This window comes from Xenopus tropicalis, chromosome 8, assembly GCF_000004195.4.
Source record: "Xenopus tropicalis strain Nigerian chromosome 8, UCB_Xtro_10.0, whole genome shotgun sequence".
In the NCBI taxonomy this organism is placed as follows: Eukaryota; Metazoa; Chordata; class Amphibia; order Anura; family Pipidae; genus Xenopus; species Xenopus tropicalis.
Window position 1 is genome coordinate 17131554 of NC_030684.2, and position 72089 is coordinate 17203642.

Genomic DNA, 72089 nt, shown 5'->3' on the forward strand with positions numbered 1-72089 from the left:
AAGGCTGAAGGAACAGGAAGGTCCCTGCTGCCCAACGGCCCACTCTTTCCCCCAAAGGGAACTGTGATTTGGTGGGTTCCCTCAGTGCAGCAGCCACAGAGCGGTAGCCATGCCCTCCCCACTCACTGCACAATCATGCTCACTCACACTCAGTCACACACTCACACACAGAAAAAAGCAGAATTAGCATCTCACCCTCCTGGAAGCAGCAACATTTTGTAGGATAATGTCTCACACACACACAGCATCATGTGACCAGGGTGGGGCTCAGAAAAGATACAAAGTAAAAAGTATGGGGGGGGGGGCTGGTGCCTGGCAGAGAGAGAGCTGCAATGTTATCAGGAGACAGAGGCACAGAATCAGCACTTACTGCTGTCATTATCTGCTCTCAGTTGGGCATTTGCCCCGTCCCCCCCCTATTTTTCTCCCTCAAACAGGGCAAAAGCCTCAGGTCCCCATAATGGTGTTTAGGGTTCCTGCCACACAAGGCGCTTTCCGGCTTGTGTATAAGCGCAGGCTGAGAAACCGCCCCCCACTTCTATCTGCTTCATGGCGCGTCTGTGCAGATTTTGGCGCAGTCGGTATCTACTTTCCTGCCCAAAATCCGCTCCATGTGCCAGATATGGGTTCAGACACACCATAAAGCAGATCGTAGAAATTTTAGGACAAGATTTAGAGCTCAAAATACAAACTGATTTGAAAAGCCTCATGTCTCCCAAACGTGCCAATACCCAGGAACCATATATTTTTGAACAGTACACATTCTGCCGAATCCAAATGGGTAACCTGTGTTTCTACTCCTAAGTACCAAACAGCAATGCTTTTCTAAGTTTAGCAGTTTCCAAAAAAAAAAAATGAAAATTAAAACATTGTTCTCAAAGCTTCCACTTTCAAGCATCATATCTCCCACATAACATTAGGTACCAAGAAAACACACCCTAAATATGAAAGCCAAGGCCCACTGAACAGTTTGATGCCATTGTGCATAGGATCACCGATGTATCTGGCATTTAGGAGACCCCAAAAGTAGTTAGTCATAGATATTGCCCCTGAGATCACTTTAGCAGAGTGGGGGGGCAGGGCAGGACCGGGGATCCTACCCCAGGGGCCCTGCAGGTGCGTGTCCCGTAATCCCCCACAGGGTCCCCCACCAGACGTCCTCCCCTGAGCTCGCGTAAGTTTAATGCGTCGGGGAGAACGGTCGGACAGGGGGAGCACCAGAAGGGTCGGGTCTAGGCCAATAAACCCAATCCGATCCTTAAAAGAAATGTTACCCAGTCAAATTATAACAAAGCCAATGGTAAGTAATCAGAGCAGCTGAACCCCCTCCGAAAGCAAACTAGAACGTTTATGTACCCCAGTGTCCCCTTTCCGACAACAGACTAGAAATGTTTATGTACCCCAGTGTCCCCTCTCCGACAGCAAACTAGAATGTTTATGTTACCCAGTGTCCCCTCTCCGACAGCAAACTAGAATGTTTATGTACCCCAGTGTCCCCTCTCCGACAGCAAACTAGAATGTTTATGTACCCCGTTTGTCCCTCTCCGACAGCAAACTAGAATGTTTATGTACCCAGGTGTCCCCTCTCGACAGCAAACTAGATGTTTATGTACCCAGTGTCCCTCTCCGACAGCAACTAGAATGTTTATGTACCCCAGTGTCCCCTCTCCGACAGCAAACTAGAATGTTTATGTTACTCAGTGTCCCCTCTCCGACAGCAAACTAGAATGTTTATGTACCCAGTTGTCCCCTCTCCGACAGCAAACTAGAATGTTTATGTACCCCTGGTGCTCCCCTCTCTGACAGCAAAATTAGAATGTTTTTGTACCCCAGTGTCCCCTCTCTGACAGAAATTAGAATGTTTATGTACCCCAGTGTCCCCTCTTGACAGCAAATTAGAATGTTTATGTACCCAGTGTCCTCTCTCCGACAGCAAATCTGAAGTGCTTATGTTACCCCAGTATCCCCTCTCCGAAACATGCAATCTAGAAGTTTTATGTATCCCCAGTTGCCAACCTCTCGACGCAGCATAACCTAAGAATGTTATGTATTTCCCCACGTCCCCTCTCCGACAGCAAAACTAGACGATTTCAAGGGGGTGGGCCAGTGATCATCAGGGTGTGGCGGGTGCAATTTTGGGGCAGGTCCGTGCTATCATGGTGGGGCATTTGGAAAATCCAAACAGGCAATGTTTACCTGGATAGCGCTTCTTGAAAACAGGGCTGTCCAAGTAAAAATGAAAAACTGATGTCAACACTTTTAGCGCTTGTTGTGGTGAATGTGAGGATAATGAAGCCTGTAAAACAACCCAATTTCCCCCATATACACAGAGCCCCTATGTAACCACCCACACCACACAATGGAAACAGGAAAAAAATGCCAGCTCCCAATTCATAGCCCACAGACACAATTGCGAATATATTTCTGCTCCGAACATCATGAATTATGCCCCACCAAAGCTCAGGAAATGGAAATATGTGTCACGTCATTATTTAACCTCACATCACCATCATGAATTATGATTATTGAACAGTATAAATGCAATGCCAGCCTTAAATGTAAGCCCACAGGGTGCACAGCAGTATATATGCAAGCCAATATCATGTATAATGCCCACAGGGCGCATAGAAATTATATTAAAGCGCCAGCATCATGTATAATGCCCACAGGGCACACAGACCAGATATATGCTGCCCAAACATCATGTATAATGCCCAACACCCCCAGGGGGGCATAATCCCCCCAAACAAAGGCCCCAACCCAGTTATATATGCAGCACCAACATCATGTATAATGCCCACAGGGCACACAGCCAGTATATAGCAGTGCCAACATCATGTATAATGCCCACAGGCACACAGCCGTATAATGCAGCGCCAACCATATGTATAATGCCCACAGGGAACCAGCCGTGTAATAATGCAGTGCACACCATGTATAATGCCCACAGGGCACACAGCCAGTATATATGCAGTGCCAACATCATGTATAATGCCCACAGGGCACACAGCCAGTATATATGCAGCAACCAACATCATGTTATAATGCCCACAGGGAACACAGCCATATATATGCAGCGCCAACATTATGTATAATGCCCACAGGGCACACAGCCGTATATATGCAGCACCAACATCATGTATAATGCCCACAGGGAACACAGCCAGTATATATGCAGCGCCAACATCATGTATAATGCCCACAGGGCACAAGCCAGTGAATATGCACGCAACATCATGTATAATGCCCACAGGAACACAGACAGTATTATATGGCAGCGCAACATCATGTATAATGCCCCACAGGGAACACAGCCAGTAATATGCAGTGCCAACACCATCTATAATGCACACAGGCACACAACCTGTATATATGCAGTGCCAACATCATGATAATGCCCACAGGGCACCAAACTGATATATATGCAGCGCCAAAAATTAGTGGTATAATGCCACAAAGGGAACACAGCCAGTGTAAATATGCAGTGCTACACCATGTTAAATGCCCACAGGGCACACAGCCAGTATATATGCAGTGCCAACATCATGTATAATGCCCACAGGGCACACAGCAGTATATATGCAGCACAAATCATGTATAATGCCCACAGGGCAAACAGCCAGTTATATTGCAGCACCAACTCATGTATAATGCCACAGGGCACACAGCCAGTATATAATGCATGCACAACATCATGTATAATGCCCACAGGGCACACAGCCAGTATATATGCGTGCCCAACATCATGTATAATGCCCACAGGGCACACAGCCAGTATATATGGCATTGGTAACATCATGTATAATGCCCACAGGGCACACAGCCATATATATGCAGTGCCAAACCATGTATATATGCCCACAGGGCACACAGCCAGTTATATTATGCATGCTAACACATGTATAATGCCCACAGGGCACACAGCCAGTATATATGCAGGTGCCAACATCATATATTATGCCCAAGGGAACACAGCCAGTATATATGCAGTGCCAACATCATGTATAATGCCACAGGGCACACAGCCAGTATATATGATGCACTAACACATGTATATGCCACAGGGGCAACAGCATCTCTCTCTCAGTGACTCCCAGCGACAAAGAAAAAGATAAAGAAGACGACGCAGAAAAGTCTTTTTAAAGACTAAAACTTCCATCAAGAGCAGAAGAACAAGAAGAAGAAGAAGAAGAGGAAGAAGAACCTGCCGGCCCCTCGTGGGTCATCTGGTAAGGAACCTGTATTTTCCCCTCTGGAATATGTATTATATAGTAGATGAGGTTAAAAAAAGATACACATTCATGAAGTTTAACCTTTTTGCCTAAATAAAACCTGTATAACTGTTGGCTGATCCAGAGGAGGGTGGGGGCCCTGACAGGAATAATGGTCTGATTTCTGCACAAATCAAATGGGAAGAGATTGCTTGGAAATGGCAGGATCTGGGGGGGCCAAGGGCTTGTGTTAGTGTAATGGAACAGGCCTGGGTAGGGCGGGGTACAAGCAAACTATATACATAAGCCTTTGTTTTAATTGGAACCCCAGTTTCTGGTTGAAAAGGCTTATTATTAAAAAGGAGTAAATGTGCTGCTGTTATTACAGTACCCCTATATCTGTTCTTTATTGTGTTTATTTGGGGTCTGTATTTTAATATTACATCTTTACATTAACTCTAACCTTCCCAAATCTCTATTTTATATTACAGGGGCAGCAGAGATGGGCATGAGTGCCAGTAGCAGGCAGTACTATGAGTACGCTATGGAAAGGTAAGCGCCCCCTAGTGGTAATAAATACACATTGCTGTGCTATTTGGGCTAATTGTCACTCTCATTATTATCACTGGGATTAAACTTAATGTCTTCTTGTTTCCTGCATTTCTCTAGATCTCATGGTGGATCCCCCCTCATCTGGACATCTTCGAGATCAGGGATTTTGAGGATCCACGCGCAGGCCCCTATTTGGAGGGCATTAGGGGCCAGATAACGGGTGACATCAAGATGGCCCTGTACGATCTCTGGATGGCAAGGGATTGCATCAAAATAACAAAATGGTGGCGATTCCTTCTCAAGGCCGGAGTTCGAGGGGACTATAAATATATTAAAGCCCACCTAAAAGGCCTCTATAAAGAACTAGAGGCTGTCAACAAGGCCATCCTGATGCGGGACAACGAGAGATATTAAGGTGCCGTATAAAATCTATGTTTCTCTCTTCTTTCTATGGCCCTTCAAAAATATTGGAAAAGGCACCTACTGACAGCACCACTACCAATTTCCTGGGTACCAAGTACAGTTGCACCTCTGTCTAGGTACCCTCATTAGCAGTAGGTAAGAACAACCGAATTCCACCAGCTGTGCCTCCACTACTGCCCAACACATTCCACCAGTGGTGCTACCCCTTCCAGCCGCCATTATTCCACCTGCGGTGCCCCCTACTCAATCCATTATATGGTTTTATACATAACAGCACCCTTAAGCCACAAAGTAATTTGCATTCCTTTTCACTCCACCTCTCAGGCTGCAGAAGCCGGGGTCTGCAGGCTGCCTGGGGTCCAATGGAATGCTGTATTCACCTTGTGGCTTATAGGTTCTCTGTGTATGCTGCCATATTGCTTCCCCCCCTTCTACCACCAGCGGTGGCCCCCTGCTTACACTGCAGTTCCAACAGCAGTGCCTCCCCCTTTATTCCTTTTCACTCCATCCCTCAGACTGCAGAAGCCGGGGTCTGCAGGCTGCCTGGGGTCCAATGGAATGGAAAGGAATGCACTATTCATCTAGCAGCTTAATGGCGGCCATGTGTATTCTGCCATATTCCCTGTTGTTTCCATCTCACCCATTTCCTTGGTTAAATATGGCGCATTGATCCTGGGAGCAAATCCGATTGCCGTTGAGGAGTCAGGAAGGAATTTTTCCCTCTAATTAAGCAGATTGGCCAAAGCTTCTCAGAGGTTTTTTTTTGCCTTCCTCAGGACCAATAAAAAAGCGCAATGTATTATCTTTATCAACAATAAAGCTGTGACTTACACAGATTTACCACCAAGCGGCTCTGTGTGTATTTATTTTGGTAACTGGGCTCATTTGACAGGGGTAACACATTGAAGAGGAGGGAGTGGGAGAACTCCTTGTGCGGGTATGGCTGCTCCCCAGAGCATTCTCATACTGGGCTCACAGACTGAGGTTCTAATGGGCATTCTTGGGATCCTCCCACCATTCCCCATCATGGCATGAAGGCTGTATGCTCAGTGCCCCCCACTGGCACATACGGGCATGGAAAAGCTGAGGGTAAAGATAAGATCATTTATAAAAGAAACCAGAATTGAATGTGATACTGACATGTGAATGTATCACAGAGCAAATCCTTATAAAAGGATTCTCATTGCCTAGAGATATTGCCCATATTGTAATATACTTAGTATGAGGAATGGATCCCATTCACCCACAGTCTGGCTCATCCGGTGCCCCCCCATAGGGAATGTAATGCACATGAGCAAACTGGCTCTGCCCTCCCCTCACTCTCCAGCCCTGAGCCCCAATCACTGAAGGGTAAAATGCATTATACAATATTCATTGGGCAGATGAGAAGGTGCCTGTGGGTACAAAGCCTAAACCAGTCCCTGTAGGGTTACTATGGCACCATTTCTCCTGGGTACACAGAATATTAGCAGGTGAGCAATAATGACATTATGGAACCCCCATATTGAGGGGAAGGGAAATCCTTTTGATTTCTGACACACAGGTAACTCTTTTATATGTGTCAAATCCATTCGCATTTCATAATATATGGATCCCTAGTCCTGCCGGTGCCATCTGAACCAGGTGCTTGTGAATGAGGATAAAGGTACCAGGAAGCAGCAGCGGGCAGAACCCCTGTGGCACCGTGCCTTATACAAGAGCAGAATAAAGAGCTTCCAAGCTTTGCTGGATACAAACACCAGCATGGGGAGACATTACAACGGTTCTGGGGCCTCAGGGAAGTTACATATAGAACTTGCCCCTGAGCGTCTGCAAAATCTGGGTGCCCAGCCTAGTCTCCTAGTAGCACCCACACAATAATCTGATACATTGCTGCACTGTAGGGACATTCAGCATCCAATCATGTTTATCTTCTGCTGTATAATATTAAAGGGGTTGCTCATCTTTGAGTTAATAGCTAGTATAATGTAGAGAGAAATATTCTCAAATAATTTGCAATTGGTCTTTGTTATTATACAATTATTTGTACTTTTTAAATTATTTCAATTTTTGTTCAACAACTCTGCAGTTTGCAGTTACAACAGCTATCTGGTTGCTAGGATCCAAATTACCTTAGCAACCAGGAAGTTTTTGAATTTTTGTAGCAGCAGACAGGAGGCAGGTACAGACTGCACCATAGGTCGGATATAGAATCACTGACAAGTTCCCAGTAACATGAAATAAAGTCTCCCAGTCTCTTATTGGCACCTAAAGAACCCATCTACAAACCTGCAGTCTGGGCTCACAGGGAGCAAGCAGCGGGGAAAGCAGCAATGAATACACATGCACCCACTCTCATGAAACCACTCAATACAGATGTGTGTGTGGCTCTTTATTGGATGAGACTGTCATTTCTCACAACCTCTATTGTTTTAGCTTAAAGGCCACCTATCATCGCAACATCGATCCCTTACCGGAGGAGTGGGTTATAAGAGCCCACACAAAGGTTGGAGCCAAATAATATTTTAGCCAGAAAACACTAGTGACATAAGAACAGGCAAGTAATTGGCTGATCCTGTGTCACATGTACAAGTGCATAATGTGCTGACTGGGACTCTCCCCATTATGCACATGAGTAATTCTCAACATGGCGGCAGGACGCTTCCTAGGGGCAATATCTGCCCAAAATAGTATGGTTCCCCAAACTGGAATGCAGGCTCTAATAGGCCACATGTTGGGCGGGGTAATATATATTTCAACGATAGATGCCCTATAAGTGAGCTATAAGTGGTATACAAATACCAGCCGGGGATAACTACTTACCAGCACGGCCTGTCTCCCCTTGGATGCACTTGTGCTCAAGCTCTTCTACTCACTCCTTCAGCTCCACTCTCCCCTCCATCAGGGCAGCAGACTGGAGATAAAATCAGATGAAAGCTCCATGTTACAACATCATATCTCCCACAAACCCTCCTGTACAAGATCAAACAACCAAAAATGAATTCCAGGGTTTACTGAGCTGTTTAATGCCCAATATACATGGATCAATAGCATATAAAGGCCCCACAATGAAAAGAAACTTATGTACAAATAAGCACCTTCAACGCATTGTGTCATAAGAGCCTGCAAAAGTATGATATATATTCACAAAGGACACATTTTCCAAAGGTTAAAATGGGTAGGTATATTGTTCTACTTTCTCGGTTGGCAATTCTGCTGAATTCTCAAATAACCAAGGCGTTGGGCTGTAAAATGGGCTGTGCATTAAAAATAAGGCCTCAGTCCTTAACTCAGGAGTGAAAAGGAAATACGGCTGTAACTCACCCTTAAAAACAAATATTTAGTCATTTTCAGTATGGCAAAGTCCCCAAATGCTACTTCTCTAACCAAAAAAAACCCTTAAGTAAACATTGCTTGGCTAAATGTTATTTAATTAGATGCTTGTGTTTCAAATACAAATGTATTTATACACACACTTTGCACATGATACACAATCAGAATGTTATATGTGAGTGTGTGTGAGTGTAGATGTCTTCACACAGAAGAGGAAATCGCTGTTGCTGCTACTTTCCCGGGATCCCCATTACTAACAAGGCAGGGCATTATCAGTTTTTAGCAAGGAGTCAAAATGTATTTGCCCCATGTGCTGTAGGCCTAAGGGTAGGGACCTACACAAACAAAAGGTGGGGGCTTTAGCAGTCAAACTGGGGGTATAGGACCTGCATTCCAGGGGATTTGTATGGCCAAAGATGGAGTTTAAGTCATCCTGTTAAGGACAAAAACTAGAATTTGTTTAATTTTTAGATAATGCTAGAATGTGACAAGGCAGGGCAGCCAATGTGTACATTCCTGCTGTAAGGATATATATATATATACACACTCTATCTGCCTTGTTGGTTATGGTTCCACTAGACAGATGCACAGCTTAACTATTACTCTGTTTAAATACTAATAACACACAGAATCTGGCCCTTTAACACATCAACCCATACCAACCACTACAAGATTTGCAATATTTGGACTTTACTAGACAGTCTCATAATAACCTATAAGCAGAATAGTCACTGTAACTCCCATGATGCTACTATATAGGATAAAGATAATCACAATATCCCCCAGATACACACACATATGGCAGTACAACCAGACACACGTGAAAGTGCCCTGGGCCCAAAGCATATAAGAAGCACACACTTGTTGTAGGTTTTGGGACATGTTTTTCGGAAACCTGCAGCTTTTTTTTAAGCATCTTGGCAACGCTAAAGTATAATAAAGCAGAACGTACCTATGCATTGCCTGCTCTTTCCCATTAATACTATGTACCATGGATATAATACATTGCCCTAAGCTGGATGCAGGGTACTGGGAGTTGTAGCACCAAAGCCAGCTGGACCTGCAGGACCATTCGTGTGTGTTCCCTCAAGCACAAAAGCTTCCTGCTCAGCAGCAGCAGGGCTGGAACTGGGGATAGGCAGAAGAGACATGTGTCTAGGGCGCAAAGGTGTGGGGTACCAGGACACCTACCTCTTCTGTCTGGCTACCCCTAGAGGCTTCACGCATCGCTCACTGGCCCCCATGATGCTCATCCCCTCTTCCCGCTGCGTGTCACTGTGGGAGCAAACACACACAGAGACGCACACATGCCTTGGGGCAGGGAGATGAAAGAGCTTTGCCTTGGGTGCGCCTGTGACTTGGCCCGGCCATGTTTATTTTTAAGCATGAAGCACACAATTGTAACTTTCAAATTCACCTGTTTCAGGCAGGGGCGTAACTAGGGGTAGGAAGAAGAGGCAGCTGCCTAGGGTGCAGCAATTGGGGGGTGCCAGACAGGAGCCTCTCCTGCCTACCCCTAGTCCGCTCCCTTTAGTCATTGCCCCCGCCACTTGCCATTACACAGGGCTCACGGGAGGGGGTTGGAAAGATTGCCTACCGGGTTGCCTAGGGTGCCGGGTCGGCTTGGCCCGCCCCTGGTTTCAGGTAGGGTTGCCACCTGTCTGGTCTTGACCAAGACAGTCCAGTTTTCAGAAGGGCTGTCTGGGTCAAAACTGCCTGCCCGATTTTCCCATTTTGGAAAACCGGGCAGGACTCACTGAGATTGATGTTGCAACTGACCTATTGCTGATAACCATGTCATAGCCCCACCCCAGTCACCCCTTCCCCCCCGAGAAGTCACCACCCCTCCCGGTGACATCACACCCCACCCCCTGCATGGAGATAGGAAAACGGCAGAAGGTGGCAACCCTAGTTTGAGACAAATCCTGAGACAAATACCTTAAATCAGCTTTGGGGTTCTGAAAATCTTTTATGTCTGCTCTTAAATATTTTGTGCAGATTTGCCATAGCTTTTCTCCATCTGCTGAGATCACTAGTGCTGTTGCCGCTGGAGTCTAGCAGGATCCAGAGATACGTGCAATACAACCCTCTTTGGTATCTTCCTTTTAAGGTCTTAAGATATAGATGAACTTCCAGTCCAATGAGTTTTCCAAACTTGCTGGCATATCCCAAGCAACACTTTCATATCACCATCTTGCAGGACGTTAAACAGTTTAGCTGGAATTCCATCATATCCTGCAGTTTGGGTTTTAGCAATGCTTTCTATGGCTCTTTCAACTTCACTTTGCTAAACGTCAAACTCCAAATCAGTAAAACTACTGTAAACTCAACAAAGATATTGGGGTGTTTCATACACATTCGAATTCTCTGTGTAATCCAAGTTGTAACCATACTTACTTTTTACAAGACCAAGTTTAGCCTGGAATCGTTGCGTGCAAGTATATAGGTAGATAATGCGAAGAAAGGATCCATCAAACTGTTGATGCCAAAACAAATGGGTGCTCCTACACTGACCGGACAATACGTGTGGGGATTTGACACTGATCACTGCTTCATATGCTTCCTGCTGACATTCCATTTCCAAAGAGGGCATCGTTAGCAATACTACCAAGTACAGGTATAGGACCCGTTATCCAGAATGCTCGGGACCAAAGGTATTCCGGATAAGGAGTCTTTCCGTAATTTGGATCTCCATACCTTAGGTCTACTATAAAATCAATAAAACATTAATCAAACCCATCAGGATTGTTTTGCATCCAATAAAGATTATTTATATCTTAGTTGGGACCAATTACAAGATGCTGTTTTTTTATTACTACAGAGAAAACGGAAATCAGTTTTAAAATTCTGAATTATTTGATTAAAATGGAGTCTATGGGAGACGGGCTTTCTGTAATTCAGAGCTTTCTGGTTAATGGGTTTCTGGATTAGGGATCCCATACTGTATCAGGAATTCGAACCCTATATTTTTAATATGATGTGGAAATGTTATTTATAAAAAATAGTTGATTGTGTATTCTTACCTGAATGGAATGTATCAGGCCCGCCCTACTGAGACATATTGATGCAATTCAGCAGTTTAATTAAAATTAAGTGCCATCATTTGTCAGACATTCCCTTGGGTTATTTTTCTATAGGGAAAATATTAGTAAAAGTCTTACTGTTCAAATGGAGACAGCCATTCCCTTTCAGTCCCCTGCCGCCAATGAAAAGCAAGGAATATCCCTTTATTCATAACTCTACAGACAAAAGGAAGGTTTATTAGTAAAGTCAGATTCATTTCTCTCCTCCTCATACCCAAATATACATTCAAATGAGTGAGCTTTGGAATATTTGGGTTTAGTAACAATACATTGGGTTTAGTTTGTGAGTTTCTGCCCTACACACTACAGGCTTTTGCGTGTTTGTGATACACACGTGTCGCTTTATGCTCCTCGTTGGCAGCTCATTTTGTAGCATCATTGTCTGTAAATGCATTGGATCCCTAAACAACAGAGCCGTTTTCTCTGAAGGGGGCGCAGTGCCAGGCACACAATCGCGCACATCATGTAAAGCCCCAGTGTGCCCATTTTGTCTATTACTGTAATTAAGGTTCAAACTGAAGAATGCAGAGGAACATAGGCGCCTTGCACTCTATTCCTGGTCTATGGAAAATGGAAAGTCAGGGGCTCCTTCCTCCCTGCTGTTTATTTTCTGCAAAGAAATCATGTATAATAGAGGGGCCTAATTATTATTACTATTGATATAGTGCTATTGTTCTCTGTAGCACATTACAGAGTAAGGGGACACTAATACAAGCCCATAGGGTTTGCATATACAGAACAATGGGAAGGGAGCAAGATAGCAGCTCCCAGTAGGTATCAGAATAGCCCTCAATAGTAAGAAATCCAAGTCCGACTTGGGACTCCTCCAGTTACATGGGAGTAGGAGAAACAATAGGTTAGCTGAAAGCAGTTCTAATGTGTAGCGCTGGCTGAAAGCTCAGACTCGGGCACAATGCACTGAGATGGCGCCTACACACCAATATTACAGCTACAAATACATTTGTTGGTTCAAGAATAAAATGTTAAATGGCAGAGTGTATTTTTTCCAGAGCATTAGCCATTGTAATAACTCTGTCAAAATATTCGGGCATCATAAATAAGCCCTAATTTTTGCCTAATTTCTAGTAAAAGATATAACAGAAGAGTTTAGAATTCAGATGTTTACATCCCTATTATAAATAACCTGTGATTGGCTGTATTTCTCGTCAATCTGCTGACAATCGTGCCCGGTTTTCAGACGTCTAAAAACCGGGCAGCCATGTAAAAACTGCGCCGTCTGGTTCAAAACTAGACAGGTGGCAACCCTATCCCCAGATTTAAAGAGCCAGTAACATTAAAAAAGTGTTTTTTCCAATACAAGTTTTCATCCGTTAATCCAGCACCTGCAAAATAAACCTTAACATAAACATCATTAAAAAACCCAGACCCACTGCAGAAATACCAATTAGCACTTCATTAACCCAAGACTTGCCAGTAAAATCACTGCCGAAATGGCAAACGAGCCGTTAACCCCAGTAAGAATAATGGATTCATGAAAACAAAAAAATAAAAGATAGTTATACTGGATTTGGCCCCTATTTCAAAATCACCATGTTCACCCAAGACTCCAACAAAGAATATTATAAGGCAAGCCAAGGGCCAAGATAAAGGCATAAGGCATAAAACAAGGCATCCACAATTTAATAAAATAAAAACTAATTTGCAGCACAATAAAACAGGTGGGAGGGAAGTACAAGACCAGAAATCACGATTCCCAGGCAATTACAACATCATAACAATCAATTATAAAAACAAACAGACCAATTACTGACTTTCTACTCAACTGTGGCTCATGATTGCACAGTAATCAGTTGGTGTATTTTTACAATTCATGGATAATAAAGCAGGAGCAGGTAAGGAGTAAAACCGGGGGGTGAGGAGCCACTGACTGTGTGACCCTCTCCCTGACTTACTACTTGAAGCAGGCAGTTCTACGGCAGCTGGTGGTGTTGCAGGGCAGTGAGGCAGGCAGTTCTACGGCAGCTGGTGGTGTTGCAGAGCAGTGAGGCAGGCAGTTCTACGGCAGCTGGTGGTGTTGCAGGGCAGTGAGAGACAGTTCTACGGCAGCTGGTGGTGTTGCAGGGCAGTGAGAGACAGTTCTACGGCAGCTGGTGGTGTTGCAGGGCAGTGAGGCAGGCAGTTCTACGGCAGCTGGTGGTGTTGCAGGGCAGTGAGGCAGGCAGTTCTACGGCAGCTGGTGGTGTTGCAGGGCAGTGAGGCAGACAGTTCTACGGCAGCTGGTGGTGTTGCAGGGCAGTGAGGCAGGCAGTTCTACGGCAGCTGGTGGTGTTCCTTCACTGCACTAATAGGGCGGTGTGTTGAGCTGTAGGAGGAATTTGTTTTTTGACAAAAAATTATAGTTGCGGTAAACAGTAAGAAATGTACTTTATTAGTAGGTGTTAATATAGGTGGGGTTAGTTCCCAGAATGTGATTTGTCGGTCAGCCTTTAAGGCTGATGCCAGACGAGGATTAGGGCGGATATTTTCGGCAAGCGAAAAAGCGATTGCTGAAAATACCGCCCTACGCCTCCTACATGTGCCTGCACCCGAATGAATGGAATACGCTCTGGTGCAGGCACATGTAGCCGAAATACGCATAAAAACGCGAGACTTTCAAACTCTGATGTAGAGAATGCTATTTTGAGACAATTTACAACTGTCTGGCTGGTGTGCCAGGCACGGACTCCAGTTTATACAGAGAGAAATGGTGCCCAAAAAATGCCACTGTGACATTATCACATTATCAGATACTGAAAAATAAACCAAATAAAGTGCATTAAATAACCAAGAGCAGTATTTAACCAGAACTGTAGCATAGTATCTGAATCCTGAAACAGTGAAGCGTGTAAATAAAAACTGATCAGCGAGCATTAAATACTGTGGGGATACTGACCCAAGGCAGAGCTTGTGCTGAGGTCCCTGTTATCGTAGCAACAAACCTCTATGTCTGTGTCATGTTAAACATATGCAGTCAGATCCAGTGAATCACATAGAAGCCACTTTACCCAGTGAGGAGCACGGACGTCACATTACATGGCATCATTTATGGCCCATTTGAGTGGCTGAGAGTCAGAGTATGGGAGGAGTTGCCCCCAGGGTTTGACTGGGGAGTGCAGGGCCCACCGGGCTTCTGCCTCAGGGGCCCCTGCACCCCCCAATGGTCCCCGCCGCCTTCACCCCCCCCCTCCCGCAGAGGCCCCCAGCACCTGTCCAACCTCCTCCTCGAGCACCCTGTATCAAACTTACCTGAAGCGCGTTGGGGGAGGGAGACCAGTGGATCAGCGGAGGACCTGCAGAGATTGGGTATAGGCCGACGGGGCCCACCGGGTTTTTTCCCAGTACCCCAGTGGCCCAGTCGGACACTGGTTGCCTCTGCTGGCAAAATGTACAGCAACCAGTCTGTAAGGGCACAGCCTCCCCATTCAGCCACAAACTACAGAGTGAGCAGAACAGTGTCCCCATCAGTAACAGGGGTACTGCCCAGCCACAGGGCTCACACTCGGGGCTAAGTCCCCAACAGTGGATCTATGCTGGTTAACAGGGTCGGTCTTATCAACTGAAGGGCCCAATTGGGGAACTTTGTCACGGCCCCCCAGATAGGGTTGCCACCTTTCTCTTTAGATAGGCCCAGACAGGACTGGGGGAGTGACATCAGGGGACGGCGCTGTGACGCAAAGGGGCAGATGTGGTGAAACAGGGGGCAGGCACGGTGATGTAAGGGGGTGTGTCAATAACATGTAGGGGCGGGATAAACCCTAGCATACTGTGATTGGCTGTATTTCTTGTCAATCTGCAGGTAAAGGTTTTTAGACATCTGAAAACCAGGCAGCAATCTAAAAACCGGGCTGCCTGGTTCAAAACTAGACAGGTGGCAACCCTATCCCCATTAACCATTAACATTTTAAAAAAAAGTGTTTTTTCCCCAAACAAAAGTTTTCATCCATTAATCCAGCATCTACAAAATAAACCTGACCATAAACATCATTAAAAAAAACCAGACCCACTGCAGAAATACCAATTAGCGCTCCATTAACCGTAATGGTAACAGTAATGGATTTATGAAAACAAAAAAACAAAAAAATAGTTATACTGGATTTGGCCCCAGTTCCAAATCACAATGTTCACCCAAGACTCCAACAAAGAATATTATAAGGCAAGCCAAGGGCCAAGATAAAGGCATAAGGCATAAAACAAGGCATCCACAATTTAATGAAATAAAAACTGACTAATTTGCAGCACAATAAAACAGGTGGGAGGGAAGTAAAAGACCAGAAATAATGATTCCCAGGCAATTACGATATCAAATCAATTAAAAAAACATAAACATAGACCAATTACTGACTCACTACTCAACTGTGGCTCATGATTGCACAGTAATCAGTCAGTGTATTTTTACAATTCTGTGCTTGCAACAAATGTCCCCTTGTATCTCTTTAGCTCAGCATATAAATTCATTTAGATTCCCATGGCAACACTTTAAAACAAATTCAAACTGTAAAATACATTGCGGCATAGATAGATAGATGATCCAAAGATAGATAGATAAATAGATAGAGATAAAAGACGATAGATAGAGATAGATAATATATAGATGATAGAAAGATAGATGTATGGATAGATAGATATGACACAGACTGTTCTATAACTAGATACATATTACATTATACATAATATTTGGAGCTTCCAGTTTACTTGTCTTTGCCGATACATTTTCTATGAGCAACAAGAGCAGCAACATCTCAAGATCTCTAGGGTTCAGTTTGCACCCTTTGTAACTGTTTCATTAGATGATTGGATCTCAATATATTTATCAATCTGGTACATTATAATTAAATACAGTACGTCACAAGTTCACAACACATAATGGGTCTAATGTTTTCGAGCAAACAAATCTCAATGCTGACATTTTGCGACCATTCTTAACCCAAATGTTCTATATGTGATTAACATCTGGCATCTTGCCTGTCTGTGGTGCAGACACAGATGAATATATTGAGATCCAATCATCTAATGAAATATTTAAAATCTAGTACATTATAATTAAATACAGCAGGAGCAGGTAAGGAGTATAACCGGGGGGTGAGGAGCCACTGACTGTGTGACCCTCTCCCTGACTTACTACTTGAAGAATCTGGAGGGAGCGGGAGGTGCCGACTAGATAGAGGAGCCGATGCCGAATCTCCAAAAGTGCTGGTGGTGTTGCAGGGCAGTGAGGCAGGCAGTTCTACGGCAGCTGGTGGTGTTGCAGGGCAGTGAGGCAGACAGTTCTACGGCAGCTGGTGGTGTTGCAGGGCAGTGAGAGACAGTTCTACGGCAGCTGGTGGTGTTGCAGGGCAGTGAGAGACAGTTCTACGGCAGCTGGTGGTGTTGCAGGGCAGTGAGAGACAGTTCTACGGCAGCTGGTGGTGTTGCAGGGCAGTGAGAGGCAGTTCTACGGCAGCTGGTGGTGTTGCAGGGCAGTGAGGCAGGCAGTTCTACGGCAGCTGGTGGTGTTGCAGGGCAGTGAGAGACAGTTCTACGGCAGCTGGTGGTGTTGCAGGGCAGTGAGAGACAGTTCTACGGCAGCTGGTGGTGTTGCAGGGCAGTGAGAGACAGTTCTACGGCAGCTGGTGGTGTTGCAGGGCAGTGAGAGACAGTTCTACGGCAGCTGGTGGTGTTGCAGGGCAGTGAGAGACAGTTCTACGGCAGCTGGTGGTGTTGCAGGGCAGTGAGGCAGACAGTTCTACGGCAGCTGGTGGTGTTGCAGGGCAGGGAGAGACAGTTCTATGGCAGCTGGTGGTGTTGCAGGGCAGGGAGAGACAGTTCTACGGCAGCTGGTGGTGTTTGCAGGGGCAGGGAGGCAGACAGTTCTATGGCAGCTGGTGGTGTTGCAGGGCAGTGAGAGAGTTCTACGGCAGCTGGTGGTGTTGCAGGGCAGTGAGGCAGACAGTTCTACGGGCAGCTGGTGGTCGTTGCCAGGGCAGTGAGAGACAGTTCTACTGGCAGCTGGTGGTGTTGCAGGCAGTGAGGCAGACAGTTCTACGGGCAGCTGGTGGTGTTGCAGGGCAGTGAGAGACAGTTCTACGGCAGCTGGTGGTGTTGCAGGGCAGTGAGAGACAGTTCTACGGCAGCTGGTGGTGTTGCAGGGCAGGGAGAGACAGTTCTACGGCAGCTGGTGGTGTTGCAGGGCAGGGAGAGACAGTTCTACGGCAGCTGGTGGTGTTGCAGGGCAGTGAGGCAGTTCCATGGCAGCTGGTGGTGTTGCAGGGCAGTGAGAGACAGTTCTACGGCAGCTGGTGGTGCGGTGCCGACTGAGCCCAACGGGGCGGCTGGTACTGATGCTGCTGGTAATGTGTCCAATAACGATGCCTAACCCTATAGTAGGGAGGAAATGAAAGAAAACAACTTAGAAGTGTTTAGTTTAGTCCCCTCAGAGCCACAGTCTGTAAATGATTAATCCACTGATTCACATTGTAGCAGCATCTTATGTCTGTCGCCCCCCCTCCTGGGAGGTAGAGTATGGTCTGTGCCCAGTCAGATTCCCAAATTGTGCAAAGTGTTGTGCCACCAGTTATCCCAAGCTTTACTTATGTTTTTGTTATCCTAAGGGACATTAACCTTAGTCACAGTCTTTATAAGCAACCGCCTTTTTAATGGCCGCCCTATGCCCATTCATTCATATAGTGCGGTAATAGCCTTTCCTACATACATCAAAGCTTGAAGATTAAGTTGATCTTGATCCTCTTGCCCAAATGGGGGAAGTCAAAACTGTCACCAACAAGTAATAAGCTGCACAAAACACAGCGATGGCATTTATAGCAGCCCTTCTATGGGTTAGGTACCCATGTACTAACCATGCACTAATCATGCACCAACCATGCGCTAACCATGCACCAACCATGCACCAACCATGCACCAACCATGCACCAACCATGCACCAACCATGCGCAGTGGGCACCAGCACAAACTAGTAAATCCCACAAACTGAGACCTCGGCAGATGCCCAGAATAGGTATTTTATATTCACCAAAGGGCAGTTTTCATCCAAGGAAAATGATTGGCCAATATTTGTTCACAAACTGCCTTAGGGAACTGCTAGAAAATGTTACAATGGGAGATAAAATGAAGGTCCTAATCCTGTGAACTAACTACCATAGGAGGATGTTAGCGGCAGCCTGACCCAACCCCGCCAGAACTCCAACCCGACACCCCCCCCACGGCAGCCTGACAAGACCCCCCACTCCCCACGGCAACCCAACCCGAACCCCCCCATGGCAGCCCGACCCGACCCACTGCAGCCTGCCCGAGCCCCCTCCGGCGGCAGCCAGGCCCAACCAGACACCCCACCCCCTGTGGCAGCCCGGCCTGACCGACACCCCCCACCCCCACAGCAGCCCGACCAGACCCCCCACCTCGCCAGCCGAACCCCCCACGGCAGCCCGCCCCGACCCCCTGGCGGCAGCCAGGCCCGACCAGAAACCCACCCCCGAGGCAGCCTAGCCCGACCAGACACCACCCCCCCACCGCAGCAGCCTGACTTCCCACGGCAGCCGCACACACCCGACCCCCCCCCCCGGTGGCAGCCCAACTTCCCACGGCAGCCCCAACTAGATCCCCAGGCCGGGCTGCCGTGGGAAGGGTCTGGTTGGGCTGCCGTGGGGGGGGGGGGGTCGGGTCGGGCCAGGCTGCCGTGGGGGGGTCTGGTTGGGCCGGGCTGCTGGGGGGGGCCCCAGCAGCCCGGCCCAACCAGACCCATCCCCCCGGCAGTCCAGTCCGACCCCCCCCACGGCAGCCCAGCCCGACCCCCCCCCACGGCAGCCTGGCCCGACCGGCCTGACCAGACCCTTCCCACGGCAGCCCAGCCGGCCCGACCAGACCCCCCCACGGCAGCCTGACCCCCATCACCAGGACCTGACCAGACCCAACTCCCCCCGCCACCATGGCAGCCTAACCCCCCCCCCCACAGAAGACCAAACAGACCCCCCCTGGCGGCCCAACCAGACCCCCCCCCATGGCAGCACGGCCCGACCAGACCCTTCCCACGGCAGCCTGACCCGACCAGACCCTTCCCACGGCAGCCTGACCCGACTCCCCACGACCTGACCAGACCCCCCCCCACGGCATCCCGGCCCGACTCCCCTGCCCCCATGGCAGCCCAACCCTACCCCCCCACAGAAGACCCACCCAACCAGACCCCCGCACAGCAGCCTGACCAGACTCCCCACGACCTGACCAGCCCCCCCCCCCCACGGCAACGCAGCCTGCCCAGCCCGACCTGACTCCCCATGGCAGCCTGGCCCCACAAGAAACCCCCACAGCCCCACCCGATCCCCCCCATGGCAGCCTGGGCTGACTCTCCACAGTAGCCCGACCCCCCACAGCAGCGCCAACGCACCCCACCCAACCTGACCCAATCCCTGCCACGGCAGGCCCACCCAATGGCTGCCCGACCAGATCGTCCCCCACTATAGACCTGTCTCTACAATTGCGAGCTGTGGCAGCGCGACCCCCCCAACTCAATATAAAAACTTGCCCCCCATGGAAGCCCAACCAACCTGACCAGACCCCCCCCACAGCAGCCTGACCCGCTCCCACGACCTCACCAGACCCCTCCACGGCACCTCGGCCCGACTCAACCCCCACCATGGCACCCCAACCCGACCCCCCCCCCCCCCCCAAAGCAGCCTGACTCGACTCCCCATGACCTGACCAGCCCCCCCATGGCACCACAGCCAGACCAGACCCTACCACTGCCCAGCCCGACTCCCCATGGCAGCCTGGCCCGACCCCCCACAGCAGTGCCAACGGACCCCACCCAACCTGACCCAATCCCTGCCAGGCAGCCCAACCAGACCTTCTCTTAAATTGCAATCCGGCAGCGCGACGCGACACCAGCCCGCCCCAGCCACACCCAACGCAACATATCTCACACAAAGACAACAACTATTTTTAGCAAATACCCACATCGATAACTCACCTACATCCCTCTGGCCGGACAACACACTCGCACTTCTGAACTTGGCACTGCGTCAATAATTAACAAACGCGTCATGACTATAGAGTGGATTTACTAACAAGTTGTTACAGTTGAGGAGACTGTCTCTTCCTTGTATGCAAATAGACAAAGTGTATTCTGGGATCTCATTAAAATTAATACCCAGAATTCACTTTGCTTACGTGCTTACATATTTGCCAGTCTCCTCAATTGTAATGATATGATAGCCAATCTACTCTCCTGGGTAGGAGTCATTTATAGTTATTATTGAGTTGTGTAATGACTGGGCCTTTTGGCTAAGGATTACACCATGGCCCTTATCTAGCCTTGCCTTCTGCTGGCATTTAGGCCCTAGAGATAAGGGATGGGAGGGCTTTGGTATAAATTCTTGAAGTAGTTAGGGCTAGGGGGACCTGAAGATTTCATGAGCTGTGTGTTCATAAAGACAAAGTGTTGGATTATGTGTGGTTTTCTAAAGTGAATGTGATTTGTGCACTGGGTGATGAAGTAAGGCAGACATAAACAAATAATAAAAAAAAGAAGAAAAAATAAATAAAAATATCCGGGTCCTATACAAGGGTGAATTGGGTATAAAGCTCACCAGGCTAAACCATCCCAGTGCCCATATCTAACCCCATCCCAGAGGGGCCCCTAACCATATAATCTCCTGAAACTTACAGATATTGGTTTAGGGCAAAACCAGTCAGCTCTAGCCCCCGGCACCACTATAGCCAGGCCCAGTCTAACCCTGGGATTTTGGTTATACCACATTTTATATTATTATTACTACTTTTACCCATTCTCTGCTTTGGTCGGTAGGGGGAAGGATATAGGGATCTCTTATATCAAAACACCAGTTCAAATCCCGAATGGGAAAAATTGAAGATCGCAAATATCACGAAAACGCTTACGAAAAAATCGCATTAGTCACGATAATATCGTATTGACGATCCGAAAGTCACAAAATTTTCGTACCAAACTATCGTAAACAGCGGCAAAACCAATCCGATTTTTTTGCGCATTCGTGGATAAGTAAATGTGCCCCTTAGCCTTACGGCACAGGGGATTCTACTTCCTGCGGGCATTTTGCTCGGGGATAAAGGGCTTTTCTGGGCCAGGAGGCTTCAGGACATTTGGCCAGCTAGTCCTGCATATATTGGCTTTTCAATTTTTCAGGCCGAGTCATTGCCCCCTTATACACTGTGTGGCACTTAGTAGGGAGCACATTGTATTTTCTTGCACTTGGTTGATTGAAGCACACAGGCTTCTAGAAATACAAGGAAAAAACAAAAAAAATCTGGAGAAAAGATCCGATCGTATGGTTTGAACCAGAGTCAGACTGGGAAAAAATCCCGGTGGGCCCCAGCTCTAGTGGGCCCAGGTGGCCCAGACCCGACCCTTGCCGGTGCTCCCTCTGCCCGACCGCTGCTCCCCTGACGCGTAAAATTTACGCGCTCGCGGGAAAGAGGTGGGGGCCCTGTGAGGGGGGTTAGGGGGGCCCCTGTGGGGGGGGGGTTAGGGGCGGGGCACCTGCAGGAGCCCTGGGGCGGGAGGCCCGGTGGGCCCTTCACCCCCCAGTCCGACCCTGGTTTGAACAACTGTTGAAGGGTTGGGAACGTTGTTGGAACTGTATGACTGTACATATTAATGTATGGGATATTTAATATGGAGCAAACGATCGATTAGTTCATTAATCAGCTTAATAGAGTGATTAGATTTGAAATTACGACTTTACCGCGTAGAATACAATCACTTACACGGGATAATGTCATATCGCTCAGAGGTTGGTTCCCACAATCCGTTTGGCCATTTGCTAAGCGTGAGAGTCCAACCTGATTGGTTGGTAGCCTCGCACTCCCGGCTCTGAATAAATTCATGTGAGAATGGGCTTTGGGTTTGTGTTGTTCATGAAGCCCAATAAACACTTATAATAGTGAATTGTGTAGATGAGGGGATTGGGCTGAAAGCCAATAACATGTAATGGGGCTGCTGGAGCCGGTTCTGTACAGTGATGCTCAGAGGGTACAGTTCCGGCTAGAGAATCCGTGCGGATATTGCTGGGGCTCAGGGGTAATTGTGTTGGGCTGAACCCCCCGACTGTTCCTCCCCTTCAGCTTCTTATTCTTAGCGCCCCCCATTTTCTAAACGCTACTCCTCCTACAGGTTTAGGGGTACAACACCCAAACTCCCCACACTTCTTCGCCCTATAGCGGAGCTGGCTGCTTGTGCTTTTCTAAGGGATCCCACCCCCCGTGCCGCTCCGAACCCCCCAATATTTCCATTGACTTTGACAGGGAAGATTTTAGAACTGCTGCCAATCTTACAGCTTTGAGGCTACACCCCCCAAACTTGAATCACACAGTCATGGGCTCAGCCTGAATGAAAATATGATGATTGTTGGATGCCCAAAAGTGGGCGGAGCTGTGCACAGCCAATCAGATTTTACCTATTGGCTCGGCAGAAATCCAACCTGCTGCCAGTCTCACAGTAATAACGCCGGGGCCCCCAAACTTTGCAGGGTTAGGCACCAGGTAACTGCGGTTTAAGGTTAGGAAAAGTGGGCAGAGCCACCAACAGCCAATTAGATTTTATGTAATGACTTTTAATGGGGAAATCCAACTTCTGTAAGATGCCATAGACTGTCACTATTTATTGGGCCTGTGGGGCTGTTTCTATTTTGAATCCCAATCCAGACCTGTCTCTGTGTGTTTCCTCAGGGCACTCTGCTTTCCTCCCACACCCCCAAAATATACTGGATGGCTAAATGGCCCTTGATAAAACTGACCCTAATATAATAAGGACTTTATGGCACACAAGAACGGATGAAGGAATTCTCCGGCCGCTGTTGAGAGGTATCAGGGCAAAATCTACCCATGACAGGCTCAGCTGATGAGTTTGGGCACAAAAATGCCATCATGGTGTGGCAGTCGCCTGACTGGTGTGTCCCACTGATACACAATTACCAATTCCTCCCCACTAGTGGCCCTACACAGATCTGCCTGAGGGGCAAAGTAAAGTTAAGACACATCACTGCTTGTGTTTGGTTACTATGGGCAACTGCACTGAGCTTCCTGTCAGTCTGGGGCCCATTGGGAGAACTATCCAGTGACTAGAGCCCATAGAGGCACTGGCTCCTGATAAGCTCAGCTGTCAATCACTAGGTTCCAGAACACTGCAGCCCTTCTTGATAACAAACAACTTTCCACATACCTCCTATAGATTTTACTATACTACAACTCCCAGGATTCCCTGCAAGTCACTTGGAACAGAAAAGTGGGGGCATCCCTCATCTAGGCGAGTTCGCACACAGGCGAAACCCAGACATATATAGGAGGGGAGTTTGGTTAGTCCTACGGGGGAGGCATAAGTAGATGTCCTAGTGGGGGAGGTACAGTGTGGGGTGAGATTAGATGAGCTGTGCTAGGTTTGTCTGTGGGGGTATTTGGCTCTAGGGCAGTGTGTGGGGAAACTAGACCTCTCTATCAAATGTGAGTGGGCTGTGGCAGCAGGGGAGGTCTCTGGTTATGGATGGGGGGCTGTAGGTGTGTAAGTAAGGCATTAGACAGACATGGGTGCCCATTTTGAAGTCACCCAAATGTGTACTTTTTTTGGGGGGTCAATGTACTTTTTTGTGTTGTTGCTCCACAAAAATGCAGTAAATGTGTTGAATTTTCAGAATCTTAAGTGATTTGTATGCACTAACTTCCTTATGGGGCCTCTAAATGCCAGATACATCCGTGATCCTATGCACAATGGGCATCAAACTGTTCAGTGGGCCCTTGGCTTTCATATTTAGGGAGTGTTTTCTTGGTACCTAATGTTATGTGGGAGATATGATGCTTGAAAGCGGAAGCTTTGAGACAATGTTTTATTATTTTCATATTTTTCTTTTGGAAACTGCTAAACTTAGAAAAGCATTGCTGTTTGGTACTTAGGAGTAGAAACACATGGTTACCCATTTGGATTCGGCAGAATGTGTACTGTTCAACAATATATGGTTTCCTGGAGTAGGGCTAATGTTCCGGGATTTTGGGCTTTGGAATGTAAAGTATGCCGTATTCTGCTGTAATGCTTTGAAAAGTTGGTAAATTACTGCTGGGAGTTTTTGATCTATAGAAGTCAGAAATCTCCATAAAACTATACATATCAGGTATTGGCACGTTCGGGAGACATGAGGCTTTCCAAATCAGTTTAATTTTTGTCCATAAAATAAAATATGTTTCTGGTATAAATTCCCATATCATGAAAAATCTTGTTCCAGAAGTGGAAATACACAAAAACTGAGCCAGATTTGGAAAGCTCAGGTTCTCCTGAAAAAACGATACATAGCTTTCCTACCTAAACTTGCATGCATGCATATAGCCAATATACACTTTAATGGCCGCCCACATGTCCAGGTGAATGTGTACAATCCATATACATTTGCGCAGGCATCCAGACGCACCCATACCGTACACACTATATGCATTGTAATGCCCGTATGTCTAAATGCATATGTAGCTCATACTCCGTATCCATTTGTTTAGATGCATACACAGCAGTCATATACACCTGCATATTCTAAAAAAAATGACTTCAATATACACAGCCTTAAGGTGGCCATACATGTAGTGATTTTCGATATTTTGTCTTGGTCGCATGAAAGATCGTTCCCACCGTCAATAGATGTTCAGGGCTGAATCGTCAGATATGGAGGTAGAAACAATAGAAATTCTACCTCCTTCTGCCAATTCAGCCATGAACAGAGATTTTGCTCGGGCGCCATTGAAAATCTTTTCACCTGACCAGTTAAAACGAGTCGACCAATATCCGCAGCCTTTTGCGATATCGGTCGCCTTGTCGAGCCGCCATACACGCACTGTATATCGCATGAAACAAGGTTTTGTACGGTATCATCGGTACGTGTATGGCCGACTTTACACTTGCATACGTATCCAGAAGTATCTGTGGAAGCCATGTACATGTGGACGTGCATCTAGATATATACCCATATCGGGTACTTGGGAAAGCATGTGATTTCCCAGGCCTCGGCTATGGAAACCTCTCGTATGGCTGCTTTAGAAGTGAAGTCTTCTACTGGGCAAGAAGATAGCCAATAACACCCGAGGGACAGCTCATTTACACATCCGTTCCTTGGTGAAATAGGCTTGTTTATGATTTGATTACATAAGGGGCATGCAGGTATAATGTTTAGGACTTTGCTTATCCAGTGGCTTCCCTTCCCCAGATAAAGGGGTGGTACCTGCAGACCCAAAGATTGGGCAGCCATGATTATATTCCCCTTCCAGCATGCAGAGGGAATAAACACCTTAGCATTCTGTGCTTCTTCCCACTTTGCTCCTTGTCTCCCTCACTTTCTACTTTGCTTTTTCTCATCCCTGGTGTGAGGTTCTGAGTTTCTATTCAATGTCATTGCCATAAGCCTTAATTCTCATACCACTTTATTTCTCTTCTTTGCCATTGCCTGCTCTATTGCTTATTTATTTCCCTTTTGGTCAATGTGCCATTCAGTATATGGCACCCTGTGCTACATCAATGGGCCCATTCTATTACAAACCATTACTAGTCCTTTTTGCATAGGAAAGGTGTCACAACACCAAAACCCGCTGAATGGCCCAAATGCCTTAGGAATGGCTCACACCATCATCCCCTAGATCGCTTTGATTGCTCCATCCGCAGCATTACTAGATTTACATGGATAGATGGAATCTCCGCTTGAAACAATGTTGCTGGATACTTGGCTTCAGGGAATGAACAATATAACAGGGACTTATCACGCAAAACACTTTAATGATTTTATACAAAGGCATAAACCTGCCCTCACTCCTGTATGGAAAATGATTTCACACAATAAATCATAAAATGCTTCAATGTCTTTTGTCATTGCTTTTGTTTTTAAATTTTTGTTTTGCTTTTAAATTTCAGTAGGCTATTCAAAGTTATTTGCTGATTCACCCTTCTCTTAGTTATCCACATCTTAGCTGTGCTGAAAAAAAAAACCCAACAGGCAAGGGAAAGCTAAAGATCCCAATTGGCAACAATAAGACAATAAAAGCCCATTAATTGTTAAATATGGCACAATTTGGTGGAGAATCCACTAGCCAGCAACCCTTGATAGAATCACGTGCCTTTTCCCCTTTTATAGAGTTACTGCACTACCCCTGGGCAAATGGAAATACCCCCCCCCCAGGGCATAAGTTACACTTCCATTACATTGGATAGTTAACTCATTACACCCCTACAGTTATATCTTGGGGTGCAGAATGCGACGTCAACACTAAGGGGCCGATTCATTAAAGCACGATTGAGAAAAATTCGTATTTTTTCTTATAAAACATTTCGTAATGTCCACGATGAATGAATAACAAAATTTGTCATTGCAAAAAGTACGACTTTATTTAATTTCGTTAAAATTCCACTACTTTTTCGTAGTACATTCGTTCTTCCAGGAAAAAGTCATACTTTTTGCAACGACTACGAAAATGTAGTTACCAAAGCTTGAATGAATATGTTTTTGCCAGGTTGGGACTGTGCCATCGAGCCCTATGGGAGGCTTCCAACATCATACATTTTGTTTTAAAGCCGGAAAGGTTTTCATGCCGTTTACGATCATTTGGATCTGAAAATTTTGTGACTTTTGGATCGCAACTACGATATTTTCATACGACCAAGGAAATAATTTTTGTGACGTTTCTGAACATCAGAAATTATTGTGGTTACTCCGAATTTTTCCCAATCGTGCTTTTAACTAGCGAAAATTCATGCTTTAATGAATAGGCCCCTAACTGTTGTGTTCAGCCTTTCAGTGTTAAAGTAAATGAAATCATATATTCTGGATATAAGATTCCAGAAACAGGGAGCACATTATCTGCAGCTTTCTGTAATCTTATTCAGCAAGGAACATCTCATCCCCAAACACAGCAGTAAAACTACTGCAGGCACAGCACAGCACCCTTTACATTACTACCAGTAGTAAAGACACAGATGACTATACTACATCTCCCTTAATTTGAGGTAGAGCAAAAGTACAAATGCAAACATTAATCTTAAAGTCTTTATAGCAACTATCAGACCACTTTACGTGACTGTGGTATGTTGGGACAAAGCAGAATCTTCGGTCCTGGTTTCGGAAGGTCCTCTATTGGTTCTTGCTGTGGACGTGTTGTCGCTTCTCGCAGGGCCGCCATCAGGGGGGCACAGGGTGTATTTAACTTTAATCAACTCCAGGCCTTGTCATTGGTCGCGCCCCGTGCGCATGTGTGACGTCAGTACACATGGGGTGCAACCTTATAAAAGTGAAGATGCAGCGGGGAGCCGCGTGACATAATGGAGTGAGCTGCCGGAGGAAGCAGGAGGATTCTGGGGGGGGGGGAGCTGGAGGATGCTTGGGGGGGCCTGGATGAAGTAGCAGGATGCTTGGGGGGCCCTGGAGGAAGTAGCAGGATGCTGGGGGGGAGCTGGAGGATGCTTGGGGGGCCCTAGAGGATGTTGGGGGGTAGCTGGAGGAAGTAGCAGGATGCTGGGGGGGAGCTGGAGGATGCTTGGGGGCCCTGGAGGAAGTAGCAGGATGCCGGGGGGGAGCTGGAGGATGCTGGGGGGGAGCTGGAGGATGCTGGGGGGAGCCGGAGGATGTTGGGGGGGGGCTGGAGAATGCTGGGGGGAGCCAGAGGATGTTGAGGGGGGCTGGGGGCAGGGAACATAAGGAAGCAGTAGGGGAGCAGGAAGCAGCGGGTCATAGTATGAGGACACTGGGGGAGGACCACCAATGTTTTAGGGGGCCCTGGGCTGGCTAGCAATGTTTTAGGGGGTCCCTGCCCTGGCACCAATGCAAAACGTAAGCCCTGGCCACCAATGTTTTAGGGGGCCCTGGCTACCAATGTCTGTGTGTCCTTTGTATTGATGGGAGGGGTCACTGGAGGAGGGGCCATTGGGGATGTGGGAGAAGGGGGGCCCAGAAAATTTTGTTGTGAGGGGCCCCTTGATTTCTGATGGCAGCCCTGGCTTCTCGGACCTGGTCTCCTTGTGTGTCATTGGTCTCAATGTTTCCATATATCACTGGGCCAGTGTCTTGCTGCATTGGTACTTTGTCTGGCCTGAGGTGCCATCTGTTCCTACTGTAGCGCTTTTCTTGAGGTGTGACTACATCATAAGATCTAGGTCTGTCTCTTACATTTTGTTCAATTGCTGCCTACCAGCCCGGTGTGGTTCCCATCATTACTCTGTCTGCCCTCTGAACAGGAGTAAGAATCCTGGCTTTTCAGTCATAGTATCTCTTTTGGTTGGCTTGGTGTCTTTGTAAACAAGAGGGAACATTCTGTGGAACTTTTGGTTTCAACACAGATGCTGATGCTGCAAATTGGATCACATAAACCTGCCCGTCTCTGGGCACCTAGGGCCCCTGGCGCAGCGCTGATGGGCCGGCATATGCAGTAGAGTGAAAAGAAGAGAATGCACGATCCCATGAAATCGCTACTACAGAAGTACCCTGGGCCAACAGGAGCACCAGCCTTGGGTATAAGTGGTCTTCCGGATAAGGGATCTTTCTGTAATTTGGATCTCCATAACTTAAGTCTGCTAAAAATAGTTTAAATATTTAATAAACCCAATAGGCTTAATAAGGATTAATTAATATATATATATAAAATATATATTAATTATATACAGATCATGTACAGGTACTGTTTTATTATTACAGAGAAAAGGGAATCATTTAACCATTAAATAAACCCAATAGGGCTGTTCTGCCCCCAATAAGGGGTAATTATATCTTAGTTGGGATCAAGTACAGGTACTGTTTTATTATTACAGAGAAAAGGGAATCATTTAACCATTAAATAAACCCAATTGGGCTGTTCTGCCCCAATAAGGGGTAATTATATCTTAGTTGGGATCAAGTACAGGTACTGTTTTATTATTACAGAGAAAAGGGAATCATTTAACCATTAAATAAACCCAATAGGGCTGTTCTGCCCCAATAAGGGGTAATTATATCTTAGTTGGGATCAATTACAAGGTACTGTTTTATTATTACAGAGAAAAAGGGAATCATTTTTAAAATTTAGAATTATTTGCTTATAATGGAGTTTATGGGAGATGGCCTTTCTGTATTTCGGAACTTTCTGGATAATGGGTTTCCGGATAAGGGATTCCATACCTGTAGTTTATTCTAAACGTACCCATTAAATCATGCAGGTACTTGTGCCCCAGACCTTTCAGCATAGGGAGTGGAAAGCAACTGTAAAATAGGAAAAGGTCAGCACTGACATGGCCGTGTGGTTAAAATAATACAGAAGACGAGTGTTTAGGAATAATATTAGGGATTAATATCTATATAATAACATGGACTCTTGATCTTCTGCTTTTAAGGAGCTCAGAGGGGTTGTCTGCCTTGTGTCCCCAATAATAGTACTAAATATTTGTGACATATTTGCAGTATATAAACTAGGGGTGTCCAGTCTGCAGCCCCCCTGATTTGTATAGAACTAGAACTGCCCTGGAGGGTTACAGGCTGGGGGGCATCAGCCAATTACCCCTTGATCAAGGATGAGCCTTGCAGGTGCCTCTTGCCCTGTTTTTACTTGATGAAACGTGTAATTCTGCAGCTTTGCCAACCCGAGCTCCTACATGTACAGCGACACCTCCCAGATACCGACTATCCCTCCATTCCCAGGCACCGTCACTGGTTTCATTTCCCTCCTGTTTCTCTCTTTGTTCAATACTTCTCAGTAATATATCGTTACATATAAGGTGTAAGTAACTGAAATAACAGCACCCATTTAGTATGTGATGTATGGAGAGCCAGGTTTCCCTGGGAAATGATTTTCAGTCCCATTAAAGAAATATGGCCTATTCTCATAGCAGTAACCCTTCAGCATATAGTAACTTTTTATCAATATTGTTCCTTTGCTTTCTGGAACTTAGAAAAACTATCCCAATGGGGGAAATTGGGATAGGCTGAGTACTGCAACCGCTAATACCCATAGGGCCAAGCCACCTTAGGAGACTTTTTGTGACCCTGTAGTATTGGCCACTTTTTGTGACCCTGTAGTATTGGCCACTTTTTGTGACCCTGTAGTATTGGCCACTTGTTGTGACTCTGTGGTCTCCACCCAACCCACGGCTTCCAACTCCTCCCATCTCTATAACATGTACAGAAATGATTTACTAGTGAGGAATTGTGCCCAACGCATACTAATATATGCAATATAAATGATACAAACAATTGCATTTTAAGATTTATTTGAACACTTTTTAACACAACTACATTTGGTGTAGGTTAAGGGGAATGGGAACGGGTGGGAAAGGGTGAGGGTTATATTAACTATTTTGTTTAACTACTGATTTAATAGATCTCCCACTCTTCAAGCAGCACTGCCACAAACCAAGGACTCGGGTGCCGTTTCTGGACATTTCTGAACATTTTTACGTTAATAATTATTATTAAGTGAGGACATGAATAGGTATGGGTGGGGGTGGGAAAGGGTGAGGGAGTCTATATTTGTATTTAGCAATATTTTCAATTCTAACTGCCTTCTGCCTCAAAAGATGTGCCACTCTGGAGACGGCATTGCCAAAAATCCAGGTCTCAGTTGCTGGCAGGTCAAGTTCTTCACATTGGCCCGACCTACAAAGAGATAAATAGTGAGTGACATTTTGGTTGGTACCCACTGTGGCCTCATCCCTCTGCCTCTGTTTAACTATTTAAACTTATGTAAAACCAATGTTTGATATATTGATCATATGTTTAAATACAACAATCTACAACGAACATTCAGACTGAAATTGTAGAATAACGGGGCCTGGAAATCATACAAAACTGTCTGACTGATCGAATAAATGGGCGATCGCCATAGAACGAATGTTATTGGAACGATAATTCGGAGCCCACACACGGTCTGAAAATGGTACAATTTTATTGGTGCGTGTACAGCCAGCTTTACATGTTTACATACTGTATGTACATATTGAGTAAAAAAAAAATAAAAAATAAGGGGGGGTTTTATACAGAGGGACCAATCTTGGGGTCCAGACACAGAGAATCCCCTGTATAAAGCAATTCTTTTAGGCATCTTGAATGATCCCGGGACCAGAAGTACCTACACCTCAACGTATATACTTCATCAAATGTTAGCTGAATTAGGAGAAAAGTTTTAATATACAGGTAGGGGATCCGTTATCCAGAAACCCGTTATCCAGAAATTATGGGAAGTCTGTCTCCCATAGACTCCATTTTAATCAAATATTTCAGAATTTATCTCTGTAATAATAAAACAGTACCTGTACTTGATCCCAACTAAGGTATAATTACCCCTTATTGGGGCAGAACAGCCCTATTGGGTTTATTTCATGGTTAAATGATTCCCTTTTCTCTGTAATAATAAAACAGTACCTGTACTTGATCCAAACTAAGATATAATTACCCCTTATTGGGGGCAGAACAGTCCTATTAGGTTAATTTCATGGTTAAATGATTCCCTTTTCTCTGTAATAATAAAACAGTACCTGTACTTGATCCCAACTAAGATATAATTACCCCTTATTGGGGGCAGAACAGCCCTATTGGGTTTATTTAATGGTTAAATGATTCCCTTTTCTCTGTAATAATAAAACAGTACCTGTACTTGATCCCAACTAAGATATAATTACCCCTTATTGGGGGCAGAACAGTCCTATTGGGTTTATTTAATGGTTAAATGATTCCCTTTTCTCTGTAATAATAAAACAGTACCTGTACTTGATCCCAACTAAGATATAATTACCCCTTATTGGGGCAGAACAGTCCTATTAGGTTATTTAATGGTTAAATGATTCCCTTTTCTCTGTAATAATAAAACAGTACCTGTACTTGATCCCAACTAAGATATAATTACCCCTTATTGGGGCAGAACAGCCCTATTGGGTTTATTTAATGGGGATGTTCTTTTTTCCCATAAAAACAATCAGAGCACCAGAGGCCCCCCCTTTAGAGGAACAGAACTTTCATTTGAAGCAGCCTAGGGGGGTCCCCAATGTGGGGCCTTTCTGGTACTGGGGGCCTTGGGCAAATGCCGTCTGTACTGGGAAGCTACCACTGGCCCCAGCAGGGCATTTGGCTCTAAGGCTGCCTATCAGTTCTGTAATATGAGCCATAACATTACATGTATGGATTCCGTGTGCAGCAGGTACTTGGGGTTTCCAGTCGCGGGGCCCCGTCTCAAGCTTTGGGGGACAACAAAACTTTCACTAGATTCATCAAAGGGTTCATGGAGGATGATAATGTGTGGGGGCAACAGTGAGAGTGAGGGGCAGGGGGGGGATGTACAGGAGTTTGGTGGAGGGATAAGGATCATGGCTCCCAGCACAGAGTTTTGTAAAGGTTTAAAAACCCAGAGAAACCATTTTTATACCCAATTCTGCCTATTCCTACTAGAAGTCCCAACCTATTTGGGGGGGGTTTACTGCCGTGTCCATTCTGGCCCGTTACTGCCGCAGGGCCCCTAACAGCACCATAGTTTATCCCTCAGTTCCTTGGGGATAGGGATGAAGGGATTTAGGCAGCAGAGGGCTGTTCATTTGCCGGTCTCTGGCTGCTCACGGTCAGTAATACAATATATAATCACTTTATGGCAGGGAATGTAAAATTTCCTCTTTAGTTATAAAATGCTGTGCTGGCAGGCCTGCCTTGAGGAATCATGGGGTCCCATACGATTTAGCTAGCAGGCCCCTCCCACCCTGGGTACTCCAGCTATTGCTCCGCCTTTTTTCTGTGTCCCCTGGGACCCCAAATAAATAAAATGGCTTATTAATCAAATACCATGCTTACTGTGCCCCATAATGTATTAACTAGAGAACACACTAACCCTCTGCCTGTGAGATCCTGCCCCCCTGCCTCAGGGCCTCTGATTGAACTGCCCCAATGTCTCACTGCAATGGCAATCCTGCCTGCTATCTACTGCCCCCTAGAGGAACTAGATAGCAGGTAATGGTAAACAACAATTTTGATTTGTTATGGTGGTGCAAGAAATACTCTCCCATTGGCTGCAGGTTGCTCGTTTGTGTACAAGTGTGTATGAGTGTGTATATGTGTGTTTATGGGTGTGTATGAGTGTGTATGGGTGTGTGTATGGGTGTGTATATGTGTATATTGGTGTGGTGGGTGTGTATATGTGTGTGGGTGTGTATGGGTGTGTATATATGTGTATGGGTGTGTATATGTGTGTATGAGTGTGTATATGTGTGTATGAGTGTGTATATGTGTGTATGAGTGTGTGTATGAGTGTGTATATGTGTGTATGGGTGTGTATATGTGTGTATGAGTGTGTATGTGTGTGTATATGTGTGTATGAGTGTGTGTATATGTGTGTGTATATGTGTGTATGAGTGTGTATATGTGTGTATGGGTGTGTATATGTGTGTGTATGGGTGTGCATATGTGTGTGTATGGGTGTGTGTGTGTGTATGGGTGTGTATATGTATGAGTATGGGTGTGTATATGTGTGTATGAGTGTGTATGTGTGTGTATATGTGTGTATGGGTGTGTATATGTGTGTGTGTGTGTGTATATGTGTGTATGGGTGTGTATATGTATGAGTGTGGGTGTGTATATGTGTGTGTATGGGTGTGTATATGTATGAGTATGGGTGTGTATATGTGTGTGTATATGTGTGTATGAGTGTGTATATGTGTGTATGAGTGTGTGTATGAGTGTGTATATGTGTGTATGAGTGTGTATATGTGTGTGTATATGTGTGTATGAGTGTGTATATGTGTGTATGGGTGTGTGTGTGTGTGTGTGTGTATGGGTGTGTATATGTATGAGTATGGGTGTGTATATGTATGAGTATGGGTGTGTGTATGGGTGTGTATATGTGTGTGTATATGTATGAGTATGGGTGTGTATATGTGTGTATGGGTGTGTATATGTATGAGTATGGGTGTGTATATGTGTGTATGGGTGTGTATATGTATGTATGGGTGTGTATATGTGTGTGTATATGTATGAGTGTGGGTGTGTATATGTGTGTATGGGTGTGTATATGTATGAGTGTGGGAGTACTTATAGCATCATATAACCCATGTATATAAAGGTTTATGTAAATGCCCTGTAATTTGGGAAGGTCTTTAATGAACCTTTTAGAATTAAACCCTTTTGAACCTCTGCCAACACCACCTTTATCCTGCATTGGCCTCATACCTGCCCCCATGTTACCCTCTCCCTTTGCTGGGTGGAGCTGCCATACCACTTGCCTCTTCCATGTTTCATTGACACCAGGAAAGCAGAGCGATTTATATAAAGACACCCAGAATGATCCAGTGAATGAACACTCAGATGTGGCAGCAATATGGCAATTTACACTAATATGTCAGATGTGAGTGTGTTGCACAGTGTGAGCTTAATGCAGTTGGTCTGTTTAATAGGAAAATAAATCATGATCAAATTAAGGAATATTGGCCTAGAACATAATATTTGTAATTGGATAGAGAACTGGCTGAAGGATAGAGTACAAAGAGTGGGGGTAAATGGAACATTTTCTAATTGGGCCAGTGTGGTTAGTGGAGTACCGCAGGGGTCAGTCCTTGGGCCTTTGCTTTTTAACTTGTTTGTTAATGACCTGGAGGTGGGCATAGACAGTACTGTTTCTATTTTTGCTGATGACACAAAATTGTGCAAAACTATAAGTTCCATGCAGGATGCTGCCGCTTTGCAGAGCGATTTGACAAAATTGGAAAACTGGGCAGCAAACTGGAAAATGAGGTTCAATGTTGACAAGTGCAAAGTTATGCACTTTGGTAAAAATAATATAAACGCAAACTATCTACTGAATGGTAGTGTGTTGGGGGTTTCCTTAATGGAGAAGGATCTAGGGGTTTTTGTTGATAACAAGTTGTCTAATGCCAGGCAGTGTCATTCTGTGGCTACCAAAGCAAATAAAGTGCTGTCTTGTATAAAAAAGGGCATTGACTCAAGGGATGAGAACATATTTTTGCCCCTTTATAGGTCCCTGGTAAGGCCTCACCGTGAGTATGCAGTGCAGTTTTGGGCTCCAGTCCTTAAGAAGGATATTAATGAGCTGGAGAGAGTGCAGAGACTGCAACTAAACTGGTTAAGGGGATGGAAGATTTAAACTATGAGGTTAGACTGTCAGGGTTGGGGTTGTTTTCTCTGGAAAAGAGGCGCTTGCGAGGGGACATGATTACTCTGTACAAGTACATTAGAGGGGATTATAGGCAGTTGGGGGATGTTCTTTTTTCCCATAAAAACAATCAGCGCACCAGAGGTCACCCCTATAGATTAGAGGAACAGAGCTTCCATTTGAAGCAGCGTAGGTGGTTTTTCACGGTGAGGGCAGTGAGGTTGGGGAATGCCCTTCCTAGTGATGTGGTAATGGCAGATTCTGTTAATGCCTTTAAGAGGGGCCTGGATGAGTTTTTGAACAAGCAGAATATCCAAGGCTATTGTGATACTAATATCTACAGTTAGTATTACTGGTTGTATATATATAGTTTATGTATGTGAGTGTATAGATTGGTTAGTATAGGTTGTGTGCTGGGTTTACTCGGATGGGTTGAACTTGATGGACAATGGTCTTTTTTAAACCCTATGTAACTATGTAACTACTATGAACACAACCATAATTCTAAATGGGATTATTTCGCATTATTGTAAGTCTAATATCCCCGTGACTCAAACAGGGCTATCCAATGGTGTCTGAACTTTTATGTTACCCCTCGGCAAGTCAGGGGTACGGGAATGATGGGAATGTTCAGCTGGAGGGGTGCAGCACTGATACACTGGGGGGGGGGGGCATTAAGGGAAATAATGGCAGAAATGGAGGAAATCACTGGGTGGGACTCTGGGCAGCACTTGGGGTATCAGTCTTGGGTTTGTACTTATTCTAATATAAATGTCATTATGGGAGAGTTGGGGTTGGTGGGAGGAATGGGGGAGCAGGGAGACTGCAAACCTCTCGGGATAAATACACAGAAGGATAGAAAGGGATTTGGTACCAGATTCCTTCATATTCTTATTTCTCTCTGTAAGTTACACTGTATGTAAGTGTCAGGGCTAAAGAGTATAGAGATACAAGTCTCAGAGCTGCCCTATTCCCAGCCTCCAACTGTCACTGCCATAAGTCTGATGGCTGCCAGTTGGTACCTGCCTGGGAGAGACCACGGGCTGAAGTAAGGGAGACAGTAATGACTGTGTCTTTTGGTTGCTAGGGTCCCACTTACTTTAGCAACATATACATGTGTGGCAAACTTGCAGCCAATCACAGTAGGAACTAGAAAGGGAAGTTTGAGAACAAACTTCATGTTGAAAAACATGAAGTCACTGATTGGGCTCCGCCCACTTTTTCTAACCTTGGACCCACAGTTATACAGTAAAACCAACTGTGCAAAGTTTGGGGACCCTGGTTTTAATAGTGTCTGAAAGCAGCAACTTAAATTTCCCCACTGAAAGTCAACGACATCTGATTGGCGGTTGGTGACTCCACCCCCTTTTTCTAACCTGGAACTGCAGTTACCCAGTGACTAACTCTGCGAAGTTTAGGGGCCCTGGGATTTATAGTTAAAGAACGGCAGCAATTAAAATTTAAACCAATAAAAGTCAATAGGTGAATTGTGATTGGTGGTTGGTGGCTCCGCCCACTTTTTTCTAACTTTGAATGGCAAATACCCAGTGACTAACTCTGGAACCTCTAACAACCCTGGAATTAATATTTAAATAATGGCATCAGTTTAAATATAAACCAATAAAATCTAATGGGTGGAAATGGATTGGCTGTTGGTGGCTCCTCCCACTTGTTTGGGAACCGTGACATAAATAGTGTGAGCAAAGCAACATTTTAAATATAAACCAAAAAACTTTTCAAAACTAAAATTGCAGTCCTCTAGTGACCAACTGTGAAAACTGTGGGGACCCTGGTGTTAATACTGTGAGACTGGCAGCAGGCTGGATTTCCCCATTGAAAGTCAATAGGTAAAATCTGATTGGCTGTTGGTGGCTCTGCCCACTTTTTCTTACCTTGAACCGCAGTCACCTGGAGCCTAACCCTGCAAAGTTTGGGGGCCCCGGTGTTATTAGTGTGAGACTGGCAGCAGGTTGGATTTCTGCCAAGTCAATAGGTAAAATCTGATTGGCTGTTCACATCTCCGCCCACTTTTGGGCATCCAATAATCATCCTATTTTCATTCAGGCTGAGCCCATGACTGTGTGATTCAAGTTTGGGGTGTGTGGCCTCACAGCTGTAAGATTGGCAGCAGTTTCAATTTCCCCATAAAAGTCAATTATTAAAATTTGATTGGCTGTTGTTGGCCCCTCCCACTTTGGGGTCATCCAACAAATGTTGCTGCTTCATTCGGGGCAACCCCATGATTATGTTATTCAAGTTTGGGGGGTGCAGCTTCAAAGCTGTAAGTGTGGCAGCAGTTTGAAAATCTTCCCTGTCAAAGTCAATGGGAAAATTGAGGGGTTCGGAGCGGCGCCACAAAAAGACGGGGGGCGGGATCACTTAGAAAAGCACAAGCAACCTGCTCCGCTATAGGGCGAAGAAGTGTGGGGAGTTTGGGTGTTGTACCCCTAAACCTGTAGGAGGAGTAGCATTTAGAAAATGGGGGGTGCTAAGAATAAGAAGAAGCGGAAGAATAAGCTAAAGTCGAAGAACAGTCTGTTGGGGTCAACAAAAGTCATAGCACCCCATTCCGAATAAGCCGCATGGTTTGACACCTCATTCATGGGTCTACGACAGATGGTGGTTAATTGCCGCCTGCTGGCAACTCCTATAACTGTCACTGGCCTACGTGTCCCAGCATCCCCTATCAGAGCTGCAGCCTGTAGTCCTATAACTGTCACTGGCCTACGTGTCCCAGCATCCCCTATCAGAGCTGCAGCCTGTAGCCCTATAACTGTCACTGGCCTACATGTCCCAGCATCCCCTATCAGAGCTGCAGCCTGTAGTCCTATAACTGTCACTGGCCTACATGTCCAGCATCCCCTATCAGAGCTGCAGCCTGTAGCCCTATAACTGTCACTGGCCTACATTTCCCAGCATCCCCTATCAGAGCTGCAGCCTGTAGTCCTATAACTGTCACTGGCCTACGTGTCCCAGCATCCCCTATCAGAGCTGCAGCCTGTAGTCCTATAACTGTCACTGGCCTACATGTCCCAGCATCCCCTATCAGAGCTGCAGCCTGTAGTCCTATAACTGTCACTGGCCTACATGTCCCAGCATCCCCTATCAGAGCTGCAGCCTGTAGTCCTATAACTGTCACTGGCCTACATGTCCCAGCATCCCCTATCAGAGCTGCAGTCTGTAGTCCTATAACTGTCACTGGCCTACATTTCCCAGCATCCCCTATCAGAGCTGCAGCCTGTAGTCCTATAACTGTCACTGGCCTACATGTCCCAGCATCCCCTATCAGAGCTGCAGCCTGTAGTCCTATAACTGTCACTGGCCTACGTGTCCCAGCATCCCCTATCAGAGCTGCAGCCTGTAGTCCTATAACTGTCACTGGCCTACATGTCCCAGCATCCCCTATCAGAGCTGCAGCCTGTAGTCCTATAACTGTCACTGGCCTACATGTCCCAGCATCCCCTATCAGAGCTGCAGCCTGTGTCCCTTGCCATCTGGTTGTCAGCGCCCCATTTACCTTAGTACCATTTAGTGAGGTGATCCAGCAGCCAATTACAGTTGGGCTACTGTGATTGGCTGTAACCCATACAGCTAATCTGTACCATACAGACACTCACACAGGGGATACAGTTAAGCAGCCCCATCATTCCCAACCCATTGGCCTTTATATTCCATGAAATCCAAATAAGTGCCTGTAACCCTCCCCTTGCTTTCTATGGGATCCCCTCTATTTGGGAGCTGCCATTCTTGCTACTTCCCCTATGTGCAGATTGATACCCCCCGGCCCATGTATTGGTACATTCTGTATAACAGTCAGGCTCTCAGTATCTCTTGCTAGTAATGATGGCATCACATGGGCTGGAGCAAGGGATTGTGGGAGTTCTAGTAACAGAGCTCGGAATTACAGGCCGTCTCTCATAGACTCCATTATAAGAAAATAATTCAAATTTTTAAAAATGATTCCTTAAGATATAATTACCCCTTATTGGGGGCAGAACAGCCCTATTGGGTTTAATTACAGTTGAAATAATTTTTGTAGCAGACTTAGGTAGGAGATCCCAATTACAGAAAGACCGCTTATCTGGAAAACCCCAGATTCCGAGCATTCTGGATAATAGATCCTATACCTGTACATATACATACTGTATTAGCTCAATATAAACAGCACAATAATGCCCTGTATTGTTATGTTATTTATATTATACATCCATATATCAATATCAACTGCCCCAATAACCTTACCCCCTGCCATTATTAGTATCAGTATTACAGCCCCCCCAGTGCCCATAACTCCTGTCAGTAATCGCATTGCTTGAGCCATTGTGATGTCACAGTGCAGGCAGCTGTATTGTGATGTCACAATGCAGAAAGCTGAGGTTGTTGCTAAGCAGCCTGGGATCGGCACATTCTTTCTTACGCGAGCAAGGTGAGTGGAGCTCCGGTTACATAGGGGGGACATTATGGAAATAAAGGTTTAGGGACAGATTTATCAGTGTAACAAGTGGGGGAAGGATACACCCCGCGCGACTGTATTTAATTCCCTACTACAGAGTGTAACATAGTGGGGGGGATATTTATTATAGAGAGCAATTTGGGAATAAGCCATATTTAAAAAGCTTTTCATGACATTCGCACTGTGAATAAAAATTCGCTATTACGTTTGTACATTAAATGCGCCAGTCGCGTCCGGCTTTATACATATAAACAGGGGCGGGGCAAATATGTTCCCTGTGCCAATCATTTCCATTGTAAGATCCCCAGGGGGAGGGGCCAATATAAATACAATACAGTATATACTATACATACAGTTTCCATTTCCCTACGGGGATTTATCACCCTACCAATTCTAATATATTTTATTGGATTCCACACCGTGTTTTCTTCCTTTTATTTATCTATATTGGTCGTCTTTTATCATTCGTAAATAGTATTATTTTTTTTTTAAATTCAGAGGTTTACCCCTTATGTAATAAAAGCCACTAAGCACTGTGTGCAGTAACTCATAGCAACCAATACATTGTTTTGGCTTTGTGACCAGTAAATGCTGCTGATTGGTTGCTATGGGTTGCTATGGGGAAACGTAATTATGTTGGTTAGCGCCCCCCATTTTCTAAACGCTACTCCTCCTATAACTTTAGGGGTACAACACCCAAACTCCCCACACTTCTTCGCCTTATAGCAGAGCAGTTTGCTTGTGTTTTTCTAAGCAATCCCGCCCCCCGTCTTTTTGTGGCGCCACTCCGAACCCCCCAATTTTCCCATTGACTTTGACGGGGAAGGTTTTCAAACTGCTGCCAATCTTACAGCTTTGAAGCTGCACCCCCCAAACTTGAATGGCATAGTCATGGGGTCAGCTTGAATGAAAAGATGATATATGTTGGATGCCCAAAAGTGGGCAGGGCTATGAACATCCAATCAGATTTTATCTATTGACTTTCAATGGGGAAATCCAACCTGCTGCCATTCTCACAGTATTAACCCCGGGGTCCCCAAACTCTTCACAGTTGGTCACTAGGGGATTGCAGTTTTATTTGTAGAAAAAGGGGGCGGTGCCACCAACAGCCAATCCGATTTCACCTATTGAATTTTGTTGGCTTAATTCCAGGGTTCCCATTGGGTGACTATGTATTCACGGTTACAAAAAGCCGAAAGCCAATCACATCTCATTCAGTGGCTTCAGCTGTTTTTCAAACCGACATTAAAACACTATTAAAGAAAAGGGTTTGGTACAAGGCTCAAAAGTGGGGCCAAACTGTTTAATGTCTCTATATAAATAATAAAATATAAATAAAAGCAACCAATCGGATTACTACCGTTTGCACCAATGATGTTTCTCTCTCTCCGCAGAAAGAATGGCAGCGAAAATGGCGAGGCGCATACTTCGAAAAGTATTTTGTTGCCTCCCACTTTTTAGAAAAGTAAGGGCCTTTGTTTGACTCTAATATCTCTGATTTGGGTTTGCGAATAAAAGTTACCGATTTCCCAACGCGATCGTTACCATTTATAATCCGACTTTATTCTCTTTGTTTTCAGAAACGAATTGTGAAAGATAAAGAAGTTGTTATTCTGGTAAGGAGGGAACTGCCAAGCAAATATATTGTACCCATCCCAGTTTGCATTTCAGTATAATATCAAATACTTGGCTCTTTATTTCTATTAAATAAACTCTTTTCTTTATGTGAAACAGGTTCAACCAGAAGAACAACAACATCAACCCACTGAAACCATCTGCGAGGTAAGCAAAACGGAGAAGCTGCAAATATCTCTTTCCTCTTCTGTCTTCTTTCCTATCTATCTATCCATCTATCTATCTATCTATCTATCTATCTATCTATCTCTCTATCATCTATCTATCTCTCTATCATCTATCCTCTATCTATCTATCTATCTATCTATCTCTCTATCTCTCTATCATCTATCTATCTCTCTATCATCTATCTATCTATCTATCTCTCTATCATCTATCATCTATCATCTATCTATCTCTCTATCTCTCTCTCTCTCTCTATCTCTCTCTCTCTCTCTATCTCTCTCTCTATCTATCTCTCTATCTATCTCTCTATCATCTATCTCTCTATCATCTATCTCTCTATCATCTATCTCTCTATCATCTATCTCTCTATCATCTATCTCTCTATCATCTATCCTCTATCTATCTTCTATCTATCTATCTATCTATCTATCTCTCTATCATCTATCATCTATCTATCTATCTATCTCTCTATCTATCTATCCTTTATCTATCTATCTCCCTATCTATCATCTATCTATCTACCTACCTACCTATCTATCATCTATCATCCATCGCTCTATCTATCTGCCCACCTGTCTCTTTCCTCTTCTTCCCTTTGGACACAGACAGGCGCATACACAGTAAAGGGAAAAAGCAGCTTTTCATGTGTAATTGGCTTTTACCCTACTGCGCCTGTACCTGCCAGTGTATGTAGGCTCCCATAGTTGTACTGCCCCCCTACATTATATATATCCGCTTTGCACCCCTATACTGGCACACACAGTCGGCTCTAGCCATGTGCCCTGCCACATACAATTAATAATCCATTTTAAATACAGATTAATGCAACTGCCAAACCCATAAGGTCACTAGAAATAGTTTTGAGCTTTTCCAGCAAAGAGCCGACTTGATCTCCCTGATCTCATTATTCTCTTTTCTCTTAACCAGCAACCAGTTCCACCTACTGGGAATGTTGTCTCTCAAGTAGCGAGAAATAAATTGTTTACAACTGATAAAAATATGAAGTAAAGTTGCTTGTTTTTGTATTATGAAAGATAAATACCGTATAGAGGCCTGATATCTCTGTCTCTTACGCAGGACAACCCGGAGCAGATTGTGGGGCTTGGAGATAACACCTTCCAAGTAAGTGGGAAAGGCAATAGTGGAAAGTAACTGGTTATTTTGCCCTTTATCAAATACATCATTACAGTAGTGAATGAGTTAATCACACTTTTTTTTAATTCTTTAACCAGGAACAAACAGAAGATGAAACTGGCGTGGATATTCACCAGGTAAGTTAAAATAGACAAAAAAAAAGTTCTTTAAAAAACCTTCCTTTGTATAAAGAATAATTTCTCTTTGGCTAAATAGGAGTATTCACCTGAGCCATCTGACTTTTCCAAATTCACATTTATTGATCTAACAAAGTTATCTATCTATCTATCTATCTATCTATCGCAACTGCCAAACCCATAAGGTCACAAGAAATAGGTTTTAGCTTTTCCAGCAAAGAGCCAAGTTGATCTCCCTGATCTCATTATTCTCTTTTTTTCCTGAACCAGGAACCAGTTGCACCTACTAGTAATGTTGTCGCTCAAGTAAGTCGCAAGAAATACATAATATAAAACTGATAAAAATATGAACTAAAGTTGCTTGTTTTTGTATCATGAAAGATACGTTAAATACCGTATAGAGGGGTGAGGCCTGATATCTCTGTCTCTTACGCAGGAACCCCCAGAGCAGAACAGACAACAAACTTACATCTTTGATGAAGAACCTGAAGAATTTCATGGTTCTAATGAATCAGAGGAAGAGATAGAAAATGACGTAAGTGGAAAATAACTAAATCAGCAACAAATATAATAAGAATAATCCCGATATTGAATGACTTTGAATGTAAAATGTGTTTTTGTGTAATTGTATTTGTCTTTTTCTCTTAACAAGGAGGAACCTGATGAAGAACCTGAAGAATTTCATGGTTCTAATGAATCAGAGGAAGAGGTAGAAAATGACGTAAGTGGAAAATAACTAAATCAGCAACAAATATAATAAGAATAATCCCGATATTGAATGACTTTGAATGTAAAATGTGTTTTTGTGTAATTGTATTTGTCTTTTTCTCTTAACAAGGAGGAACCTGATGAAGAACCTGAAGAATTTCATGGTTCTAATGAATCAGAGGAAGAGCTAGATTATGACGTAAGTGGAAAAGAACTAAATCTGCAACAAATATAATAAGAAAATCCCGATATTGATTGACTTTGAATGTAAAATGTGTTTTTGTGTAATTGTTTTTGTCTTTTTCTCTTACCAAGGAGGAACCTGATGAAGAACCTGAAGAATTTCATGGTTCTAATGAATCAGAGGAAGAGGTAGATTATGACGTAAGTGGAAAAGAACTAAATCTGCAACAAATATATTAAAAAAAATCCCGATATTGATTGACTTTGAATGTAAAATGTGTTTTTGTGTAATTGTATTTGTCTTTTTCTCTTAACAAGGAGGAACCTGATGAAGAACCTGAAGAATTTTATGGTTCTAATGAATCAGAGGAAGAGTTAGATTATGACGTAAGTGGAAAAGAACTAAATCTGCAACAAATATATTAAGAAAATCCCGATATTGATTGACTTTGAACGTAAAATGTGTTTTTGTGTAATTGTTTTTGTCTTTTTCTCTTACCAAGGAGGAATCTGATGAAGAAGAACTTGTTTATGAAGAAATTTATGAAGAAGTTTATGAAGAACTGTATGAAGAAGTTTATGGTTCTTATGAACTAGAGGAAGACTGTGACGTAAGTGGAAAAGAACTGAATCAGCAACAAATATATTAAGAAAATCCCGATAATGAATGCCTTTGAATGTAAAATGTGTTTTTGTGTAATTGTATTTGTCTTTTTCTCTCAACAAGGAGGAACCTGAGGAAGTAGAACTGTATGAAGAATTTTATGGTTCTTATGAATTAGAGGAAGAGGTCGATTATGACGTAAGTGGAAAAGAACTAAATCTGCAACAAATATAATAAGAAAATCCCGATATTGATTGACTTTGAATGTAAAATGTGTTTTTGTGTAATTGTATTTGTCTTTTTCTCTTAACAAGGAGGAATCTGATGAAGAACTTGTTTATGAAGAAGTTTATGAAGAAGTTTATGAAGAAGTTTATGAAGAAGAAGTTTATGGTTCTGATGAATCAGAGGAAGACTATGGCGTAAGTTGAAAAGAACTAAATCTGCAACAAATGTAATAAGAAAATCCCTTAGGATTTTCAATCAGACTCTTTTAACAAGGAAGCTCAAGGGGAAATAACGGCCAAGTGGCTGTGATGATGGCCACATTTGAGATTTCAGGTTTTTTGGGGATTTAAAAAATTCAAATGCTAATAAATCTGCCCCTCAGGGTGCTTTTAGGGCATTTTAATATCCAGGTGTAGGTGTTTAATTACTAGGGGTAATTACTACATAAATGTGGAGATATGCTAAATGGCTAGCTGAAATTACACCTATTATCTCACATTCATTTGTAGTTTCCTAGAATTGACTTTGTTAAACCAAAGATCTGCTCCGTAGCTAATATTATAACATTCTTCCCTTAGGTGCAAAACAACTGCATAAGACGAGTTATTAGAGACTAAGACCAACAATCTGCCCAAAGGAATTTCTATGATAGAATATTAACAGATCCAATGAAGAACGTATAAGCGCCAAAAAGGAATCTACCCCAGGCAGGATCTGTTACCAACCTGAAACTTGGCTCCTTCGATATGTTCCCAAAAGAAAAGGGAAGGGATGGAAAGGGTTGGGAACATCTGGAGCCAAAATGCATCTACTTAATGCTATGAACCAGTTGTGTTCAGAGAGGAGTTCCAGTGACAACTCTCAAACACTTATCTGCCTGATATTTTTGGATGTATATGTACTGTACATGTATATTATATTTTGCTTGAGAAAATGTATATTGTTATAATAAAAGTTTTATAAAAAGAGAAACAAACTACAAAAATAAGGGTTTCTTTTTAATGAGAATTTTAATTTGGTGGCAGTGGACGAGTGTGGATATAATAGTGCAAATAGGGAAAGGAGGGATCTCTTTCTCTCTGTAACATAGTAATAGGTAACTTAAAGGTCCCCTTTATGCAAAAATTGGGATATGGTTAATGTTTTGGTAAATGCATATTCTTAAAATGTGAACTCAGAAATCCCCCAAATCTTAATAAAGTAAATTGCTGGTGGGAAAGCATACGTGGGTCTTGCTTTTCCAAAGTCGCCCGCAGTTTCCTTGTAAACAAAATGCTGCGTATGGTTTCCCACTAGTGGGTTACTTTATTGTCGATGGGAAACAGTCTGGGGTGGATTTGTTGCCCCAGTAGCCCAGATTTAACCCCGGATGACAAATCTCCCCACATGCCATTAGCCTTAAGTGCCGGGCATTCTATGTGGGGCAATTTGTGCTAGTGGTGTAACAACAACAGGGCTGCAAAATGCTCCTCAGAGGGGCCCGGCACGCACACAGCAGCCCCTGCCCGGCCCTCCATCCCCCCACGCTCATGCTGGCTGGGGATGGGGGATTTCTAACAACTATAGAGAAAACAGACCCCTATCCCACAGGCCCCCCCACATGCATGGGGTCTGCATCCTCTATAGCAGGGATCCTCAAACTATGGCCTGGTTAATTTACCCGGCCCCCTGCTGCGTCCTCACCCCTGGCAGCGGAGAGAGAGGACTCAGCGGGGAGCGGGACAGGGGAGCTGAGAGGGAGGACAGACGGTGCTGGCAGAGAGGACTCATCATTGAGTGGGAGGGGGAGCTGGGAAGACAGACGGAGCGGAGGGAGCTGGAAGAGGGAGGACTCAGTGGGCAGCGAGAGGGAGTGCGGGGGCAGTGGGGGGGGGGTGGGGAGTGGTCTGTGGAAGAGAGAGGACGCAGCGGGTAGCGGGAGGGGGGAGCTGGAAGAGAGAGAATGCAGGAGTGGCCCATAGTTTGCCCCCAACAGTCTGAGGGACCATGGACTTTGCTTGAGAAGTTTGAGGACCCCTGTTCTATAGTTACCCCACTGGCTCGATGCCTCTGTATTTTTTTCAGAGGGTCTAAAGTTCAATAAAAATCGAGAAAACTTCCTAAACCCTCTCCCAAGCACTTGGATTGTTTTGTATTGAGCAGTGACTGCTAATGCAAAGCTGAAATTTCTATTTGGCCTTATACCCCCTTTACTTATACTGAGAGGAACAACTCACTTAGCAACTTAGGGACGTCTTATACTTAGCACTAGCCAATGGGGCAGTTATGTTGAATGAGCAAAATGATTGATATAGAACAATTTGCTTCCTCCATCTATTGCAGTTGTGGAACAACAGTTCCAAGGTGCATACCTCTGTTGTGGATGTGAGCGAGTTGCCACTTTAGAGGCTCGCGTTAGAGCTCTAGAGGAACAAGTTGCAACACTGCGTTCTATTGACAATCTTGAAAGAAGTCTCTTGCTAACTGAACAAGAACTAGCGGGGTCAGATAGTATGGGGGAGGGGAGCAAGGAAAGGATGATAGGGCAGTAAGCTGGGTGACAGTTAGGAAATCGAGTGTGGGGAAAAGAAAAAGGGAGGCTGCTCCAGGGTTTGCGCATCCCAACAGATTTGCCAGATTGTGTGAAGAAGATGGGAGTGTGAACTCTGGACTGGCGGTTCTAGATGAGGCTGATCTCTCTAACAGCCGGGAGACCAGTTTCTCTAGTAGTGGTGGGGAGGAGAGCAGAGCTAGGCCTAAACAGATGGTGGTTATAGGGGATTCGATCATTAGGAAAGTGGACAGGGTAATCTGTCGAGCGGATCTCTTCAACCGGACAGTTTGCTGTCTTCCTGGTGCCAGGGTTCGGCATGTGGTTGATCGGGTCGACACATTATTGGGAGGGGCTGGGCATGACCCGGCTGTCTTGGTACATATCGGTACTAACGACAAAATGAACGGTAGGTGGGGGACCTTAAAGAGTGAGTTCAGGGATCTAGGCTCTAAAATTAAGCAAAGGTCCTCCAATGTCATTTTTTCGGAAATTTTGCCGGTGCCGCGTGCTAGTTTAGGGAGACAGCGGGAGCTTAGGGAGCTAAATCCGTGGCTAAAGTCTTGGTGTAGGAAGGAAGGGTTTGGGTTCCTAGAGCACTGGGCTGACTTTTCTTTGGGGTACAATCTATACAGCCCTGACGGATTGCACCTCAATGGAAGGGGGTCTACTGTGCTAGGGGAGAGAATGGTTAAGAGGCTGGAGGAGTGTTTAAACTAGACAAGGGGGGGGTGGGTGAGCTAGATTCTTATGGGAGAGCTAGTGTAGATGGGGCAGTGGGACCAGTAAAGGGTTGTGGGGGAGGAGTGAGGGGGGCATATAGTTTATCAGATAAGGAGCTTCCATTGTTACAAGGGAAACAGACTAATTTTCACCTTAGCTCTAACTGTCCTTTAGCTAATGTAAGCATCAGAGGGAGAAGTAATAATCTCCGCTGCATGCTGGCTAATGCGCGTAGCTTGTCGGGAAAAATAGGGGAGTTGCAGGCTATTGCATGTATTGAAAATTATGATTTAATTGGTATCACTGAGACCTGGTGGGATGATAAATGTGACTGGGCTGTGAATTTAAATGGGTATACGCTTTTTAGGAGGGACAGAGGGATTAAAAAGGGTGGAGGGGTTTGTCTTTATGTAAAGTCAGATTTAAAGCCATGTAATAAAGACATTACCAATGAAAACGTTGAATCTCTTTGGGTAGAAATTTCAGTAAGGCTGAAGGTCACAAAGAAAATGATCATTGGTGTATGTTATAAACCACCCCGTATAGATGAGGGGGATGAGTCCCAGCTACTTTTGCGAATGGAGGAGGCTTCAAAATTGGGTCAAGTTGTTATTATGGGGGACTTTAATTATCCGGACATTGACTGGAGTAATGGGGTGGCTAAGTCAGAAACAGCTAGTAGGTTTGTAAATATGCTAAATGACAACTTTTTATTTCAGGCGGTTCAAGAACCTACTCGGAATGAGTCTATTTTGGACCTGGTAATATCTAATAATACTGAACTCATCTCTAACATTTGTGTGGATGAGCATTTGGGGAACAGTGATCACAACATGGTCTCCTTTGAGATAATGCTACAGAGACGGCTCTATAAGGGAGTAACTAAAACGCTCAATTTTAGACGTGCAGACTTTGCCAGTATAAGGGCATCTCTGCAATGTGTCAACTGGGAAAGGCTTTTCATGGGGTTAGACACAGAAGGAAAATGGAACATCTTTAAAACATTGCTTTGCAAGTATACACAACAGTATATCCCCCTTGTAAGCAAGGAGAGGCATCGCAAAGCAAAACCTTTATGGCTGAATAAAAGAGTTAAGGTCGAGGTTGGTAAGAAAAAACGTGCTTTGAGGGCATTCAAGTTAGCTGGGACAGCGGAAACTTTCATCAGGTACAAGGAAGCAAATAAAGCAGAAAAAAGCTATCAGGCAAGCTAAAATAGAGATGGAAAGGGATATTGCAGCTAGGAGTAAAAAGAATCCAAAATTATTTTTTAATTATGTGAATAGTAAAAAAATTAAGCAAGAAGGGGTGGGAACCTTATTATCACGGGGGGGTACGTTGGTTGATGAGAACGGGGAAAAAGCAGAAATTTTGAACTCTTATTTTTCATCTGTCTATACATCTGAGGAGCCAGATAATGAAGGCTTCCCTTGTAATATGCCCAGTGCTAGTAATTTAGCTACTGACGCGTGGGTCACTCAGGAGGAAATTCAAAATAGACTTGAACATGTAAAGGTAAACAAAGGTCCAGGGCCGGATGGGATTCATCCCAGGGTATTAAATGAGCTGAGCGCTGTGATTGCCAAGCCTCTTCACTTAATTTTTCAGGATTCGTTGAGGTCTGGCATGGTGCCGAGAGACTGGCGGATTGCTAATGTGGTGCCGTTATTTAAAAAGGGATCTCGTTCTCAGCCTGAAAACTATAGGCCTGTTAGTCTGACATCAGTAGTAGGAAAGCTTCTGGAAGGGGTAATAAGGGATAGGATAGTTGAATACATTGCAGTTCACAATACTATTAGTTTGTGCCAGCATGGTTTTATGCGTAACAGATCTTGCCAGACTAATTTAGTCGCCTTTTATGAGGAGGTGAGCAGGAACCTTGATGCTGGAATGGCAGTTGATGTCATCTACTTAGATTTTGCTAAAGCGTTTGATACAGTACCTCACAGAAGGTTAATGATCAAATTGAGGAATACTGGCCTAGAACATAATATTTGTAATTGGATAGAGAACTGGCTGAAGGATAGAGTACAAAGAGTGGTTGTAAATGGAACATTTTCTAATTGGGCCAGTGTGGTTAGTGGAGTACCGCAGGGGTCAGTCCTTGGGCCTTTGCTTTTTAACTTGTTTATTAATGACCTGGAGGTGGGCATAGACAGTACTGTTTCTATTTTTGCTGATGACCCTAAATTGTGCAAAACTATAAGTTCCATGCAGGATGCTGCCGCTTTGCAGAGCGATTTGACAAAATTGGAAAACTGGGCAGCAAACTGGAAAATGAGGTTCAATGTTGACAAGTGCAAAGTTATGCACTTTGGTAGAAATAATATAAACGCAAACTATCTACTGAATGGTAGTGTGTTGGGGGTTTCCTTAATGGAGAAGGATCTAGGGGTTTTTGTAGATCACAAGTTGTCCAATTCCAGGCAGTGTCATTCTGTGGCTACTACAGCAAATAAAGTGCTGTCTTGTATAAAAAAGGGCATTGACTCAAGGGATGAGAACATATTTTTGCCCCTTTATAGGTCCCTGGTAAGGCCTCACCGTGAGTATGCAGTGCAGTTTTGGGCTCCAGTCCTTAAGAAGGATATTAATGAGCTGGAGAGAGTGCAGAGACGTGCAACTAAACTGGTTAAGGGGATGGAAGGGTTAAACTATGAGGTTAGACTGTCAGGGTTGGGGTTGTTTTCTCTGGAAAAGAGGCGCTTGCGAGGGGACATGATTACTCTGTACAAGTACATTAGAGGGGATTATAGGCAGTTGGGGGATGTTCTTTTTTCCCATAAAAACAATCAGCGCACCAGAGGTCACCCCTATAGATTAGAGGAACGGAGCTTCCATTTGAAGCAGCGTAGGGGGTTCCTCACGGTGAGGGCAGTGAGGTTATGGAATGCCCTTCCTAGTGATGTGGTAATGGCAGATTCTGTTAATGCCTTTAAGAGGGGCCTGGATGAGTTTTTGAACAATCAGAATATCCAAGGCTATTGTGATACTAATATCTACAGTTAGTATTACTGGTTGTATATATATAGTTTATGTATGTGAGTGTATAGATTGGTTAGTATAGGTTGTGTGCTGGGTTGAACTTGATGGACAATGGTCTTTTTTCAACCCTATGTAACTATGTAACTATGTAACAGTTACACTCTGTACCCCTGATACCATCTTGCCTTACTATACTCACTATCCCACAGTTACACTCTGTACCCCTGTACCATCTTGCCTTACTATACTCACTATCCCACAGTTACACTCTGTACCCCTGATACCATCTTGCCTTACTATACTCACTATCCCACAGTTATACTCTGTACCCCTGATACCATCTTGCCTTACTATACTCACTATCCCACAGTTACACTCTGTAACCCTGACATCATCTTGTCTTACTATACTTAAGAGGTCATATGACTTAATTGGTACCTAATGTGGTTAATATGTACCTAATGGGGCTATAAAACATACAGGGAGCCATAGATACAGAAATGAGGGCAACCAACCTACTATATACTGTAAGTATCTACTGTACTGTAATGATTGGAAGGAAGTAGAATATTGCTTTGCTCCAAAGGCCACAATGCAACAGCATGGCTAAAGCCTCTTCAGCAGCTCCGTATTATAATTATTCTTATTCTCTATTGCCGAACAGTCCCTCACTCTGCTGTGCTGTAACTATGCTAACTGTTCAGCAATAGCGACTAAGGATAATGAGAATACGGAGCTGCTGAAGCACAGATGGGTCAGTGAGCTCTAAAGAGAAATATGTGAGCCATAATGCGTCCCGCTCCCACTTTAATATGCCTTTCCCAGTGCCCCCTGTTTCTCACCCCAATGGGCTATGTGCCCAAAACCACATAGCCAGTATATATGCAGTGCCAACATCATGTATAATTCCCACAGGGCACACAGCCAGTATTTATGCAGTGCAAACATTATGTATAATGCCCACAGAGCACACAGCCAGTATATATGCAGCGCCAACATCATGTATAATGCCCACAGGGCACACAGCCAGTATATATGCAGTGCCAACATCATGTATAATGCCCACAGGACACACAGCTGGTATATATGCAGCGCCAACATCATGTATAATGCACACAAGGCACAAAGCCAGTATATATGCAGTGCCAACAGCATGTATAATGCCCACAGGGCAATCAGCTAGTATATATGCAGTGCCAACATCATGTATAATGCCCACAGGGCACACAGCCAGTATATATGCAGTGCCAACATCATGTATAATGCCCACAGGGCACACAGCCAGTATATATTCAGCGCCAACATCATGTATAATGCACACAGGGAACAAAGCCAGTATATATGAAGAGCCAACATCATGTATAATGCCCACAGGGCACACAGTTAGTATATATGCAGTGCCAACATCATGTATAATGCCCACAGGACACACAGCTGGTATATATGCAGCGCCAACATCATGTATAATGCACACAAGGCACAAAGCCAGTATATATGCAGTGCCAACATCATGTATAATGCCCACAGGGAACACAGCCAGTATATATGCAGTGCCAACATCATGTATAATGCCCACAGGGCACACAACCTGTATATATGCAGCGCCAACATTATGTATAATGCCCACAGGGAACACAGCCAGTATATATGCAGCGCCAACATCATGTATAATGCCCACAGGGCACACAGCCAGTATATATGCAGCGCCAACATCATGTATAATACCCACAGGGAACACAGCCAGTATATATGCAGCGCCAACATCATGTATAATGCCCACAGGGAACACAGCCAGAGTAAATATGCAGCGTCAACACCCTGTATAATGCCCACAGGGAACACTGCCAGTGTAAATAAGCAGTGCTAACACCATGTATAATGCCCACAGGGCACACAGCCAGTGTAAATAAGCAGTGCTAACACCATGTATAATGCCCACAGGGAACACAGCCAGTATATATGCAGTGCCAACATCATGTATAATGCCCACAGGGAACACAGCCAGTGTAAATATGCAGTGCTAACACCATTTATAATGCCCACAGGGCACACAGCCAGAATATAAGCAGCGTAAACACCATGTATAATGCCCACAGGGCATACAGCCAGTATATATGCAGCATCAACATCATGTATAATGCCCACAGGGCACACAGCCAGTATATATGCAGTGCTAACACCATGTATAATGCCCACAGGGAACACTGCCAGTGTAAATAAGCAGTGCTAACACCATGTATAATGCCCACAGGGCACACAGCCAGTGTAAATAAGCAGTGCTAACACCATGTATAATGCCCACAGGGCACACAGCCAGTATATATGCAGTGCCAACATCATGTATAATGCCCACAGGGCACAAAGCCTGTATATATGCAGTGCCAACATCATGTATAATGCCCACAGGGCAAACAACCTGTATATATGCAGCGCCAACATTATGTATATTGCCCACAGGGCACACAGCCAGTATATATGCAGCGCCAACATCATGTATAATGCCCACAGGGCACACAGCCGGTATATATGCAGCGCCAACATCAAGTATAATGCCTACAGGGCACACAGTCAGTATATATGCAGTGCCAGCATCATATAATATAATAAGTATAATAATAAAGTATAATGCCCAAATAATACATTATGCCAACAGAAAGCAAAGTAAAAACACATGTACATTTCATGGCTGATGCCCTTGAATATATAGTGAAGGGAAAAGAAGAGCAAGTTGGTGGCACAGTGGCAGTTTGGGGCTGGGAAAGAAGCGTGACAGAGAAAGAAGGTTACGTTTGGTGGGAGAGGTGGAAGGGAGTTATCAGAATAGCGGTCAGGGAAACAGTGAGTTTATAGGGAGGGCACTGGAGATTTAGAGAGAAGGTGGCATCAAGGGGTTAATAGTGCCATGTCTGGGGGCAGAGGCAAAAGAGGCTTTGTAAATGTGTAGCAGGAAATGATAAACTATTAATGGGTTAGGGCACCGGCACACAGGGCGTTTTCTTACCCACGATAAACTGAGATACCGCGGGCGAAGAAACGTCCCTAGTTCCCTTCTCACATGCAATAATGGAAATCGCCGGTGGGGAAACCTACAATGCGCTTCCGCTTTCCTAAGTTGCCTCGCGGGGAATCTTTGGGCGACTTGAGAAACCGGAAGCAGCGCGTACGTTTCCCCCCAGTGATTTACATTATTGCCAATGGGAAAGCATTTTCAGGAGAGCAGTCGCCGGCGGTAGCGCAGATTTACTGCGGGCGACTAATCTCCTAGTGTGCCATCATCCTTACCAGGGAGTTGGTAGGGGGCAGAGGCAGAGGGGGCTGAAGAGAGACAGCAGGGAGCAAACACACTGCTAAGGGTTAATATAGAGGGATTTCTCTCCATACTCACCCCCTGCAGCTCCTCTCTGATCCTCCTTCTCTCCTGCTCATGGTATGTGCCCCCACCTGTATAGTCTGGCCAGAAATGGGCCCCGACCCTGATGTACCGCTCCATTAACTCCACACATGCTGGAAAGATCCTTGGAAAATGGGCAATAAACATTCCATTAACTCCACACATGCCATTAACTCCACACATGCCGGTACGATCCTTGGAAAAAGGGCAATAAACATTCCATTAACTCCACACATGCTGGTACAATCCTTGGAAAAAGGGCAATAAGCATTCCATTAACTCCACACATGCCGGTACGATCCTTGGAAAAAGGGCAATTAGCATTCCATTAACTCCCCACATGCCGGTACGATCCTTGGAAAAAGGGCAATTAGCATTCCATTAACTCCACACATGCCGGTACGATCCTTGGAAAAAGGGCAATTAGCATTCCATTAACTCCACACATGCTGGTACGATCCTTGGAAAAAGGGCAATAAGCATTCCATTAACTCCACACATGCCGGTACGATCCTTGGAAAAAGGGCAATAAGCATTCCATTAACTCCACACATGCCAAATTGTTGCTGGAAAATGGGGTATACGCAGTCCATTAACTCCAGAAATGCCTGAAAGACTGGGAAATGGGAAATGAACACTTTGTTAACACCACACAAAATACACTAATTATACACACAGTGAGAAGCAGTGAGAACCATAGCTTCAAATCCATTAAATACACTGATCTCTGAAACCCCAGACCCCTTACCCTTCCAAAAAGCAGGTCTCCTGTAGGCTGCCTTATGTTTTACCTGAAGATCTCAGCATGATAGAGTTCAGAAAGAGTTCAGAAATCTTTTGTGTTGCCAAATGTTCTCAGTAGCCCCTCTTTGTGGTAGGCAGGAGAATTGCACCCAAGCAGTAGAAACCCTGTTCCCTACACACCAATATTACAACTAAAAAATTAAAAATTTGTCAAATGCTAATTCTTGACATGCAGACGTGATGTTTTTTCGCATACAACTATTTTTTATTCTCATTCCAAACACATTAAAGTCAATTAGTGGTTTTTCTGATTCCTACCGCCAACTTTTTTTGCTGTGCAACTTTTTTCACACTCAAATCAGTCAATGGGCATTTTTTTCTCAATTTTACTATCGTGCCTTTTTTTTCACGCACTTTATTTTTTAACACAACTATTTTCTCCAAATATATCAAAATCATTGTTATTTTTGTTGTGGTCAGTTTTTTCCCCAGTTTAACGAAAATTTTTACCAATTACGAAATGTATAATTTCACTGTGAATCCATGCCTAACGAATAAATTTGCTCATCACTAGTGCCAATACCTTTCTTTAGATGGGAGCTCCTTTGGGTCGGGCCCTCTATAGCTATTGTACTTGTTATAGGTTGGTTTGTATGGTTTCTTGTATGTTTAATGTATACATGGATTTATTGTACAACCCTGCAGAATATATTGGCGGTTTACAAATACATGTTAATAATACTTAATGCCCCCAAAACATGTAGGGTTAAGAAAAAACAGAGCTATTTCCCATTTGCTCTGTTGCCAGGGTGCAGCAGCCAGCAGAATGAAGGGTCCCATTACACACCTTTACTTTAGGCGCTGTAACGAAATTGTTTCCCCGCCGCCTAGTATCACATTATAACAGAGTTCATTTATGAAAAACCGCCACGACAACTGACCCCTCCCCGACAGCAAAGTTTAATGCCTACCTACACCAGTGCCGGGCACCTCGCCCCTCCCCTGCGTGTGTTAATTTGCACATTTTTGTTCATTTACGGTGCGTGAATAAACCAGTATGTGCATAGGTGCAGTCACAGGGCCCAGGGGTAAAGGGGCGACAAAAGAGATACATTCCTAGTGCCCCCACACCATTGCACCCTCGGCACGTGCCTCTCTGCCTACCCCTAGTTCCAGCCCTGATCTGTTTCATCTACAGGGGTCCTACACATGGTGACAGGCACATTACAATGCCTTCAGTGTCCACCCCACCATCTCAGTGTGTATGACCCCCATATAAACAAACTTTGGCCACCTGAGGGCCACAGCAGATGGAAACACAATGTACTGGGGCTACCTCAGTCAACACCATAGTCCGGCAATTACCAACTGGTAAGGCAGGGAGAAAAAGCTGAGCAAATTCCGACAACTAAAGTTGGAGGCAGACTCAGTGGGAGGGGGGTGCACAAATAGATATAGTGAAGAGACTGACCAACAAGATAAATAAAAGAGGGAAATGACACAAGGGACAATTTAATACAAGGTATGTAGAATGGTTGGGGGTAGAGGCAGACTGGGCCAGCGAGGCACTGGGAGAAAACTCTGAGGGCCCCGCCACAGTGGACCTATTGCTTGGTCTGTGAGTAGATCTAATTGTAGGAGGTGCTGCAGCGGCAAAGAAGGAAGCGGTGCAACTGGGAGGAATGGGGGTATACGCAGGTACAAGTCCCTCTAACGTGCCGGGCTAAACGGAAGTGCTGTGCTCCTATAGAACCAAGGTAAATCAGCCTGAATCCCCTAAATATGAATGCCAGGGCGCTACTGGGCAGTTTGATACCCGGTATGCATAGCATTACATAAGGATCTGGCTTGTAGAGACTTAAATATCACAAAAGTGCATACAAATAGCCATGTAATAGTCACAACAGCAACAGCAAAATCAACACATTTTCAGAATATTATGCTGGGTAAAACCACAAATAAAATGTTGACTCAAGAAAACCTTGTATTTTAGGACAGTAAATCCTAAATGGGTAAATAGTAAAAAAAAACAAAAAAACAAAAAACTATTAAATGAGTCGCAAGGTTTCCCTAAAATTAACAGCTTTGACAAAATACCTGAAAATCAGCACAAAGCTTGCATGTTCCAGCATCCTATCTCCCTCATCATCAGGTGCCAAGATAAACCATCCTAAAAACCAATGCCAGGGGGAAACCGAACAATGTGATGCCCAGTGTGCATAGAATTACCAAAGTATCAGATCTATAGAAACTCCAAAATCAAAATAGCGCAGTCCTTCTGTCCTTCTCCCCATCATCCACACACTTTGTATCCCACCTGAGTAACACTTTACTAACTGCCCCAACCAAATACTCCTCCCCATCCCCCCACACACTTTGTATCCCACCTGAGTAACACTTTACTAACTGCCCCAACCAAATACTCCTCCCCATCACCCACACACTTTGTATCCCACCTGAGTAACTCTTTACTCTCTGCTCCGACCAAATACTCCTCCCCATCCCCCCACACACTTTGTATCCCACCTGAGTAACTCTTTACTCTCTGCTCCAACCAAATACTCCTCCCCATCCCCCCACACACTTTGTATCCCACCTGAGTAACTCTTTACTCTCTGCTCCGACCAAATACTCCTCCCCATCCCCCCACACACTTTGTATCCCACCTGAGTAACACTTTACTAACTGCCCCAACCAAATACTCCTCCCCATCATCCACACACTTTGTATCCCACATGAGTAACACTTTACTCTCTGCCCCAACCAAATACTCCTTCCCATCATCCACACACTTTGTATCCCACATGAGTAACACTTTACCCTCTGCCCCGACCAAATACTCCTTTCTATCACCCACACACTTTGTATCCCACCTAAGTAACTCTCTACCCTTTACTCGTGCCAAAAACTCCTTCTCCCCATCGCCCACACACTTTCTATCCAACCTGAGGAACTCTTTACCCTCTACCAAAACCGAATACTCATTTTCTCATTTTTACCCTCTGCACCAGCCAAATACTCCTTCTCCCCATCACCCATACACTTTGTATCCCACCTGAGTAACTCTTTACCCTCTGCCCCAACCAAATACTCCTTCCCATCACCCACACACTTTGTATCCCACCTGAGTAACTCTTTACCCTCTGCCCCAACCAAATACTCCTCCCCATCCCCCCACACACTTTGTATCCCACCTGAGCAAATCTTTACCCTCTGCCCCTACCAAATACTCCTTCCCATCACTCACACACTGTGTATCCCACCTAAGTAACTCTTTACCCTCTGTCCCAACCAAATACTCCATCCCATCACTCACACACTTTGTATCCCACCTGAGAGACACTTTACTATCTGCCCCAACCAAATACTCCTCCCCATCACCCACACAATTTGTATCAGAGCTAAGGACAGTTAAACCTTCACTGATGATTGTAAATCCTGAACTAAAGACAGAAATACATGCACTGCTGATTGTAACTCTTGTAACTATTGACTGTAACACATGCATGGCTTATTGTAACTCCTGAGCTACTATCAGACATACCGGCACTGCTGATTCTAACCTCTCAGTTAGTGACAGAATACCTGCACTGCTGATTAAAAACTCCAGAGCTACTGACAGTAATACCTGCACTGCTAGTTGTGACTCTTGAGCTACTCACAGTAACATATGCACTGCTTATTTTAACTCACGAGCTACTAACAACAATACCTGCACTGCTGATTGTAACTTCTGAGCAACTGAAAGAAATACCTGCACTGCTGATTGTAATTCCTCAGCTACTGACAGAAATTCCTGCACTGTTGATTGTAACTCCTGAGTAAGTGGCATTAAAAGCTGCACTGCTGATTGTAACTCCTGAGCAAATGATTGTAATGCACTGCAGAGCGTAACTTTTGGGCTACTGACAGAAATTTATACACTGCTGATTTGTAACTCCTGAGCTACTGACATGACTAAATGCACTGCTGATTACTACTGAGATGCACTGCTGGTTGTAACTCTTGAGCTACTGAACTTTATACCATTTTAAATAAATCTACTTTACAGATTTTGGATTTTACATCTACTACGCATCTGTGAGTCTGATGCCAAACGGACAATCTGGGCCAAATAGGGCTGATCTGAACATTGAGCCTTTCATTGGACCCAGATACTGGAAGAAGAACAAGAACTTCCTCTTGTGCCACCATCTTACCTTAGGGCAGTGCTTTTCAGCCAGTCAGAATTATCAGTTCAAGCTCCTCTCAAAAGGTTCAACCTTTGACCGAGTCGCTCCATGAAGGTCCAACGTCTGGTCATTGCCCCGCCTCAGCTAAGGACATAAGTACAGATATTGGAAAACATTAGAGTAATGTGAATACAATCACTGGGGGGCACCATCCAGTGATTCCACCTTTCCTTTTCCTTTAAGGGTATATATAACTTGATCTCTTTTTTAGGGAACCAAGGGTGTCAGGTTAGTGATCCACAAACAAAAAATAATGGCATCTAAATGAAATAATATCCTATTAAATAAGTAATAAAGTCTGGGTTTCCTTGTCCTGTATACTTACCAATGCTGCCCCAGAAGCAAGGTTCTCACGCCTCATGGAGCTCTAGGAGATTCTATCTTCCCCCTGTGTCTGAGTTGCTTTTTACCTGAGAGAACAATTCACTGACGTTAATATACTTGGCTTATTACGGCAGAACAGTAGAAGGGAATACAGAATGTGAGTTCTAGAGTACGGTAAGGATCTGACTGATCACTGCGCAGCCCTACAGATCCCGCAGGAAACTGATCTCCCAAAATACAAAGTAAAACAGTGACCCAGTCTAAGGGTAATGGCACAGGGGGAGACCCCTGCGGTACCTACAGTCCCCACCGTATTGGCCACTCACTGTAGCACAGAGGCATTTCCATGTGCTCACACTACAGAGCAAACTGCCATATCCTTTATGTTTCATCCATGTTGGCCTTTATATCATTTAGTTCTGTTAGCCTAGAGCAGGGGTCCTCAAACTTTTTAAACAGGGGACCAGTTCACGGGCCCTCAGACTGTTGGGGGGCGGAATACAGTGTGCATCAGCGCGTCACACCGGCCCAAGTGTCTAAGGGGCTAAGGACCACGCTGAGGCAGACAGGTAGTAGTCAGGGGTGAGGACGCAGCGGGAGCCGGTAAATGACCTTGGCAGGCCGTATCTGGCCCACGGCCTATGGTTTGAGGAGCCCTGGCCTAGAGTCTTACTCGTGTCCTACTTAACTGTGTGCGGAACTAAAACTTGCAGTCTTGAACTTTTTGCAGTTTCTATTCTAATAATTGCTTTGTCTGTTGTTACTTTATAATACAAAAGAGCATGAATATCCTAAAAAGTATATCCTTATAACTCCACACAAATTTAACATTAAGTCCAGTGGATCTCAGGTGTCCAGGGTACATATAATTCATGTACAGTATAATATATATATAAAATCAATAAAGTTTATTAATATGCCTCTTGCTCTAAAATACCCTACAGGGGGCCCTACAACAACAGTAACTCCTGTATAGACAAATACATTTTACCCAAACGAGAACCATTCCCAAAAGAAATAAAATAAAAAGTCACACAAATCAATGGATTGGGATTGGGAGTCGCACCACTCAATAGATTTAATATCAACAGGTTGATATATTTTCTTTAAGACAAGTCACAGAGTCTCAGTGGGGGTATGTGAATCCACATGACATTCAATGATTATATAATAAGACTCCAAATTGATAATGCCTTGTATTTGATGGTAACTAAGCTGACTAGATCCATATTAGTGGCAAAACAATCCTACTGGGTTTATTAAAACCTAAATAGTTATTTATTGGGTTTATTTAACGCTTAAATGGTTTTAATCAGACTTAAGGCATGGTGATCCAAATTACAGAAAGATCCCTTATCCAGAAAACCCCAAAGCATTGGATAATAGATCCTATCCCTGTGCTTCAGAATATGTGCGCTGGTATTTCCCCACTCTTTGAAGGTTTGAACTTCAAAACGTAGTGACATCTAGTGGGAAACTAAGGGTAGTGCACAAATTGACTAACAGTCAATATTCTGATAACACAATTAGAATACATGGGCATACTGCACTTAGGGGCCCATTCATTAAAGTATGATTTTTTAAAATAATAAGACTTTCCGTGGTACATTCATTCTTCCACGAAAAAGTCATATTTTTCATACTTTTTCGTTACCCATTCCAGCTTTGGTATCGTACTGTTTTTTTAATGCTGTTATTTTAAAATACATTACATTGGAACAGCCAGTAGAAGAAACCCCTGTAGTGCCCTGACACACTCTAATTGCCATAGGTTTGTGTTCCTGCCACTGGTTAGGCTCATGTCACACAAGGCACTTTGTCTCCCTGGGATATTTTACCAAAAAGTGCACATGATCTTCTTCCACATCTACCAGTCACTTAACTCTTTCACCAACAGCCGATTTGGTCACTTTGCAGATACTTTTATTGCCCAACAGATTTTGAACATTTGTACACTCTTTAATTTTAGGGGGCCTTTCCTGGGGGGCATTTAAATTTACCCAGGGGAAAAAAACTATATAATTTTTTTAAGGACAACTTCAAGGGGACGTAAAGGCAAAAATTAATAATTGCTAAACACATTCACTGCGCCGCGGGGAGCAATTTTGCAGTACACACTGATTCAAACCATTTGCACATTGAAGCTCTGGAATTTTGTTTGTTGGGCATATCCCCCCCGCTTGAGCTCTGCGTGCCTCCCCACTAAGGGCCACTGGCCGACCAGAACTTTCTGTTACTGGCCACCAATAAGATTTGAGTGGGCCTATAGCCGCACACAGTAAGAGGCACGTCAGCACTATTCTTATTGGCAATTGGGAACAGCAGGGAACAGGGACTGCCTGCTAATTCACTTTGGAGCTGATATGCAACCACCAAATGTTTTCCCCAACGAGGGCAATTTGAGTGCTTCAGTCTTGTAAATGGTGGATACGTTTTAATCAGTATATATTGCAAAATTGTTCCTTATGGACTAAAGAATGCATTTAGTAGTTATTATTATTTGCCTTTACATACACTTTAATATTAAAATAGGCTAGTATTTGGTGTAATTCCCCTTCTGCAACAAGAAATTGGCTTCAAAATGCCTAAACATAATTGTTATAGATCACAAACTCCCAGCAGCACACTGACCCATTCCTACAGCACTGCTCCAGTAAGCTGCACACTTCTGATTTCAAGGCCAAATGTTCCTCTAACAGTAGGTTTCCCCTAGCAAACCATACATTTCTGGAAAGAACACATTCTGACAAATCCAATATAGGTAATTGTGCCTTTCTACTCCAAATCACCAAACTGCAATGCTTTCCTAAAATTATCGTTTTTGTTAATAAAAATGTGTGAACTTTTTTAAAAATGGTTTCAGTCTACAGCATCTTATCTCCCACAGGTCATTAGGTACCAAAATAAAACACCCTAAATATGAATGCCAGGGGTCCAAAAAACAGTTTGATGTCCAATGTACATAGGTACATGGATAAATATGTGCCATTTAGGGGCCACAAAATAAAAATAATTTTAGCTACTGGAAAAATAACACATTTATTGCATTTCATATACGCTCACCTCAGAAAGTCATATAGTTCTGAAAAGTACACATTCCCCCAAAACCAAAACAAGCGCACCTCTTTCAACTCCAACTATCAAACGGCAAAGCTTTCCTAGAGTTAGTGATTTTCATGACATTTCCAAAAATCCCCTCAAGGCTTCCACTCTGCAGCTTCTTATATCCCACATATTATTAGGTACCAAGATTAAATACCCGAAGTATGAATGCCAGGGGTCCTCTGAACAGTTTGTAAAGGCCCCAAGATGAAAACAAACTATATTTTTATATATTTATATATTATTCCCTCAAATCCATCCATCCAAATGTCTTTCTACTCCAAACTACCAAGCCGCATAGCTTTGCTAAAATCACCATAAAACTTCCACTCTGCAGAATCTTATCTGCTACATATCATTAGGTACCAAGATAAAACACTCTATATATGAATGCCAGGGGTCCTCTGAACAGTTTAATGTCCAATGTACAAAGGTTTATGAAAGCACAAGGCATAAAGAGACCCCAAAATATACCTTGGGCATACAAATTTCATGTTTTACATTTACACTAATTCGTAAACACACCACCAGTTTCAGGGTATTAGCACATAGGGAGATTAGCCGCCCGAGATAAATCTTCACTACCTCAGATCTCCCTGAAACACTTTCCCACCGGTTCCCTCACAAGGAAACTTAGAATTTCTTCAAAAACCTCAGACGGCAGCGCCCCCAGAATTACCAGGGGCGGCAAAAAACAGTTCCTGATAACTTTAAGAGCCAAATTTCCATTTCTTAATATGGAATTTCGGCTCTGCTAGTGTAGAGAGCTCTATGACACTCTCTACACCAGCGCTGCGCCCCCCTCTGGCGCTGTAAATGTAAGTGCAGGGGGGGGGGGCCCGAGAGGGGCAGCATCGGAGGCAAGAAACACCCCTAAGCGACAGTGTATGTTTTCCCACCAGAGAGTAACATTATCGGCAGTGGGAAAGCATTTTAAAGAAAGCGTTTGCCCGCAGTAGGTAAGATTTATTGCGGACGACTAATCTCCCCGTGTGCAGTCACCCTTAAATAATCTCTCCAAAATCGCAGACCTGTATCTGTAAGAGACCTGCTGTATGTACCCACATGTATAGCAGCCCCATGCAATAAACAGTAACGCCCCCAATGTTCCTTACTATACACTCTATCCAAATACTGTCTCACTGCAGTTTTCAACGGAAAAAAAGAAGGAAAAAGTGAAAGAAGAGAAATCTGCCAAAACACAGCAAATGTCATTTAGAAAAAAGTCTATTGTGGTTCAGCTATAAAATATGTCAATATAAAAAAAATATAAATTTTAGATGGCTTTAGTTGAAAACTATTACAAACCAAATTGTTTTTTTTTATCTGTGAAAGGGTCACAATCCACAATGTGCAAACAAAAAACGCATTAATAATAAAACATGTAAAATAATAATAATTTTAAACATTTTCAGAAAACTTTGACACATTGCTCCCTGACACGTTTGGTCTCTTCAGCTTTATCCTGAGCATAAAAACATTGCTAATTCTTATTTCCAAATGATATAAAAATCCCTGAGCAAATGCCCTAAGCCGGACGTTGCAGGAAGTTGGTGCTAAAAGAAAAACCCTTCTGTGCCAATGTGCCACACACCCATGTGGTTTCCTCCTTGGTAGAGCAAACACGGCTGTAATAGCTATATGGGCCACACTAGGGAACCATAACTATAATTAACTTTTTTTTTTTTTTTTGGTGTAAATTGAATTACTCTCATCAGTTTCCTACCATCTCCTAATTGTTTCCCCCACCCCACATGAGAGACTTTACCTTTTCTGGTAACTGTATTTTTCTGGTTTTCTGCCCAAGGTTGTTAGGATGAATGTGGGGCGGTGGCTGCAGCAGAGGCCAGAGAACCCCCTCCAATCTGACCCTCCTTCTACTGATTTCTTCTTTTTCACAATACAAGGCAGAGGCCGGAACTTGGAACCAACAGAGAAAGCTTCCGGAAGTCTCACTGCTGCAGTAATAAAAGTGAGTGAATGAAAGAACAGCGCCCCCTGCTGTCCAAACCTGCTTCAGCTCTCCAGCGCTCCATAGAACTCAGTCGGGTGTGAAAGGCTTTCAGTGACTCTCATTCTGGGTTAAGCCCCGCCCCTCTGCTTGGGAATGTGAAATGGAACAGCCGGAAGCAGGAAGCGGAACTGGATTTGTGCTAAGAGGAGACTGATTTCAGTTACCTGGGGGAGGTTACTAAATGGAGTAATGCATATTGGCAAATGAACCAAAGTGTATAATAATGTGTAATGCCTCAAACACCCAAAGCAAAATCAACTACAAAAAGCCCAAGATTGTAAAAATACATATATAATAAATTACAAAAATGTATTAAAGAAAACTGCTACTGGGTTTTATTGTGATGTGCTGCTATGTGAGTCTATAGGCCGGCACATGGGATGCCACTGAAGGAGGGGCGTATGATAGGCAGCACTGTCCCAGAGTACATTGGGGGCGGATAAATGTCTCTCCACAAGAGAAAGGGTAAATTAGACCAAATGTGTTTGTGGGAAACACACAGTCATTTAAGACAAATTGCACATAGGCTGCTCCTCTGCCCAACAGGTACAACTTCCACTCCCACTTAAAGGGGAAGCATGTCTCTTCACAAAATAATACAAAATCAGTTTATATATTATTTCCCCTAAATATTTCTTTGCAGGTAGGGATTAGTCTGTGGTTCTCCTTTAAGAGGAGAGGCTACCCATATAATTCATGTATATAATCTCTGGGTTTGGAAAATGATCCTCCCCTTTTCCCTCACTAGGGTTGTTCCCAATACACTGCTTACTAATGTTGCAAAGTCCTCAGAGCACTTCAAGAGAATATCAAAGTGCGTGTTATGTCTCCTCCAGACCCTGCAGGCCAGTCAGGGTTCTCCTTTTTAGAATTTAGTTAATAACAATTTGGATAAGAGATAAGATTTTATCCGAGAGGCATTGCAGATACAAAGCGGCCATGTTACTAAGGTTCTGTTCCAAAGACCCACAGTAGGAGACCATTGCTTTCTCCTCCACTCCTTGACCTTCAGATAAATCATTTGGAGGACAATTTTCATTGTTACCAAACTTGCCATAAATAAAGCCATTTCCTGAATTTAACATGCTGATTTGATGCGTTCCTTCTTCCTGGAAATGATGAGAGAAAAGTCTAAAATTGAATGAAGCTGCTGATCCCTGGAACGAGCACTGTACTTTGTAGCACTTTGAGGTAAAGGGAATCGTGAAGGAGAAGGTCTTTCTGGCGATGGCCAACCCGATGATTGCAGGGTACATGGAGCTGTACTCAGTTTAGTTGGTAAGGCATTAGTACATCCAGCAGACTGGAGAGCTTCCTTGGTCTTATTCGGTGTAGGGTGGGAAAATGACTTGCCATTACGTGTAAATATCAATTTCAAGGGAAACCCCAGTGATAGCAGATCTTGTGAGATCTGGGCATCTGATCGATGTGCAGAAACTGAGATGGTAAATGGTAAAGCATTCTTGCAATTCTGACTCCAAGTGCTTATAAGATTCTGGAATTCCTCGTTTTCTTATCTCGACAAAACCTGTTCTCCAGGTATTCTAATTTCAATTGGAGGTTCAGAACCTGTTGTTTAATTCAATTACTTAATTAAGTCCATTTCCTGGGCCTCTAAAACCATTTTTGTATTGTCCATCCTTGATTCGAGTGTATCTGTGTGTCTTGCCAATTCTTTATCTTTCTCAGAAACAGTAGTGATTTGTGCAGTAGCCTTGTCCATTAATGACTGGAACACCCCTAGAACACTGTCAGATTGGTCCAAAGTTAGAGGACTTGTTTGAGTAGTTTGGGAAGTGGGAATTGCAGATTCCGTTTCCGCCCCATCCGAGTTGTGTGCAGATTGTATCAAACAACCAATTTGTTGCTTCAAGAAAGCGACAATTGGTTTTGTGGATCAAGGAAGGGAGAGGTTTTGCTTTTTTCTTTGATCATTAAAGATAAATGAAATTGTAATCCAGGAGAAAGTTAAGTGGCACAGTAATGTGGAGGAAAATACTTGTAAAGAGAAATATTTAGCTGCACAGTAATAAAACATCACCTTTCCAAGATTATTTGGTGTTATGGTGCCATCTTATGGTGAAGGAGTTGAACTACAAAAGTATTTGACAATACAGTCCACAACCTCACAGTCCCAAAATTACTGAATATAACAGTGCATTTTTAAAGTGTTGAGAAAAAGCTGAAAGCCAGTGATAGGTTCTCCAATATCATAGAGCGATTTGAGATATAAACCTTTCAAAGTGTTGTAGGAGATCTTAACGCCAATACGTCAGGTTATTAAACTCTTTATGCAGTTGTATTAGTCCAAGGGGCATATTCATTATAGTGTGGAAGCCAACATCACCAGTCATGTTGCCAATAAAAACCAATTAGCAATTAGAATTTGAACGGTCAACTACAAAAACAAAGATCTTATTGGCTGCTATGGGCAACATCACCAGTAATATTTGTCTCCAATGTTAATAATTACTGCCCCAAGTGTAAGACTAATAACCTTATGACTTACAATAACCATATGAATGCCATGGTCAGAACATAAAGTAAATCAGCCTATGCTTTCCCAAGTAGAAGCAACAAGGTCAATAAATTCATTCCAAGGCTTAATAGTTGCTATAGTTGCCTGGAGCTAAAACAAAAACAATTATGCCTCCATATAACTATAGAAAAAAGTCCAGAAAAATGGTAGAGAAGTTTTCCAAATGTCAATCAAATATACTTAAATTTCCATGTAGTTGACCGCTTAAAAGCTACAATGCTCAAAAAAGAGATAGGTATGTGGCAAAGCTAACTGGGCGCCAGGGTGAGAGATTCAACAAGAATAATTAGAAGCCAAAACTCACAATTTCCCTGTGAGCTGAAAAGCCTTAAGTACGTCACACCAGTCCTCCTGCCGGATACCGCGACTCACCATCCACACTGTAGGGAGCAGAGTCCGGCAGAGATTTGCAGCCTCCAAATGGGCAGCAGGCATCTCACTCAGGAGTACTCCAAGTCCATCTCTGTAAAGAAAAGGGACAGCTAGCAGGGAAAAGGCATCCCTAATTTCACAAGAGAGTCTGCAAACAGTCAACTCCAGTCAAGATTAACTGGCGCTCCGAGATCTGCGGCCTGCTTGCTGGGCGATGGCCATGCTCAGAAATACTTAGTACAAGTATTAAGTGAAGGGCTGTCATGTTCACTTACTAGAGTTTTTAATATCTTCCAAACAATTGTTGTTGTTTACTGCTTTGTTCAAAAAATAGCCTTAAAGAAATATTTTTTTACATCATGCAGGGAACTGGAGTTGTGAGAGGGATGTTCCCTTGCAAGAACAATGTAATAAGGAACTGATAGATCAAGTTGCAACTTTATCCTGTGCAATATGGAGGGACACTTCTAGATCCAGTTGTTCTGACCCAGTACAATAAGGCACTGGGCAGGTTAATAACAGAGGCTGCTGACACAGCAAATAAGTTTCTCTTTGATGCTGTTCAGATTCCCAAAGCTTGCTATTGAACCTTATAAACGCACACTGTTTTGCAGAATGCAGTACGCTAGACTCAGGGATAACATTCCCCGTGTTGCTGCTGTTCAGTGCGTAACTGCATCTCCCACAGAGGCTTCTGGGAATCATAGTCGAACAACAGAAAGGCCAGTGACTGCTTGAGACCTGAGCCTGTGGAGAAACCTGTGTATCTGCCGGAAGGATGAAGAAGGCCTGCACAGAATGATGAGCACCATATAAAAACAATAAAAAAAATCTTACCTGACAACAATCTGCTTTCTGATTCCCAGCGTCCCCAAGTATAGATGACTAGAAGCATTTTATGTTTAACTGTGGAGAGAGGCAAAACAGGTGTAAGAACAACATAGAAACTGGTTGGCATAGTTCCATCTGCAACATGTAGGCAGTTAACTTATGGGCAAACTTTGTCTTTAAGTGATAGAGCTCCTAATTTGTGTATGGCCACTCGGGAATTATTGGCCCTGCAAATTCATAGAACTGGGCAGCACTGCAACTAAAGCTCTGCAGCACCACTTGCCAATTCTTTAATACACATTGGGGCACATTCATCAAAGTACGAGTTCGAAACCCGAAATGGGAAAAATTCCGATTAAATACGATAATTTCTGATGATCGCAAATCGGAACATTCATGGTAATACATTGTAAAATATTGTATTGGCGATCCAAAAGTCACAAAATTTTCGTATCGAACGATTGTAAACGGCGGGAAAACCTTTCTGAATTTGATCCTTCAGTGCATGATTTTGGAAGCCTCCCATAGGGCTCAATGGCACTCTGCAGCTCCAACCCGGCCCAAGGAAAGTCTCCCATAGGGCTCAATGGCACTCTGCAGCTCCAACCTGGCCCAAGGAAAGTCTCCCATAGGGCTCAATGGCACTCTGCAGCTGCAACCCGGCCCAAGGAACGTCTCCCATAGGGCTCAATGGCACTCTGCAGCTCCAACCCGGCCCAAGGAAAGTCTCCCATAGGGCTCAATGGCACTCTGCAGCTCCAACCCGGCCCAAGGAAAGTCTCCCATAGGGTTCAATGGCACTCTGCAGCTCCAACCCGGCCCAAGGAAAGTCTCCCATAGGGCTCAATGGCACTCTGCAGCTCCAACCCGGCCCAAGAAAAGCCTCCCATAGGACTCAATGGCACTCTGCAGCTCCAACCCGGCCCAAGGAAAGTCTCCCATAGGGCTCAATGACACTCTGCAGCTCCAACCCGGCCCAAGGAAAGTCTCCCATAGGGCTCAATGGCACTCTGCAGCTCCAACCTGGCACAAGGAAAGTCATGATACTGAAGCTTGAATGAATCCAAAACTTTTGTACTCGGCGCAACAATACGATTGTCGTACAAATTTTGTTGCAAAGTACGAAAAAGTCACGCAAATGTGCGAAAAAGTTGTGCAAATTATGAAAAAGTCGCAGAAAATACCCACAGTACGAACCAATATGACTTTTTTGTATTCGGAGTCAATGGTACTTTGATAAATGTGCCCCATAATGTAAGTTTACGTTGAATAATTAATGCATACGTTGCCCCTGTCCCTATCTGGGAAGGACATGCCATGTGTGGGAATATTACAGAGAGGGCAGGTTTGGGGGCTGATTGGGGCATGCCAGGGTATGTAAGAATAAATAGTGCAGTGTAAGTGTCATTGCGCAGGACATACACTATACCTACATAGAGAATGACATGAACATATTTACCAAAAAAAGGATTTAAAGAGAGAAGTTGCACAAATTACTACACAAATAAAGTAACACGTGTTAAAGGAAAACAAAAGGTTTAACCCCGGGGGCGCCAATTTGTCAGCATCACCCTCTGGCTTATTGACACAACCTTTATTATATTGCGGCTACACTTAATCATCATTATTTATTGGTTGATCAAATTTACCCTCGCTTCTCTGTGGAAACGCACTAGCAGAATGTCTTGACCATTTGGGGGCCTCCTCTCCTTATACAATAATCTCCTTTTCTGTCATACATACAATATAAAAGCTTCTCCCGGCTGTCTCACTACAGCATGTAGGTTCCCTACTAACCAACACCTGAACGCTCAGTCCCTAACTGCTGCACAATAGCCCAGGTTACTAACTCCAAACGCTACCTCCTTGTTGGGGCAAAAGACTGCCCTTGATACCCTAACAGCTACCTAGGCAGCCCCAAGGTGGCACTGGCACACTGTGCTCCTACTTCCCCTGGTCTTGGCTAAGTGCAGCCCTCCTTACAGTCTCACAGCTGTCAAACTGACTGGCACAATGGGGGTATAGCATTTTATCCCAATAACCGGAAGTGACCTCACACACAAACACATTTCTAGAAGTGACATCACATGTATCCACAAAATCGCTGCTGAAGCGGAAATATTGTACCCCCATATGTGCAAATGCATCAAATGCCGCCACCAAATGCTTACTGCACATGCGTGCCCGAAATTCCCCAAAGGACTTTGTGAGATAAATTGGGAGAATGCTGCTTGGGGACGGGAGAATGGGAGAGAGCCCCCTATGGCCTAATAGGCAGTACCCTTTTATAAGGCTGCGCCCCGTGTGTACATGTGACATCAGTACGCACGGGGCGCAACCTTATAAAAGGGCCTGTCGCCGCCGCACAAGGATCCATATAAGAAGCAGAGCCGAACAAGGAGCAGGAGCGCCCGGCTCAAATCAGCGCATCCCTCCGTCCAGGCTAGTTCAATGAATGTCTATTACGTAAATGCGGGCCATTCCTGGAACTATCAGAGACAGCGGGATGCGCTATTAAAAGCGGGACAGTCCTGCGCAAAGCGGGACAGTTGGGGGGTATGCTAAAAGTTATTTATAGGTCATGCTGATTATTTTCTACTGATATGTCCAGTCCTAAACCTGACTGTTCCTTCTCAATCTGTCAGTTATAGCGTCTAATGCTAACGGACTGGGAACATGGGTGATCAGATAGGTAATGTAAAAGCATCAGGCAGCAGATTTACAGCAAAATAATAAAGCTCGTGAAAAGACAATGTTATGATAGTTGCTTTCTCTACAGGTACAGTTCTGAGATCTATTCAAATGCAATGACTGCAGAAGTAGGACATGGAACTATTTAAGCCAAAGCTTAGGAACAAAGGTGCAGCACTCATAGGGCACATTTACTAAACCTCTAGCATAGCTCATATCTTTATTTCCATGTATGTCTGACATTTACAAACAAATCTGAATTGAGAAAGTCAGAGTAGGAAAAAGTCACAGAAACTGCAACTTTTTCAAACTGTGGACCGAAAGCTCGAATTTATCAAATTGTCACACAAAAACCAGCATCAAAAATGGAAGGGACATCTGCCATTGACTTCTACAAGATATCAGATATAAATTTAAGCTGTCAAACTGTCAGATTTGGATTTTTAGCCATTTGCAAAAGTCACAACTTTTTTTTTCTGTGACTTTTAACCCTAAAAATCTGAAAGAAAAAAAAAATTGGGGAAAAAAAAATCCCCCATATATCCCCCATAGAGACAGCAGAATTAGGAGAATGAGCCTTGGGTACAACTCGCAGTCTTGCACAGTGTCAGTATATGAATCCGGGACAGATCATCCCTCAACAAACAGCAGGTTTTTGCTGTGAGATTATTTATGGGGCATAGTGGTTTTATTAGG

At 44.2% G+C, this 72089-nt stretch overlaps 2 long non-coding RNA genes across 9 annotated transcripts in view; both read right to left on the bottom strand.

Moving 5' to 3' along the window:
• Positions 1–4920: 4920 nt before the first annotated feature.
• On the bottom strand, positions 4921–16843 carry LOC116406605. Of its 2 annotated transcripts, none has more exons than XR_004219641.1 (4): positions 16701–16843; positions 11660–11737; positions 7989–8079; positions 4921–5009 (listed from the first exon to the last, which is right to left on the bottom strand). It is a non-coding gene; the product is annotated as an uncharacterized LOC116406605 (long non-coding RNA). The 2 variants fall into 2 exon arrangements; XR_004219642.1 differs by lacking the exon at positions 4921–5009 and adding an exon at positions 6091–6269.
• A 38220-nt stretch (positions 16844–55063) lies between these two features.
• Positions 55064–72089, bottom strand: part of LOC105945537 — an 88470-nt gene continuing 71444 nt past the window's right edge. For 3 of the 7 annotated variants that reach the window (XR_004219643.1, XR_004219647.1, XR_004219644.1), the window contains 5 exons: positions 68709–68777; positions 67804–67962; positions 59846–59930; positions 59488–59604; positions 55064–55160 (listed from right to left, as the gene is read on the bottom strand). This is a non-coding gene — a long non-coding RNA (uncharacterized LOC105945537). Of the gene's footprint in view, positions 55161–59487; positions 59605–59845; positions 59931–64714; positions 64905–67803; positions 67963–68708; positions 68778–72089 lie in introns of all 7 variants that reach the window. The other 4 variants (XR_004219645.1, XR_004219648.1, XR_004219646.1 and 1 more) reach the window with 4 other exon arrangements.